Source organism: Netta rufina (genome assembly GCF_964035555.1).
Source record: "Netta rufina genome assembly, chromosome: 1".
Classification (NCBI taxonomy): Eukaryota; Metazoa; Chordata; class Aves; order Anseriformes; family Anatidae; genus Netta; species Netta rufina.
The window spans coordinates 188833528-188905616 of record NC_140123.1 but is presented as its reverse complement, the minus strand read 5'-3'; positions in this window follow the sequence as shown (position 1 = coordinate 188905616).

Here is a 72089-nt window from a genome sequence, read left to right as displayed (position 1 = left end):
CAGGTCTTTGGCTTCAAATTCAGCTTAGCATAACAGACTTCCCTGAATGTTGGATATCTACTCCAAGCTGCATATTTGATCATCTGGTGTAAGGAATCTGAACAAAGTAGTTCATACCAGTGTTGGTTACATTTTTACATAAAATAGTTAGACTAACAGTTAGGCTGACTTATTGATTCTAGCATTCTAGTTTTTACAAAAAATAGTTGGGATTCTGATTACAGCTCTACATTGCCTGCTTCAAATTCATGTTAAAAGACTGGAAATTTGGTCTTAGACTTGTAGTTTTGAAAATTACTTTTCTGTTGTTTGAGTTACATATTTTTAGGGTGTTTCTGAAGAGCTAGTTTTTTGAGGAAGAAAGAGTAAAGAAAGAGATAATGGTAACTAGAGAAGTATAAGTTATTTTTCTGTATGTATATGGTGAATATATACAGATATATTATTAATAGAATTGTAAACCTTAAGATTTAGAAATGAAAAGATAAAAGAATATGCAATGGGAAAAATCATTATTTTATCCCTGCTTCCACTATTAAAATCCAAGAATCTGAGTCCTGTACTTAAGCAGTTGCTGCTATAAATCCTAAGCAAATATATGCAGCAGTGTACTGCCAAGGAATCCTAGGTCATATTTATTATTATTATTATTTTTCTCTTTTTTCCAAACTGAAGAGGAAAGCAACAATAGTCATTATTATAAATACTCTTGACACATGGAAAACATTTTGTTTGAAATCTCCAGCATGGTTTACTCCTATTATACTGTAGTAACACATCAAAAATAATTGTCTGGCTGTACTTATCAATCAGCTAAAATCAGCGTAATGCAGTGACTGACTGAAATGTACTTGCCTTACAAGTTTGGTAGAGTGACAGATAACTATGTGTATGATGATTTACATATGTTCTAAAGAAGGATAATCTTGTGTGTCGGGACACTTGTAGTCTGAACATCCCCCAAAATAAAGCAAAAAAATCGTTAAAAGTTATATGCAGTTGATTTTTCTTTGTAGAAGGCTGCCTAAGTTAATTAGATCATGTATACACACAAAAGCAAAAGCATAGCATGCAGAGGGCACTTTTATTTTGTCTATTCTAGAAAACAGGACTGAAAACTTGCTTCTGTTCCTTGTTCAACAAAGCATTTAGACTGTGTTTCAGTTTAGAATTTTGTATGGTTACTGACTTCAAAGGAACAGATGCATATACTTACAATTAAGCATGTACTTAAATTATTTGCTAGATTAAAGCCAGAATTTTCAGCAATTAAATAGATGGAACCTTTGGGGAAAAAAAAAAAATAAATAAAAATTAACACAGTATTTGTGAGAAAGGGACATTTTCATTTGTGTGCTTTCTTTTCCAAACAATCTTTCTGCTTGATCTGTGTTAAATATCTCTCATTCAGACCATAAAACATAGTGGTGGCTGACTGCTATCTTCTCAAGATGTGCAGTAAGAAGGAAAATTAGAGTAGGATGAAAGGGTGATAAAATTTCTGTAGTGAAAGTGAATAAAGGCAAACTATAGGCAGTAGTAGAAGCACTTGGAGCACTTGGAATGAGCACTTGGAAACAAGGCATTCTGTATTAATAAAGTCCTTGTCTTTTTACTTTAGATACATTTTTTTCAGCTTTAGTAACAATAATAATAGTCTTCATCAGTGCTTGAGAATGCACACAGAACTTTTATGAGGATATTCACATGGTTTTATGAAGATGCGTTGCTTCTCCATTGCTGCAGTATTAAGTTCAATGAACCTGTTTTCAAGATGCATAACCCCAGCATGCAGGGTAGAGAGGGCTGCTAAATAAAAATAATAATAAAAGGATATATGTTGAACTAGAAAAAATATAATCCCTGTTTTAATTACATGTTTTGGCGTATTCAGAATAAAATATAAAATGAGAACTACATTTAAAGAACTACATTTAAAGACACTTCTTGATTTTTGTTTATTTTTGACATTTCCCTCTCTGCTTTTAGTAAACAGACTGTGATTCACATTTTGATTCTGAAAGGGTTTAGCTTAAGACAAATCACAACAAAGTAAGAGATTTTCTGGAGACTGCAGCTATGTCAGCATAAGTAGATGTTTTATCACAGCTAGTATTTGCTTTCACAACAGCTGTGGATCACAAAGTATGCTGCATTGTTCTTATAAATTTGGTATTCCTATGTACTGTAAGAATAGATTTGCTGTGCAAAAACAGAATTTTCCAGATAAAGATGTTTTAAATAGTCTGTATAAGTAATTACCTAGCCAATCTGGTACATGCTAGGAAATATTTCACATACAGAGAAAACTAACAGTCATAATAGTTGCAGAGCTTTAGTAGCATCAGCAAAGCCTCTCAGAATCTCTCTGAGATGTGTAAATAACATGGACAACTTATTTTCTCTCTCAAATTCTGTATCTGATTATACTGCTGAGGTCCTACAAACTGCACTGAACTGATTTTCAGCAAAGCCTTCTGATCTTCATCATCAATGTTCACAAACCCAAGGGAAAGTGAATAAAGACCTCCAAATTTGGCCAGTGATGATGAAGTGGTAAATAGTTAATTATCAATGGAATGAACATTTTTCTGTTGCAGGCTATCTTGTCTTTCACTTGAGAATAATTTTGTGGCTGAACACTTGGAAGTGGCATAGAATACAGTTATCTCCCCTTCTTGATATGATATCAGTGAAACAGCAATTTTCATCTTCAAAAAGAGAGAGAGAAAAAAAAAAAAATCTTCAGATCTTTCTTTTAATTTCTTCTGTTATTCTCTATTTACAGTTCCATAAAATGGGATTTCAGCACAGACCACTAACTTAAGATATTCATATAACTTCAGCATCAACTGGATGCTCCTCACCCCAAACATACGCACAGATAGATCTTTTAATGTGGATTCATCGTAGCAGCTGTAATTTGTTATTGCATCTCCTTTCCTTCTTTATGCTGAGATTAGTGAATTTGCAGTACTGTAATATTTGGTAAAAACAGCACCCTTCCAGGGATCAAGCACATCCCTGACCTGCATTCCAGGTGCTTTTTTCATGATTATGTGGCAAAGTATATGCTATTCCTTGGAATCACAAGAGATACTCTTTCTAACTAAAGTGAAAACACTAGAGAGCATCAGACGATGCTAATGCATTTCAGCGATTATTCTTTCTGGTTATAGTCTGTGATCATGCTGACAGCTATTGTGCTGATGATTCCCATTCTCAAAAGTCTATCAAAGTCAATTAAAAACTGCATTCTGGTAATCTCTGTCTTTTGCAGTTTGCTGTGGAGATATTTAGTTTATCCTCTACCTGCTATGAGTAATCCTTTTGCATTTACTTTCTGTTTCCCTCCCCATCAGTAAACATTCATGCACATGCACAGACACTCAAATGTCCTTGAACAAATAAGACTACCTGCTTGCTCTGTTATCTGTCTCAATATTTCCTTATGCATCTTATTTTTTGAATGTAGTTAGGTTGATCTCATAAAAGTCGGGAGGTGTATTTTCTCTTGCTCTCCTCTTTCTGAACATTAGCTAGTATTATAATGCTTTCAATCACCATATCAGGTTTTATAAGGCTTCCTAAGGTGAGACGTCTAATTTAGGTGTTTATTCTAAGATGTTCTTTCAAATCTTCCAATACTCAGTGAAAAGAGAGAAACTGGCTCATTTGGAGAGTGATTTGGAACAACACAGATAAAATCATGCTCTGTATTGCTTTCTGAAGGAATGTGTGTCTTTCAATCAACCACAGCAGGAACACAGATAGTTTATATACTCACACTGAACCTTAATTACCTTCTTTAAGCAACATGATGACTGTGCTAATTTTGTTGAAACCAGTAGAATCTGGTAATCTCACTCCAAGGAATCAGTAAGACCTTACTAAGGAAAAATATTGAGATTCCTATACATCAGTGAAATCCAAATTCTTAGATTAGAAACATATTCTTTGTGTTTAATTTAATTAAATCTGTGAAACTGATAATAATGAAATCTGTGATCCTGAAAATCTTTTCTAAACTGTGATTTACATACCTGCCCCCCAATTTTTTCATCTTCTCTCTCATTTGTTAATGCATTTCTGGCTTGACTGTTTAAAATCCCTTTGTGCTGAAATTAACCATAAGAAAAGGTTGTGCTATCACTTTCTATGATGATGGGTAGGAATGTTTCCAACTTCTCCGGTCTCTAGCCTAAGACTATCGTGCAGAACTGCTTCTAAAATTAATAAATATTGTTATACGAAGAGTAGCCAAAGAGATAAATATCAAATTTCTTCCTTCTTTGGTTTTAATATTAAAGTATTTGGAGAAATTCGGGGTGGGAATGGAGGGAGTGGAGAGGGAGGGCAGAGAATTAGGGAGGGTGGTATAGTGGAAAGCCATTGAGAGGTACCAAATACAAACAAACAAATCACTTCTGACTCAAGAGATTTCTACACTTTAGTTGGCAACCAGGAAAATAGGTGGTGGAAATAAAATGTCTGCATATACACATGAAATTCAGTCTCCGATGAAGTCTTTAGTTGTGGTATGAGGTGCTAGGAGGCAGCTGAGTGAGTATTTGAAAGATCAATAGCAGTTCTATATCTGAATTCTGCTATAAATACAACACTAATGTTTATAGCTTGAAACATTACTACAGACTCATTTAATAGATACAGCTTCTTGCTTGGAAATATATTACTACAATATAAAATTTTGGATGAACAAAGTTATGGTATTATATGATCATAACTAAGATATCATAGTTCTATGCCAGAAAGAGTGAGAATCATGAATGGAAATTACAGGAGTGTGGAACTAGAGTTGGACTCTTAATGTGGATTACCTACAGTTCTGTGTGTTCCATGGATAACACCTGAGCAAGGTGTGTTAACAATGGTAGCTTATAAATACCATGAATATTCCACACTTAGCTTATGTTTAGTAATAACTTATACTTTTCAGGCACTCTGCAAGAATCTTTCTTTAAAATGTCAGAAACCGAAAGCAAAGTAGTTAATGGCAAAGTCTTTTCATGTAGGTTTGTTATAACTACTTTGTTTTCCAATCAATATTTTATGAAGGTGGCTTTTTCATTATTCTGCTATAGAAACCAAAGATTAGAGCCAAAATCATATCTGAAAGGGAAAAGAATGAGTCACAATTCGCCGAGCACAGCTCCCCTAATTTTGTTAATGGATATAAAGTTGGCAGGTACAGGCTGGAATTTTATTCCAAACAAACTTTGTGATAACAATTTACTCACTATTGATTACAGATGAAATAGTAAAGAAATTATCTTTAAAAAGTAAAAAGACACTGGAAGCCATTTGTCTTAACAAGGGATATTCATCTTGGTAATGAGAGAAACAAAAAGAAGGTTCAATTGACCAAAGAAAAGTTTAAATTTAAATGCATATATACATTAAAAATAATATATATATGTATATATTCTTGCAGTTTACGGCAGGGATGCTACTCCCTAGATCAGGTTGTCAAGGGCCCCATCCAACCTAGACTTGAACACTTCCAAAGATGGAGCATCCACAACTTCTCTGGGCAACCTGTTCCAGTGCCACACCACCCTCTGAGTAAAGAATATATTCCAAATATCCAATCTAAATCTACCCTTTTTAAATTTAAATCCATTACTCCTTGTCCTATCACTCTACATCCTGACAGAGTCCTCAGCTTTTCTGTAAGCCCCCTTCAGGTATTGGAATGCCACTATAAGTCTCCTCGGAGCCTTCCCTTCTCCAGGCTGAACAACCCTGATTCCCTCAGCCTGTCTTCACAGGAGAGGTGGTCCATCCTTCGGATCATCCTCATACTGTGGACTTATTCTAATACATCTATGTTCTTCTTGTGATGGGGGCCCCGGAGCTGAAAGTGGTGCTCCAGGTGGGGTCTTCTCACAAGAGCAGAGTGAAATCACAGAATCACACAGAATCACAGAATTTCTAGGTTGGAAGAGACCTCAAGATCATCGAGTCCAACCTCTGACCTAACACTAACAGTCCCCACTAAACCATATCCCTAAGCTCTACATCTAAACGTCTTTTAAAGACTTCCAGGGATGGTGACTCCACCACTTCCCTGGGCAGCCTGTTCCAATGTCTAACAACCCTTTCAGTAAAGAAGTTCTTCCTAACATCCAACCTAAAACACCCCTGGTGCAACTTTAGCCCATTCCCCCTCGTCCTGTCACCAGGCACGTGGGAGAACAGACCAACCCCCACCTTGCTACAGCCTCCTTTAAGGTACCTTTAGAGAGTGATAAGGTCACCCCTGAGCCTCCTTTTCTCCAGGCTGAACAAGCCCAGCTCCCTCAGCCGCTCCTCATAGGACTTGTTCTCCAGGCCCCTCACCAGCTTCATCGCCCTTCTCTGGACTTGCTCGAGCACCTCAATGTCCTTGTTGTAGTGAGGGGCCCAAAACTGAACACAGTACTCGAGGTGCGGCCTCACCAGAGCTGAGTACAGGGGGACAATCACCTCCCTAGCCCTGCTGTCCACACTGTTTCTTATACAAGCCAGGATGCTGTTGGCCTTTTTGGCCACCTGAGCACACTGCTGGCTCATATTCAGCTGACTATCCACCATCACTCCCAGGTCCTTCTCTGCCAGGCAGCTCTCCAACCACTCATCTCCCAGCCTGTAGCTCTGCTTGGGGTTATTGCACCCCAGGTGCAGGACCCGGCACTTAGCCTTGTTGAACTTCATACAGTTGACCTCAGCCCATCGGTGCAGCCTATCCAGATCCTTCTGCAGAGCCTTCCTACCCTCAAGCAGATCGACACATGCACCTAACTTGGTGTCATCTGCGAACTTACTGAGGGTGCACTCAATGCCCTTGTCCAGATCATCGATGAAGTATTGAAGAGGACCAGCCCCAGCACCGAGCCCTGGGGAACACCACTAGGAACCAGCCTCCAACTGGATTTGACTCCGTTTACCACGACTCTTTGGGCCCGGCTATCTAGCCAGTTTCTAACCCAATGAAGCGTGCGCCAGTGCAAGCCAAAAACAGCCAGTTTCTTGAGGAGAATGCTGTGGGAAGGTGTGAAGAACATCCCTTGACCTGCTGGCCCAGGTCTTTCGATGCAGCCCAGGATACGGTTGGCTTTACTATCTTTACTAGGGTACACACACACACACACACACACACAGAGAGAGAGAGAGAGAGAAAGTGTGGATTCAAATGCCTAAGAGGCTTTTTGAATTAAAGAGCTATCATAACTGTATGTATCTCTTAACATTGAGTTCGACATGATGTACTTAATCATTCTAAATGAGATTTATCTAACACCTATATTATATACAGTTAGTTTTCCAGACTCCCAATAGAGAATAGAACAAGATTTATGTTATCCCAGAGTAAATATTTCAATCAGGCCTCAGGAACATCACCCTAAGAACCCTTTTGATCTCCACTGGATACCAGATGTATGTGTCTAAGGTGCATGAGAGGAATTCCATCAAATTTATCACTTTTACCTGAGGTGTTTCATACTGAAACCCATTTCATATATATGAACCAGATGTAATTAGATGACAATATACCTGATAGGATTGGTGGGAGCAGGTAAGATTGCTTTTTAAGTTTAAGGTTGAAAACTAGCATAAAGTTTTAAGGAATCTAATGATTTCTATGTTGTCAAAATGTTTCATTATGTATACTGGTCAGAATATTAGTAGCAGAGAATCTTGGTCAGAGAAAAGGAACTATGTGATTTACAGAAAAGTAAATATTTTTATAGAGATCTTTTCTTTGCTAGAAACATTAATAATATTATGTTTGATTATTATCAAATAATTATAAAAAGCACAGGCCAATAAAAATTAGCACTTATCACAAAACATTACTTTTACCGTGCAATGTTCAGTATTGTTCCATATGGATAGGTTGGGCATTGGTAGATATACTACCAAAAAAAGCATGTTCAAATGTCTAACTTTTAGATAGTATCTATTGCACTGTAACAGAGTGATGATACATAAGAAAATATAGAATTAGAAAAATGACCTGAGCTCTTTTTTTGTTTGTTTGTTTCCTATAAGAAGGACAAGTTCAGACAAGAACAAACATAAAACAAAACAAAACAACAACAACAACAACAAAAAAAACCTTGAGAAAGCATCATTTAGTGAGGAGATTAAAGAGGAGGAGGAATGTTTTTGAAAGCATTGTTGTTGTTGTTGTTGTTATTTAGTTACGTTACTGTAATATTATTTAGGTATTTAGGTAAATAAATAAATTACAGTCTGAGCATAGAAGGAAATATGTACCAGGTCATTACCATGTTTATTTTCAGCACAGAAGTGTTAATATAATTAGTGTTCTTTTTACAAATAGCAGAAATCATTTGAATTCCCATAGATAAAGTTGAAAAATTTGAAGGAGAATTCATTGGGTTTTTTACCAATCATAACTTTTCCAGTCATAAAGTCCTCTAAGGTGGAGTATAAAGAAGGAAATAGATATGAGTCAGATAAAACTATTCTAAACTTGGGAGAAAATAATCATAGATTCTGTGTCACAAAACTAGATCTCACTATCAGTTTGAATCAATTGTTATCAAGATATCAAGTGTCTTGTTGCAGGGCAGTATCTAGACCACAGGAAATCATTTAACAAAATTCACTGAGAAAAGCTCTGTGAAATTATACTTACTGATCAGCTTTTAAAAAAGATCGGCATTAAAAGGGGGCCCCAAGGGAGTCTTCTAGCTCTGCTACTGCCCACTGTGTTATTTCTTGCATGATCTTTATGACAGCTCTTGAAGCAAATACCTCACATGAGAACCTTTCTGAAAGGTTCTGGCACTGAGTACCATTGGAGACAAGAGTGCTTAGGGCCTCTGAGAAATATCTTTCCATTTGGAAATAAACCCTTTGGCAGAGGAACAGAACTCTTTCCTAGGCTAACAGTACTCTGGGAGTTTCTTTTACCCATTTACATTCTATAGTTAAAATCTCCCTGAAGAAATTATGCAAATTAAATTCTGTGGGGCAGTAATTTTCATGTTTCAAAAAGTATAAATAAAAGGCTCTCTGGGCCTTTCAACTTTAGGACAAAACATTTGAAGTATGCTTTGTTAACAAATAAATTCTAGTAAGACTGGATATGTCTACTACTTACAGGCCAGCATGAATTTCATGCTGATTTTGGCACTGCTGAATATGATATATTGCTACTACTTTTAAAATAAAGACATTTTGTCTTTATTTTTATTGAAGAAACAAACAAACAAAAACGTCAAGAATTAGCACATAAGTAAATGAAGACATGATATTTTTGTTTTATTTGCATGTTCTGATTGTGATTTTTAATAAAACTATGTAAAGGTCAGGGTACATTTTTTCAGCTTTTCTTTCACTTTGAAACAATCTAGTAAATGTTTGTTTTTCATAGCTCAGTGATTTTAGGAAGTACTTTTGGAGAAAGAAGTTTTGACTTTTCTATGATGAGAATCAGTTTCTTGAAAACTGTAGATACCTCCAGAAGTCTTCTTCAGGTTGTTTTTGACAAACAATGAGTCATAGAGGTAGAATTCTGAACTGCAACAGGCCAAAGAAATAAAAGGAATGCCTGAGAGACAAGACCAGAAGTCTCTGTGTTCATACAGTTATTTGGTTATGGTGTATTAAAGTCTTTGGCCCTTTCCATGTTGGGAAGATTCTAGGGACTGTTACTTTGGGTTTCAGCTAAATCTAACCTACAGAACTTTCACCTAACTTAATTTACTTGATTAAGGCAGCAACAGAGGATGGTAATGTTGAATATAATGATGCATATTTTAGAATTGTATAATTTTCAACTACCTTTTTATTCATTTTCAGGATTATTTTATTTATTGATTAATATTCTGCCACTTCAAAAACATTTTGCAATAGAGCGGGAGAAACAAATCTGTTAGTAGTTAACAGTATAGAGGAAAATATAATTTTCAGTAAATACGTACAGAAACAAGTAAATATTTATGCTTTGGAAAGACAGAAGCAGGTTATTCCAAAGACTTTTCAGCTGACCCTATACCAATAAATATTTAGTATCATTTGGGCTTCCTTCTTTTGAATCTTCTTTATCATTTTTTTTAATTTAATTGTATTTTATTTTAAATTTAGGGCAATTGCAGAATTAGAAGTCAGTTCTGCCCTAAAACGCAAACTGGAAAATTAAATGCTTCACTATTTCTCAAATGTAATGTTTCATTTAAAGAGTTTATTATTTTTTTTTTCAACATTTTCCTTCCTTTCTTTTTTTCTCTCTCTCTTTCTCTCTCTCTCTCCCAGCTAAATCTATTTCTCAGATTTGATCTAAAATGTCCCCAAATTATATTTTCTTTATTTTAAAGGATTCCATCTACTGGCACTTTTTATTTCCTGTCATGTTTGCTGGCCCTACTTGATTTTTAACATATGATTTTTAACTTGATTTTAACAGCATATTTATGCTGTTCTGATTTTTTTTTTTCCTATTTTCTTCAATCACTGGGAAATCTGTAATTCAGAGAGTAAGTTACGTGAACAATAATGGAAGACAGAAATGGAGTTGATCTGAATCCCTTTGTGTTTAAGATGAATAAAACAAAGACAATATACTCTTTAAATAGAACTGAAGAAAAATATAGTCACTGTTGAAGCATGGTCCTGTCTTCCATGTGTTTCTAAGTCTCTTGCTGCTTTCACTGAAAGTTAGGGAATAAACACAAAGTCCAAACAGAATTTCAAATGGAAAGCCATTATCCATATATTTTTAAAATTAACCACCCTTACTAACTTCATAATATTTGATGTTTTATGAGGTGGAAAGTGGTGCTGCTGTTAGTGAGAACTGCTTAGAACTGAATTATTAGAAATAACCTAGAAATTATAGTTTTCATTCTTTTTGAGATATTGGATAAGGCAGAAAATTATGATTGTGTTCTTAGTTTGATTTCATTGCAGAATCAGAATATCATTTTGCTTGATTTAGTTCTTCTTTCAAGGTCTCTGAAATGTAGATGTGGATGCAATAAAGCAAAAACATAAATTGTCTCTGAAAATGAACATGAATTTTCCAGTGAAATCTGTGAAAATGTTATGCAAGAAAAGCTTTCCATATTCCTTGACTATGCCTGATTCTGAAGACTGCATCTTTTTTCTCTTTTACACCTACATATGAAACTCACTGTAACATGCCCTAGAGATTTATCTTTTTATAATCTACAGCTTCTTGCATCCAGCAAACTTGACATAATGTTTGTTCTAAAAATTTCATCCTTTCATCTTTTTACCCTGAAAGTGTAGCATGATCTTTGTTTAAAGCTAATGGTGTTTTGCATGCCACTTTGCCCCCCTCTCCACCTCCCCTCTATTTGACAAGGAAGTCCCTTCTACTGCTCAGGTTTGAGCAAATATTATTATGAATAAAATCAGCCTCCTGAAAGCAGGGGTTGAATAACTGCTGGTCACAATCTTGAATACACAATGGAGTTGAGAATTAGCACCAGAAAGTTGTCACTGTGAAATAACATTAGTATGCTCTTCTTTGCAGAAACAGATTATTAAAATAAATTGACTCATTTTGTGAGGAAATAAAGCAAAAATACAGTATATATGGTGCAGTTGGTCTTGATTTTGTTCACATAAGCACTGACTTTTCATAGGTGAAAGTATAAATAACATCTCATATTGTTGAGAGATGAGTTAGTTTTAAATGGCACTTTATTGATGTAACATTAAAAAAAAAAAAAGTAGGAAAAAATATGTTTTTTATTCAAGGAATGTAATACTTAAATTTCTGTCAGTGTATTCATACATACATTATAGCTTATACTATTGCTCCACTTTCTATGACCCAATTAGTCTAAATAAAATCTGCTTTGTATTCATGTTCTAGTGGTTTTATTTTACATTCATAACAAACAAATATGAAGGATCATTTAAATTCGTGTCCAATCCACTCTTTAGATATGTTATGAAATGTCTCATTTCCTTTTTATTACCCTGGAATTTCATTTGATCTGCTTAAGCACTGTAAGGTAAGTATCTATTTTAATAATAATAAATATTTCTACTTCATTTTATAGTATTCTGATTGCTGCTTTGAGGTAATTTCTTTAACATTAGTGATATTTATTTATTTATTTATTTATTTATTTATTTATTTATTTATTTTCCATGTGTTATGCTTCCCTTGTATATTATCTTCTGATAATCTTGTCTCCAGCCTACTGAAAAATGTGTTAGGGAACTTCTGTGTAGTTTCATATAAACGACATATAAAACCTTTGTACATCTGGTGACAGTGCAATTTCCTCATTTGGGCTGAGAGAATAAGTAACCACAGAAAGGGAACATACTTCAATTTGCCCACAGTGCATTCCAGTTTATTTAAGATTCAACACCTGAAGCAGAGTAGCATTCTGGGGAACATATTAACAATTGAATGCAGCAAAAATAACAAAAAATTGCCTGTAAAAACAAAGGCTAATAGTAGGGAATGTTTCTATACCTTGGAAATCCAGATACACCTTTCTAATTTCTAGATCTTTAAACTGCCACAGGCTGTAAGTTGACAAAGTGATTTGTACAGGAATAAACATGCAACTAAAATTAACTATCAACTGAACTGGGATTAGACTATGTTATAAATTCTAATAGTACATATCATTCAAATTTGCCATAAGAAATCTTTACAGATAATTAAAATATAAAGGAAGCAGAGACTGAACCAACCCAATCCTTAAACAAAGCATTAAGACAAAATGAAAGAATATATCATAAATAAATTCAGAAATGTATTAGTTTGGGTCAATGACAGTTTGTTTTTTTTTTTTTAATTTGTTTGTTTGTTTGTTTTGTTTTCAATTTCAAAATATCTTACCTGAATTTTGAAATAAGAAGATCTCAAATGAAAATTCAGAACACTTTCAGACACATATGTTACATGACTGCATGTGTAATATTCTATTTAATAAGGACTTTTTTGTGTGTGTGTGAAAATTGCTGCTAAATGTAATCATAATTTTGAAAATATTTGTTATTACTGTATATTAGAAAATGCAGAAAAAAATCTTTAGATGACTTTTCTCTGAAACACATCACAGTCAATGTTATAAACTCCAAAAATATTGATCTTCATCTAGCAGTCCACATGAAGGACAACAAAATACTACCTAATTTTTCACAAAATGCAATCCCTACTAGACTGCTTTTTTGTTTGTAAAGAAATGCTGTTCAACAAAAGTTCTACAGTATCTCCTCTCTTTATCTTTCTGAAATAATTTAAGCTTCTTGCTGTGCATGCCTGAGTGTATTCTGCACTTCCTCATCAATAGTCTGTTCCTCCATAGAAACTCCTTCCCCAGTCAGGCATAATGTGGGCAGATTAAGGAAGGGACTGGAGACACTTTCTCAAGGCTGTCTTCACCTTTTTCTACTTTTGCAAACTTCCTTGGAATGCCTGTACCACGGAAATCAGGATAGACAAGAAAGACTCTGTGACTGGATTTTGCATGGACTTTCAAGGAGCTCAAAATTCAGGACACAGGTCTTTTACCTATGCCATGTCTGGGATGGGGTGACCCCTTATTGGGGAAGCCAGTGCTAGATGTAAAACAAACAACATATGTGTGTTCTTTGAGCAGTTAATGCCTATATATAATTGTCCAAATTGTTTAGAAACATGCATGTATTAATTCACGTGCACAAAGATTTAATCCTCAATCTTTCCTTTTTATTGCCTTGGTTCACTTTGCCTTTTGCCTGACAATCTCTGTAACACATTCTACTTTCAGTCTCACTTGAACTACTTTTAATTTGCTGAGCATACTTTATCCTCCTTAAATCCCTCCTTCTTTATGCTCCTCTCTTCAAACCATCCTTTCTGCTTCCAGATTTAAAGCTCACACTAGTTTTCTTTTGAAATGTTGTGCTGGTATTTGTCTCTTGTTAAATTACACCTGAAGTCTGTTGTAGAGTTGTCAGGCAAATAATATGTAAAGCACTTTTGTGCTCTATTCAATCTGTTTGAATCCTAAATGTACATAGCACACCAATTTCCATAGCTTCTGCACACAGGAAACCAGATATTCACCTCCAGCCACCTTGTATTACACAATCTGAAAGATGTAGAACATAACTAAGTTACTGTGCATAATGACTGTGAAGAATAGTTCTACATTTCTGGTGTCCTGAGACATGGTGTTCTACATTTCTGGTGTCCTGAGACACATGATGATGGGATCACTAAAACCAAGTTGCTCCCAATACATCCTTTAAAGGGAACATACTTGGTCCCTGTATGTCTATTATTTGTCCTTTAATATATATATATTATTTTTATGTTTTCTTTTGATTATAGTCATCTATGTACTGTTGCAGGAAGCACGGCCGAAAGCACGACAGACACCAGTAGAGTCAGATCATGCTCCATTTTATTGCCCGAATAGCCTCACTTTTATAGTGAACTTAACAGGGGCGGACAGAGTTTCACACAAGATTATTGGTCAAAAGCACTCAGACAAACAACTACAAGAAAACAACCCCACCTGCAAGAAAACAACCCCCTTGTGATTAGCAGTCACATAGACCTTGTCCTTGAGGCCAGCTACTGGTAACAATATTTTTCTGAATTCCTCAATTGGACGATGTGGGAACACTGTCATGGGAACTTCTCATAGTTGCCCTGGTAGCTTGGTTTGTTCAGCTATAGCAAGCCATGGGATTTTTGCTGTTTCAAGAAATCCCTCAACATATGTACTCTATGAGCAACTTTATGTTATGCAAAGGAGAATTACATGGCCTATGGAAAATCTGACACCATAGTGAAACTCTGTTTGGGGGTTTGGAGTGAATTCTGAGACATGCATAGACCTTCATTGCATTGTAATATTTGAGGTATTTGTAACGTTTCTGCAGAACTTTACTGAGGTGATTCACTGCTTAGTTGAATCCTCAAAGCAGAATTAAGTACCTTAGCTCAAAATACTGTGTACAAGGAGAGAAAGCAATTCAGAATAGGATTCTCTGAGATCTGTTAAGTGGGAAACTGATAAAACTGAATTAAATGGCATAAGGATTAGGGTTTAGTTACTTTCCTGGGTGCAGAGTCAGTCTAATCTCTGACTTGGTAGACACTTTTCTTCTCTCATGATCCTGGATTGTGAACTCTATCCTTCTGAATTGTACAAAAGCCATGTTTTGTTGTTTTTGTTTTGTTGTGACAGCACCCAGGAGAAAAAAAAAATAATAAAAAAAATTACCTGTAAGATTTGAACTTTAGGCATGAGTTCAACTAGATGAGTTCATCATCTAGTGAAAAAGTAAAATACTTATGGTCTAGTGGTTTGGCTAAACACTAATAAGAAAGATAATTATGCATTTTACTAATGGCGCTGTTTCTCAAGAAGAGCTAAGAAAGCCTCACCTCAGAATACGTAATATTCTTGTGGTTCAAACACTTCATTAGACTATCAGCGACTCAGATCATATCTTTGCGTAATGCTCATGGCATACATCCTTCCACTTTTTCTCCTGCTCTACACAACATTTTACGTCTGTTCTGAGCACATTAAAAGTACTGGAATCTGTAGTCCAGAGGCTAATTTCAGAGCTTTGGCCTGATTTGGTGTAAGATCAGTGCTAGATGTTTTTGCTCTTGCAAAAGAATCTCACTGGCTAGGTAAAGCCAGCAGAATTTAGCAAAAAAAAACATACAAACAAACAAACAAAATTTAGATGGAAAGGCAAGAATTAGACTATGGACCACATACTGTGATAGCTAAAGTTTGTGTGATTGTTTTTGGAAATGGTTGTAAGGAGTTCCCAGTCAGGGGAAAATAAGATAAAAAATAAAAATAAATAAATAAATAATGTTTGTCCTTGGTAACAGTAACAGAACAGGGCAAGTTGGTTTCTAGATTCATTATCTCCTTCATTTTTAGTCTACAGAGAAATCTCTACAGTAAATGAGAAACCCCTTATGTTCACAGATTTTGTCATTTTTGTCATTTCCATTTGCAATTTTTTAAAGCTCATTCAAATATGCATTTTACATTATAGTACATTTTTAACATGTGAGACAAAGCATTTGAGGGAAAAGTGTGCTTCATTATTAAATCCTCAAAGACCTTCCTGTTGCTTTTTGTATTTTCATAAGACACTAAAGCTCTTAAAATTTTTTGGAAAGCTGGCAATTTAAACAAATGCATTTTAATCTTCATAGTATGTGATTTCCCGGTAGTAGCCTCCCTTTGGAATGGTTACAGATTTAGTTTAGTATTTGTGTCTGAACAGTGACAAAATCATTTTACTTCTCTTTTGTCCTCTCCTAGCTTTGCCTTGTCTTCTATTGAATCACATGACAAATACTTTCCTGGCTTCAATGGGATCAGAAGTGGTTTCCTACATTTAAATGGAATATAGAAATACATCTAGCATTTACAGTGCTGGAAGAAAATTGTCTTGGTGCTCCAAATATACATATTTCAAGTTTCCATGAATGGATGTTCTGTCAGTTGTAAAAATAACACAATTTTTTTTTAGTCCTCAAGTGGAGGACAGATGCCAAGTCAGAAATGTCATGCCAGTTGAAAGGACTCTGTGGAGGTCATTTTTGTCTGAGCTGCAATACGAGGAAAAAACTCAGAAGATTACAGCATACTGAAACATGTATTATCAATATCCAGAAACAAAAAATTGAGATGAATAGTGGATGGTTATAATCTGGACTGAGCTGTGTGCAATTGGCTTGCCTGCTGCTGGGATGAGGGTGAATAACTTTTCCTCTTATGGCAGGCTAACCACTTTTTCTGAGGGAAAGCTATAATTATTATATATATATATATATTTTATAAGAGTCAATATATAAAAGTGCACGAAATTATGAATGAGATATATGAATGAAGTGTATAAATATTTGAAGATAAAGAACAGCTTGGCCCTGAGTGACACTGTCTTTGGAATAGGTAGAATTAAAGGTAGAACTTCAGGAATGATGTTAAATGCAAAAGCTTTGGCAAGCCTGAAAGGATGTTTGTTTGTTTGTTTTTCCCTCTGGAATAGAATAAAAGTTGACAGCATTCATATCACTCTGGAGGATTGCTGTCTGGGAGAATATCACCCCAGTTCAAGTATATTGCATAACCCTCTTCAGAGAAAATCTGTTTTCCAAAATAGTTTAGCTGACTGGTGATGATTTCCATTTGAAAGATATGCAAGTCTTTTACATAGTCATGAAATAGGAAGGATCCCTCCATCCCTTTGATTTCAGAGTGCAACTGCTCTCCGCTTCAGCTCCATCTTTATGCAAATAAATTTTTCTATCCTTGCTGTTCCATGAAGTAAATTTTGTGTTTCAGAAAGGGAATAACACAAAGGCCACCTACAAGAAGAAAACATCACAAAGTGCAGGTCAGGGATTTTTTGTTTGTTTGTTTGTTTTCTAACAACTTTAAAACTGGATGATTTTTTTGAGAAAATGAGTAAATATATGGAGAAAACAGTGCAGTGAAAAGTCAGTTTTCAGTCTACATCCTTCTACATATTACACATTTATTAAGTAAATAATAATACTATATCTATTTAATGTTACTGCTTAGGTAGAGCCACACAAGAAAACATACATATTGTTTTGATCATATGTTTTGATCTCTTTTTGGATATAAAACATCTTGTTGAAGAGAAAACAAGAAGAGACCTTATATTTTACACTCAGTAACCTCACTTTCTATGGAGCATTCCTGCATTCTTCTGATAATAATCTCTCCAACAACTCAACATGTTTAACATCTTTATAGTGAAATTACTTAAATCTGTTCTGTTACGTAAATCTGTTTTGCTGTCTTCAAAAATGTATTTTCTTACTGGGAGGCTGAAAAACAGAATTATGAATCAATAAGATGAAAAATATTAGATGTAACTAATATCACATACAGCAAATTTTCATCTGACAAATCTCAGGACAGCAATTCTGATGATCATGTTTATTCAGAGAATGGGATGCTACTGCATATGGTCTCATTTTTTTTCTAGAGAACTTACATGTGTTTATCTGTAAGTTACCCCTCTGGGTTTATCAAGTCTCAGCTGTGTACACAACAAACATTTATCCTATTGAAATGCAGGGTTATGTTTTCATGCTGTTCAATTCTGTAAGGCATCAGGTCTTACAATGAGAAAAACATAACTGGGATAAATATTTTCACAATTAAATTATTCTGTATGACCTCTGTTTCTCAACTTTTAATATTTGTTTCAATTATAGTGTTTCTTGAATGTGTGCAGAAATAGTTATATTTTAGAAAACTATATGATAACAAGTAGAAGAGCAGCAGCAGAAGAGATCTGAGCTATGTGTTCATTAGCAAATGGGATGGTCCAACAGGAATGGATTTACAGTATTTATAGGCTGTAATAGTTGGTGCTGAGAACCTGATGCCCACTCTGCTATCATTTCTGAGAGTACACTTCAACCTGGCTTTACTGTAGTCCTATGGACTGAATGCCTGATAACAGTAAGAGCATATTAAGCATCTTGCATTGGATCTCCCCATTTAATTTTATCTAGAAGAAATCCAGCTGATGCACTCTGAGAACACTCTACAATGTGAACTGAACAGAATTTAAGTGGATTCAACTAGAATATTCTTTTCCAAAGTGCACTTCTAATTTGAGCTAAGTATAAATGATAAGATAAATGCATATAGACTATCCTGATTTCAGAACATTATGACATTCCTAAGGAACAGGACACCAATTTAAAATCCATACCTTTGGTCACAGCACAGACAATATTTAAAATCTGGTTACCTACATCTTGTAGGTGAATGTTTATTAATTCTAAGATGGGGTTTCCTGAGACATAGGTTGTCAAAAAGATAAAACCCAAAACAGATTCATTGAAAATAGCAATTTTATCATTCTTATTTCTAACTTGCACAGGAAAATTTATCAATGCTTAGGAAAATTTTGCTCCTAAGAAGCTCAGATTTTATTTTTTAAAGAACTTTCCAAGTATTACAGACATGCTGAACATTCAACTCTTAAATTTTAGACCTGACGATGGTAGAAAACTAGCAGCATTATTAGAATTCTCTTGTGGGCAGCACCATGTTCTGTTCATCAATCTACTATGCCCATTTTCTTAGCCCTCACTGGGAAATTAAATAATCCTGACTGACAACTGACACATTAATTGCCTTTGAGGGAGCACACCTTTAAAAAGCAGTAATTTAAAGTCTTCTGCTTTGGTGGAAGAACCAATTTGCAGCATCATCAGTCAGGGTTTTGACATGTAACTTTGCACTTGCCATTTTGTTAATAAAGAATCACACTTGAATCCTGAGAGAGTGTTTCCCTAAAGAGAAACTTAGATGTCTTTGTGAAATTAAGATGACTTTGATAGGGACATGTAATGAATGTTTAAATGAGTTATTAACCTTTCATGACTTCAGTGAGTGTTACTGCAAGACAATTCATCATTATATTGTCATAAACTGCAAAAAGGTGAATATCACAAAGATTCATTTCTGTAAAAGTTTATTTCTTGCTAGTTTTGTGCATATCAAAAATATGCTCTTGTATCTAATATTTAATAAGCTCCATGGAAAAAGAATATGTTGAAAATAATTGAATATAAACAAATGGGAAATTAACATATATATATATATATTCCCCCAAGCAATTAGTATTTGCAAATATTCAATTCTATTCAAGTTTTCACATGCTTCTTGTTTATTAAATCATGAATAGTTATATCATGTTCTATTTCATCTTGAAGATGAAGACAGTATATGTACATATAAAAATAAAGTTTATCAGGAAATATTTTTCTTTTTTCCTTAACTATACAAAATATCCTTGAAATGGAAAATTTTAGAAATTCTAAAATTCAAAATGTTCAGACTCAAATGCATGTTCACATTATGAGAGGAAGTATATTCTGAGTATTTTATGTAGTAGGTCATTTAGAATAGTAGGTCATAGTAGGCAAACAATTAATCTTTAATACTGTGTACAGCATGGCATGACTTCAGATGCTCTGTTGACATAACTGCAGTTTTCTATGAAACTAGATACATTATTTTTTAATTATAAAGGAATGATTATATGTCACTATAGTAAGATATTTCTGAGGCAAACTATACACATTTTATAATCCTTACATGGGTGGAAAAGTGCCTTGATTCAATAGTTTCTTTTAATTATTAAAAAAGAAATGAGTAATACTATGAAATCTTTATATTAAATTACAATAAATAGCAAAATCTTATAAAATGTTTTACTGTTCACTTTTAAAAGAGTATTGTAAAACATGATGAGAAATTGCTTATGCTTTGAGGTTACTAAAAGAAGTTTAATTTAGAAATACACCACAAGTATATAAGGGAAAAAAAATGATGGGAAAAGTAATTGATGTGCAAAATAAAACGTTTTTAGGGAAGACTTTAAACAATAATACAAAAGACCGGAAATTGGGGAGGTGGCATCCATTCTTCAAGAAATGCAAATTATTTTACAGAGTATGAAACTAGAGTTGAACAAAGGTATGAAATAATTATCCACAACAGGACCTATATGTCCATTTGACACAATTCTGTGACAATTACAAAAAGAATGCTGCCCTTTCCTGTAATGCAATTGCTCTTGTTATTTGTCATTTTTGTCATCAGGTCAGCAATTTCAAATTTGAAAGTTAAATCATGGCAAATTGTCACAGTGGTAGTTCATGCAGTGTTAGAACTACATTTATGTGATTGTTTTAGTAAATGGCTCGTTGGAAAAATATTTTCTGCTCAGTTGAAAGTTTTGCTGCAGGGACTAAAGCATATGAATCTGAAACACAAATTCAAGTTATTCATGTGTAAAAATTGACCTTTCTCTGATACATCTTTAAAAAAAAAAATCACTAAGTTGACTGCAAACTGAAACTGTGTATTTCATCTTGTCATTGCTGTTGACAATGAAATTAAGGCAACTTCATTCCATTTAAGGTTTTAAAGTGTATAGCAATTCATTTAGAATGTAAAATTCAGATAACTAAAAAGAAATCTTACTTTACTTGTTTAAAAAATTGTTTGTATAAATTTCTGATGTACAGTGATCAAATATTTTTTTTTATTCTACAGCAACACATGAGCATAAGAAAAAGCAATATTCCCGTTTGACTTTAAAAAGCTTTGTTTTATTTTGTTTTGTTTTGTTTTGTTTTCCCCAAAAATTTGAAAAGAAAATGGTTATCAGTTGTCAATATGTAAAAAAGCTACACTAGAAATATTTAATATGTTTTAGTTCAGAATCTGGTACATTTGGGGTCATCAAAAGAGATATAAAAAAAACTCTAGGGAACTGTGTTATCTCTACTGTTAGCATCTGTGAACAAAATAAATAAAAAATATCATCACAGATATGCACATTTGCATATTCTTTTTTATTTTTTTTTATATTAAAGACAGCTGACTGCACCCAGAATACAAAGGCTTCTGTTATATCATAATATGCAAAAAGTCCCTCACGATGCTGTCAAAAGTAATGTAATTGTCTTTTCTTTTCTTTTCTTTTTTTTTTTTCCTTTTTTTTTTTTTTTTAAATCTGCTATTCAAAACTGTAATTAATTTTCATATGAAATGGAGATCCAGTGTGTTAACAGTTCTTCATACTTGATAATGGGCAAAATACTTAAACCACTGCACTAGTATGGAGGAACGGGGATAGAAAATATAGTTGAACACTCATTATGGGAATAAATGCAGAATCACTTCCTGCTCGAGTCTGCAACAAACAAAACGGCAACACTTTTTTTTTTTTTTTTTTTTCCAAAATAACAGGAGCTATCTCAGTCATTTCAGTCATTAACATGATTTCTGAAAATGGGAATGGAAACCATCTAGTGTCTCTAATGTAGACTTGTGTTTCAGAAAAGTAAAACTCTAGACAAAATCACAGCAATTATTTAAGTGACTTGTCCAATTAGCAAGGCTAATAAAACACTAGTAAAACATCGTGTTTTATTACCCAGTCAACAGGGAGTGGTCAGAGCCAAAGCACCCTGCCTGCTGGCTCCAGCTGGGTGCATTAAGAAAGGGTTTTGTATGTGACAATGCCTGCTGCAGACATGGCTGGGAAATGAGGGAATGGTGTGAGCATGCGTTTATGTGTGCATGAGAGTAGCAGTTCTGCAAACATAACTTTCTTGCAAATACACATTACTCAGAAGGATGCTAATTTCAGAAAGTGTTTCTTTTTCTCACAGTGTGGAAGAATGTGCAAGAGGCTTGAATTTAGCTTCTACAGGGAGCAGGAATCTTTTGGTTCTTAGTTTTTGAACACTTGCTTTTGCAGATTAAATAATAACTTTCCAAGATTTTTTTTTTCCATGTTTGTAGCAGTTATCTGTTCTTGATGAGAGGAGTAAGTGAACAAAACTCTATCTTCTTTGCTTCCTTAGAGGCCTGCTTCACTAGATAGATGAGAGGAAATTTTCTTTACAGCTGAGTGCCAGTTCTCCTCCTGCTGGACAATGGAAGACCATTTGTACTGTAGATGAAAGCACATGCTGTTGCACAGATGCATCAAACTCAGAATTTTAATTGTAAAGATTCTGTGAGTTTTCATTCCATTGCTCTCAAGACCTGGTCAAATGAAAGGTTGTGACTCTTCCTGAAGAGAGGAAGTTGAAGTAGCCTTTGGGTGTTTTGATATATCCTGCTGGTGTAATTTCTGGAATAAATACATTTCTGACAGTAATTTCCTGCACAAGGCAGTGGTTAAGAAACTGGAGCATTCTATCCCTAGAATATCTCTTGGTTATCTCGGCACTGAACAAGCTCTGCTCTACTATGCTTAAAGAGATATGAAGAATCAATCATAGAATCATCAAGGTTGGAAAAGAGCTCCAAGATCATCTGGTCCAAGCATCCCCCTACCACCAATATCACCCACCAAACCATGTCCCTAAGCACCATGTCCAACCTTTCCTTAAACACCTCCAGGGACAGTGACTCCAACACCTCCCTGGGCAATCCATTCCAATGCCTGACTACTCTTTTTGAGAAGAAATGTCTCCTAATTTCCAATCTGAACCTCCTCTGGACAACTTGAGGCCATTCCCTCTAGTCCTACCACTAGTTACCTGTGAAAAGAGGCTGATTCCCAGCTCCCCACAACTTCCTTTCAGGTAGTTGTAGACAGCAATAAGATCTCCCCTGAGCCTTCTCTTCTCCAGACTAAATATCCCCAGTTCCCTCAGCCACTCCTCATAGAACTTGTGTTCTAGACCCTTTACCAGCTTTGTAGCCCTTCTCTGGACACACTCCGGGACCTTGATGTCTCTTGTAGTGAGGGCCCCAAGCTGAACACTGTATTCAAGGTGCAGCCTCACCAGAGCAGAAGAGCAGAATACAACGGGATGATCACCCCCCTGGTCCTGCTGGCTACACTATTCCTGATACAAGCCAGGATGCTGTTGGCCTTCTTGGCCACCTGGGCACACTGCTGGCTCATGTTCAGGTGAGCATCGACCAACAACCCCAGATCCTTTTCCTCTGCACAGAAAATGATAGCATAAGAAAACTCTGCACATTTTAATTTCAGAAGAAAACTACACTAACTCTTTCCTACTCTATGAGATGTATTTTTCATATGCTGGTAATTACTTCCTCATCCCCCACTCTCCATTCTCTTGTATTTGAAAATAAACAGAAAGAAGACAGCAGAATCTTAATTCATTCGTATTGGTGTTACTTCAACAAAATTGCACAAGAAAAAATTGGTACAATATCTGTAAGAAACTTTCATTAAATGGAGTTTACCTTGTAGCACAATTGCAAGCTGTTCAGACTTCTACTAAGTTAAGTTAATCAATCTCAGTAACAAGAACCTAGTTTTGTGGAATGTCTGAGGCCTTCTGATTCCCTGTTGGTTTCTGCAGGTTAAATCTCAGGTTTGGTCAAGTTTTTCAGAAGAATTCTCTCATTTGTTAAGAATGTATCCACAACATCTTCAGAAGTCCTGATGTCTTTTTCTGTGCTAAAAAAAAATCGCTTCCTTTTGCTTGGAGTAAAATGTTTTCTTTACTGTTTATTCTACTGCACTCTTTTCAAGGCACCACAAATCATTTTGTACCCCTGTTCACCTAGGATTTTGCAACTACCTCATTTTGTTTAAAAAATGATATTTCAAATGAAATTTTGATAAAGATTTTTCTAAAGTTAAATGGACCCCAGAGATCTATATATAGGTTTGAATTTCTGCACTTACAGTCTGAAACCCACAGAATTATAGATCTAAAACCAAAGCGGAAAAAAAAATTAATCCCAAACTGCCATGTCTATCTTTAACTGAAAAGTATTTGTCACAAATGTTTGCCATTCAGTTTTGTAAGACTGAAGGAAAACTAGACAAAGCAAAACAAACAAAAAACAAACAAACAAAACTATTCTCATAAGGTCTTGACAATTTGAATCTTTGATGTATAGGAAACTTAAATTCTGGTCCAGCAATTTATTGACTTCAGGGAAGTTCCAGCCATACTGCTGAGCAAAAGGGAAAAGATGCATACTAGGAATTCAGCAGTTCAGAATAAGGAATCTTTGGGTATAATGTATTAACAGGTATCTTTCAAAGTTGAAAGTATATAGTATTGAAAGAGAGAAGAGTGGATTGTTGCAAACTAATGTGCTCTATTTAGTATGCTGTGGAAGTTTGGCCATGGAACTCAAGTAATTCTAACAGCAGGGATTTTTTTTTTCTAACAGCAGAGATTACCCTTTGATTTTACTAGTCACTGAAGAGTGTTTGTGATAAAGATGGAGGTATAGTTAAGGTTATATGACTACACTGGCATGGCTTTGCTTCTGCCAGTAATGACACTTACTCTCACCTTAAGATAAATGCTTTTATCTCACTTCAGTATGAAGCATCTGATATCCTGATTCTTTTCCTAGAATTTCTTCCAGTTCTATTAATACAGAAATCATTCTCCTCTCCTCTCCTCTCCTCTCCTCTCCTCTCCTCTCCTCTCCTCTCCTCTCCTCTCCTCTCCTCTTCCTTTTAGTACTTTTCCTTTTTTTTTTTTTTATACCTTTCTTTTCTTTTTTTTTTCTCAAAATTTTCCTTTTTGTTTCCCCCTTTTTTTCTTCCCCTCCCTTTCCATACTCATATTATACTATATATTATTAATATTATATATATATGATAATTACTAAAGCCATGTATCTGGTGGCTTCCTTACTATTATGTACTTCCATTTCCCTTTCTATCCTCTCACATTCTGATTGATGCCTATATTACATGTCACTAAGCAAAAATTCATATTTCATCAAAAGGATAGCTACTTTTAGTACTGAATAGTTTCAATGCAGCATGCTTATAACTTTTTCTTAATTAAAGCCAAAAGGTGGTAAAATCAGACAGGCAGCTATACATATTAAAATCAAAGCAACAGACTTATGGGCAGCTTTAATGGATCCCTCGGAGCCCTTCTAAGACTTCCAAAGCTGGTTGGATGAGCTTGTGAGAAAGTAAAATATGGACTGGCTATTATTTTTTTAGTACATCAATTGAGGGTAACTACAGAGCCCAAAGGATCGAGGCAAGAAAATATTTTTTTGTTTGTTTGGTTGGTTGGTTTTGTTTTTGTTTTTCTTATGTACCAACTTCCCTTTCGTGTCTTTACAAATTAAGAGACCTGCAGTGCATGCATTAGTAAAAAGACGAATGGATGTACTTAAAACCATTCCTTTTTAAACATTTGGATTTATTTATTTTTCACCACTATTTAAAACCAGTTTAAAGTAAAAAACATCTGTTTATTTCAGGTTCTTACAGGAAGATCTAGAGAAATGTGCCTCTAACTGGTAGTGGATTATTTCTCTGTCTAGCTGAGTTATTAAATAAAAATGGCTAACCATGTAAATAACCCATTCCTTTCTTGGGAAGCCTACATGCCCTATAGTCTTGTAGTTAGGACTTTTTAAAATTTTATTTTTATTTTTTCCAGTTAATGCTAGAATGTAAGTAATTCAATTGAAAAAAAAAAAGGCTCATTTTTTCAAGTCATTGAATTGTTGTGTTTGGAGAATGCAATGGATAAATAAGGCTATGTGGATTTCTCTACTGGAAGTATTGTGACTTCAAATGTCTGCATTTTCTATGGTAGCAACGGTTTCAATTACTCTGTAGGAATGGTATTTCAGTAGGATATGTTCTTGACTATGTGTGTTTAGCATGCATTTTATTTTTAAGAGTAATTTTTTATTTAAATGTTCTGTCTTTTAGGTTCAGATTTTAATACAAAAATGTATTGACATTTTCTGCTTTAAGCACTAAGGAAAAAAGCAATAGTAGTATCTTCTTCTTTCTCCAGCATTTTGCAGTAGGCCTAATCTTGTCGACATTCCCAGAACACATCTAATGCCACTGAAAATTGTTTGGATGATGAATGATTTGTGACCCTGGTGGAACTTTTCTGAGAACTATATAGCCAGTCATTCCACAATGTCAATATTCAGCTTGTTACAGCATGTCTATGAACAGAAGAAGATGTACATTCTTATTGAAATATCAGATAGTAGAAAATTAGGTGCTTAGGTATCTTAGAAGTGGAAGACAGCTGCAAAATGGCTTTTAGCAGACCACAATTTTGAAGTTCCTGCAGTGGAAATTGATAAGTTGTTTGATGAAAGACTCCAGTCTACATGCAAAGAGGAACACAGAAGCACAAGGCTAACTGGAGGAACCCCAGGAACCCAGTCAGAGAAAAATGCCTGCCCAAACCCTCTCCTGTCCCAGGACAGCCTCAACCCCATGGTCCTCGGGACACCCATCACTATGAGGCAGTGTGAGCTGGTCTCCAGATAACCTTTTGTACCGAGAAGAGTCACTGCCTAGGGACATGGGACACATTATATGATACAGAGGAAGAATTCTGGGGGATTGTACAAGATTTGTTATAGAATTTGTGGTGGTTTAAGATAGACAGACAGCTAAATACTTCCATATCGCTCTCTCACTCCCTATTCTCAACAGATCAGGAGGAGAAAATATGATGAAAAGAAAGCTCATGGTTTGCAAAAGAGAGATCACTCACCAATTACCAATCATGTCATTGTGAAAACAGACTCAGCGTAAGGGAAATTAATATAATTCATTGCCTATTAATAGACTAGAGCAGTGAAAACTAAAAGCAAACTAAAAATACCTTTCCACTCATCCACCTTCCTCTATCTTGTCCCCTGGAGTGGCACAGCAGAATGTGTGCACGTGTGTGCGTGTGTGAGGGGGGGAATTAGTCCATAATGCTTCTGCTCCTTTTTGGTTGGTTTCTTCCCCTGCTCCAGCGTAGGGTCCCTCCCACAGGCTGCCACCCTTCCCAGACTGATCATACATAGGCTTCCCACACACTACAGCTCTTAAGAACTGCTCCAATATGGGTCTGTACCATGGGGTGTGGTCCTTCAGGATTGGATTGCTGCAGCAGGGATCCCCCATGGGTGGCAGTGTCCCCTAGATCCCCTGCCCCTGCATGAGCTCATCTCCGAGGGCTGCAGCTCTGGCCCGGGGCCTGCTCCTGCGGGGACTCTCCATGGGTCAGAGCCTCCTCCAAGCCACATCCACCTGCTCCACTGGGGGCTCCTCCACGGGCTGCAGCATGGAGATCTGCTCCATGTGCGACCCGTGGGCTGCAGGGGGACAGCCTGCTCCACCAGGGGCCTCTCCACAAGCCACAGGGGAACTTCTGCTGCGTAACTGGAGCACCTCCTGCCCTCCAGCTGCACTGACCTTGCCTGTCTGCAAGGCTAGTTCTCACACTTGTCTCCCAGCTGCTGTTTTGCAGCGATTTTTTTCCCCTTCTAAATACCGTATCACAGAGCCACAGCCAGCATTTCTCATTGTCTTGGATCTGGCCAGTGGCAGGTTCCTTTTGCAGCCATCTGGAGTCTCTTATCTAACGTGGATCAGCTTCTAATATCTTCTCATAGAGGCCATCTCTGCAGCTCCCCATGCAAGCAAGACCTTGCCACATAAACCCAGTACAGATGTTTTGGGGAGGAAACAAAGGGAGAGAAAAAGATGAACCAAGGTCATGTGGGTAGGAACAAGAAAGGAGATAGGTAGATAAGTAGGTGCATAAAAGATAAACAGGACTGGTTGCATGTAAACCATGGCCATCTTGAGAAATGTTGGGGTCTGGAAATTGACTAGGAGACCAATTAAAAGTGAGTATGTCTCTGTACGGGAAACAACTGTAGTTAAGAATATCCAAAGGCCAGCTTCTCAGTAGAGACTGAGTGACTAAACACAGTAAGACTAGGGATGGGTTGTGGGGGGGTGTGGTGTGGTGTGTTGGTGTTGGTGTCAGGCAGGTCTGCACCAGCAGCTGGAGGTGGGGATAGAGTTCTTGGGGCTTTGAATGCCCGGGTGCCATCAGCTGAGAGAATGAAGATGTAGGGTCTAGGCTATTACATGGACCGAGCATCCACCTAATGAAGATATCTATATTAGACATATGCATATACATACATATAATTTAAGCATAATATATTATGTAGATATATTTCTCACTAACAGACCTTCATCCAGATCAGCCAGAGATGGGAACTGGATCTATTGGTGCTATTTGTGCTCGTATAAATACTATGTTTTCTGCTTATGCCGATCTGGGTGACCAGCCAGCCAACCAAGCTGATATGCATTATATACATATCTAGCATTATATACATATCTAGCACTATATACTCTTATTTGTGTGCATGCCTATTAGGAATATGTACTTGGCCTTGTTACTCATTAGAGCTGGGCATGGCACTATATAAGCTTTCTCTCTGTTGGGCTAGTTGGTTCAGCAATAATAGTTATTAAATTTTACTGAGGTACAGCAGTATTACTCCAGTAATAAGGCCTCAAGACTATAAACATTTCCAATATGACCATATACTAACACTGTATATCAAGATCACCTATAGGACTCAGTTTGACTCCATCTGGGCCTGTAGTTCTTTCCACGTAACCCCAACCCTACATTCTGCTGGTGGGCTCTTGTCCTTAGATATCCACATCTTTGACTGGAAGTACTGTCACCAAAGTAAACAGGAACAGTATTTTTTTACAACCTTTTGAATGTGCTTTCAGCTAGATGCCTATATTTAAAATAAGAAATTGGCAGTTTGTGCTGGCTGAAAGCATTTCCAGTGCAGACTACAAAGACTTAAAAGGCAGGACTTTCTCTAATGATTCATTTTCAGCTGTCTATGAGAACTTTTACTATCAGAGATTTCACAAAATAGTTGCTATATATACATGCAGCTAGGCTTTTATAACTGCACTTTTTCTAAGATGAATATGTCATCATTGTTACTTCTCAATACAAAAGATAGAGATCTGAGACCAAGGCTAAAACCTAGGAGGCTATCTTCTCAAACTGTACTAGCCTTTAAAGGATCTTACAACTTCACAAATGTATGTTATTACTATTATTATTTTTAATAAGTTTAAATTACTCATATTAAGCTAACTCATAGTCCTATATATCAGTCTTGAGAACCAGCGTTTATCAAGAGTTAAAATAAAAAGTATAGAAAGAACTTTTTATTTTATTTTATTTTAGAGTCATTTTGAGGATTTATACTTCACATCATCTCATTTGAGATCTCTGTCCCAAAACAATTTTTTTTTTTGTATTTGTGCTGCTACATTATCATCCCCCATTATCTTATTTCATTTGATAGTTTCTCTCTCTCTTTTTTTTTTTTTTTCCTTTTTTTTTTTTTTCCAGTTATGGGAAAGATGCATTCATACTACTAGCAAATCAGGGAGAAGGCAAGGAGCTCTATAAAGCTGAAAGGGCTTATGCATGCTAAAGCCCTTTGATTCTTTGTGTATAAAGGACACCAGGGAATACTAATAGCCACAAAGTTGAGAACAAATGATACGATACTTTTATTAGTCACCTAAGTTAGAAGGCCATCACATACTTACTTCACTTCTAACTAGCTTAGAAATAGAGACAATTCAGAGAGCCACAGCTTGAAAAGTTTTGTAGCTGCCATTTCCAGTCTAGCAAATCAGTCAGTTTATCTTATTTTGAACAAGCAGCAGAGTGTCTGAACAAGTCTGTTTATTTTATTTCTAATATACTCATATCTCTAGCTTCCATATTCTCTTAAAGATCACTGTGACATATAGAACGGATGCCATAAAATACTACAGTGGAAAAAAGTGAAGACAGTAGTTTATTTATCAGTGTAACAGGATGAAATTTGACCTACTGCAGCTAAACATTGCAATGCTAACAGACTACATTCAGCAAAAAACACAGAACTCATGCTGCTACTGTCAGACAGTTGTTTTTTTTTGTTTGTTTTGTGTTTTTGTTTTTGTTTTTTTTTTCCACCCATGATCCTTTCAGTTGTTTCTGCTACCCAAGACTGCATCTTCTACGCCATGTGTTATATTTCCTTTTTAAAGATTGCCTGGGGTAAAGAGAGGATGAGGGCACTGGAATTGTTTGGCTGAAAGAGAGTCAGTTTCAGGGGAACAGAAAAGCACTGTTCTGTCTATGAAAAGATCATTAAGACAGAGGTAGGACCTTCACAGTAGTAGAAGGCAGGAGGACAAAAGACAATGGACATTCTTCGAAGCAGGAGTATAGAATCATAGAATCATTAAGGTTGGAAAAGACCTTAATGATCATGTGGTTCAACCATCAGCAGTTTGTAAATAGGAGTGCCTATTCAAGTGTATATAGGGAGTAACAGTTTCACCATGGGGACTGTCACGCATTGGAGCACATTTCCCAAACAGCAGGTTTTCCTTTTTCTTAACGCTTTCCATCCTTAGAAGTTTACTCAACTGGACAATGAACAGTGTGGACTGATCCTACAGATGCTCCTGTTTTGAACAGGAAATTTGACTAGACACCTCCTAAGGACCCCTCCAGTCTCATTTATTCTATCATTCTGTGATTGATAGTGAATGTCTTCCCTGGATATTTGAAAAGGAATTTTCTTTCTACATAAGATTGGCTTAAGATTGTTCAGGCTTTCATTGGAGAAGTATGGCAAGTGCTAGTTGCATTTAAAAAAAAAAAGTTACCTGTCAATGCGGTGTTTTGAGAGGTTAGGAATGACTAAACTGGTGAATTCTGTTACCTGAGTCAAGTCAGTAATCTCATATGCATGAACAGGCCTTAGAACTGTTATTCCATGAGGTAATGTTGTCAGCAGGCAGAGACAGCTTACATTGTTTTGGAAATCCTGCATCCTTCTGGGTAACAGCTTATGCAAGAGATATAAAGGTCATGGCCGAAAAGCTCATGCTACAGGGATTTACAGCTCCATCCAAAATGGGGTTTTCAGAACTGGAAACATAATCACTGAGCTGGCAGGGAGGGAACTGTAGAAAGAAAAGACAAGAACACCTCTCTCCTTTTCTGTTCTTAGTACTAGCTGCTGGATTGAGGGCCTACTGGAACAGCTGATCACTTCTGATCACTTCTGCTCTACTGCATTGTGTTGCCACCTTGACAATGCATTGCCTGAGTCACTGCCAGAGGGAGTTTCTCAACTGAGAGGGAATGAAAGAGGCATTTGAGATCCTGATACCTGACAGGTAAATATATTTTGTATTAGATATGAAGAAGCAGAAACAGTTACGAAAACAATGACTGCATCTCTAGTTCACTCTTCCATGAGAAGATTGTCCTGTAGTTTGTAATCAATTTTCTGAATATTCTAAATTGTTCAGTATTACATTTTTGAATTTCCTTCACAAGACTTATTTAGGTGATTGTGTTGCATGCATACTATGCAGCATTCACCGTTGAGAGAGATTTGTGACTTTTATTTTGTGTTGTTTATATACATTAAAACAAACAAACAAACAAACCTTGCCAAGCATTAGGCATACATCTCCAGAGCTGCCAAATAATATTTGCCATTGTATTTTTGTAGAATACAAACATACTAAAATCTCTGAACTAAAGCACTGGCTTATGTTTCACTTGAACCTCATGCTATGAGAACACTCATGAGGAAACATCTGAACACCAAGATACAAGTTTTAACCTTCCTGCGTGAGCAATTCTATGCTATTCTAAATTCTATTCTAAATAGCAAATTCTATGTTTTTAACTTAAAAATATAGAACGTATTTACACTTTCTATTCCATTAATATTTGAGACTGTTATATCTTAAATACATTCGTTGCGGTTATGACCATTATGACTGAAGGCCATTTTAAAGCTACTGAATAAAGTGCCTTCTATAAAGATATTCAATTTTGTAGTCTATAAGTCTAAGAATATTAAGAAGGAAGCACTCCTTATTTTCCAAAAGTAGGAATGTTTTGGTTGTTTTCTAAGCAAAAAAAAAAAAAAAAAAAAAAAAAAAAGTGTAATTTATATTTAACTCCAAATTTATTGTGTTCCACTTTTCCATTTTTAAATTATTTATTTATTTATTTATTTATTTATTTTAATCTTAAGTCTGGAGATGGTTTCCTGCAGGAATTAATGAATTGTGAGTTTTCTCTTTCTTTCTAATCTCAGGATTAAAATTAAATTGTGTGATTAGAATAGGCTTCCCATTGAGTTTTATTAGGATGAGTTCTGATTTCTCTGTGAAACCCTGATGTTCTCCCATGTTCCATTAACAGGATGTATGTTTTCATGGCATTTTGTTGTCCAACAGAGTTGTGTTAAACTAATTATAAAGGCATATAAGATCAGATTTATTTTAAGTAAAGCCTTTAAACTACATCAAGTGCCCTCTGAATGTTCATGAAAATGTTGTATATTGGCAGGGGTTGGGTGAGGGTATCAGATCTATTCTGTGGTCATTGCTCCAGGCTGCAGTTATTTCCATGCCTACTGAGCATAGATAGTGAAGTAGTGGATAAACATTCCATCACCAGTAGGTGACAAACTGCTTTCCTAGATTGCTACTGGTTGCCCCTAGGTTGTCCCACTTCCTTTCCAAGCTCTCCTCCAGTACAAACAGTAGGCTGAAATCTTCTTAAACTTGATACATAATAGCTCAGAAAATATGGTATAAAATATATATATATATTTATATATATACTATTATTATTATATATATTTTATATATTTTAGTTATGTTTTTTTCTGGTTGCTGATTCACTGGCAAAACATTCTTATTGCTCTTTGGTTAGAGATCCATTATACAATTTACCTTTCCTTTTCTCCCTATCTGTTTTTCCTTTCTATTTACATTTTATTCTCATTTAAGTCAGCCACTGGAAGTATAACCCTAGATATGACATTTATTTTCTTTATTGTTGTTTTGTTTTTAGTACTGCAAGAGAAAACAGTAAGGTCAAATTATTCTGGAGAACTTCATGACTAGTATTTGAGCAAGTACAGTACTTAAACATGCCTAAAATAAGGATGTCACCAAGGTAAACTGTAAGTAAACAAAGAGAGGCACTAGCTTAATCTTACTTTCAAGAGATAATAAATAGGAGTTCAGGTTTTCAGTCTTCGTTGTTTTCAGCCCTAAAGGACCACAGGTAATTCCCTCAACACAGCATGAAAAACAAGAACATCCATTTTGTGTGGCTACTGAAAGATCTTATTTTAATAGGAAAGATGAAATTTGAACATGCCTCTGGAGTGCCTTTCTTAAAATGAATCAATTAAGTCACAAGAGAGGATTTCAGGAGGTACTGTCAACCTTGACACAGCAACAGAAAGCAGGAGACTCAGTCTTTTAGTAAATAATAAAAGCACTTGAAGGGTGACAATTGCAACACCAAGAATCCTCTAAAATTTCAGTGCAAGAATGCAAATGTGATTGCTTCCAGGCATGCTCTGTAGCAGTGTTAAGAACTGCTAAATACTCTGTAGTACCTGTGTAGTGGGTTTATATGGTAAGCTTTTGGAAGCAGGGGGGCATAGGTGTGGCTTCTATGAGAAGAATCCAGAAGCTGCCCCATATTAGATAAGGGCCCCACAGCAGCTCAGAGCTGAGTCAATAAGCAATGTTGTTTGCGCCTCTGTGAGACTGTGAGAGCATATTTACGGAGGGGGGGGGGGGGGGGCGGAAAGCACCTGCTGGAGAACAGCAGCTGGTGGGGGGGTGGAGAGAGACAGAGAGAGAGAGAGAAGAGTGAGAAACAGGCTTGCAGATGCCAAGGTCAGTGCAGAAGGAGGGCAGGAAGTGCTCTGGGCATGGAGCAGAAGTTCCCCTGAGGCCTGTGGAGAGGCCCCTGGTGGAGCAGGTTGTCCCCCTGCAGCTCATGGTATACCGTGGTGGAGCAGTGTTTCACACTGCAGCCTGTGGAAGAGGCCACAGTAGAGCAGGTGGATGTGGCCTGGAAGAGGCTGTGGCCTGTGGAGGACCCCCACCGGAGCAGATTCCTCTATGGAGAGGAGACCACACAGGAGCAGGTGACCTGGCAGGAGCTGCTGCCTGTAGGGGACCCAGGTTGGAGCAGGGGATGAGAGTGACTGAGAAGGAGTGGCAGAGATGAAGTGCTATAGACCGACTGCAACCTCCATTCCCTCATTCCCCTGTGACACTTGGGGGGAAGAGGTAGAAGAAGGTGGATGGGGTTTTTGATTTATTTCCTTTTTTTCTTACTTCTCTAGCTTGTTAGTAATAGGCAATAAATCTTACTATCTACCTACTCTCTGTTTTGCCTGTTGCGAGTCTGTTTTGCCTGTCACGATAATTGTTGATCAATCTCGCCATCCTTATCTCAACCCTTGAGCCCTTTGCATTGTATTTTCTCCCCCTTTCCTTTTGAGGAGGGGGAGTGAGAGAGCGTCTGAGGTGGAGCGCAGCTGCCCACCCGAGTAAAACCACCACAACATGTTAAGCAGTAAAGATTACCTGAACAGTTCCAAAGCTAAGAATTATCCTATGATTAAGTTATTTTTGAGACTGCATACTTCCATACATTTTGCACAAGTCCATTCTAAAATATATGACCAGAACTTAAGAGTCTGACGTGCATGCACCTACTGAGAAACAGTATTTCAGACGCTCTTTCCAGATTTTAAAAAGCATTTGGGGGACATTGCGATGTCATAGATACTAAACGGCAAAAGTAAATCATCTATAACTTTAAGTTTCATCGATGTATAAGCTTTAATAAATAAACAGAAAGCCACATGGCATATATCAAGCAGAAAAAATGGACATGTTTACAGAGTTTAGTCTATTCCGTCTTTTCTGTGCCCAGTAACTCCTTTAAATACTACTCAAGGCTCTGAAAGATAACTGAATAGATAAATAAATAAAAATATAGTTAATCTGAGCAGCTATTAAAAACAATTTGATATAATTGTTTCAGCAGACACACAACAACATAAAAGAGAGAAAACATTTCAGAAAAGCTATGGTTTTAAGATATGGTTAAAGTGAAGGTATATGGAACTTGGTAGATAAATTGCTATACATAAAATAACAAAATTATATAAAGAACACGTAAGATGAAGAAGAAAATGTTCTAATCTTGTCCAAATTCCTAAAAGACTTTTAAATGAGATTGAAAGACTATTTTTCTGTAGGGTTTATACAGAACTTTCTTTGGAACATATAATCACAAGCTAGATTTAAGCATTTGTGTCAATAATAAAAGCATCTACACAGAATAATAAGAGCAAAAATAACTTACCAAATTCTAGTTAATTAAAAAAGATCTTCAAACATATATTTAATACATTAAAATTTATAATTTTATATTTTGAAGGCTATTTACATTAAATATCTTTTAAACCTATGCTACTTATTCAGGGGCTAAATAGACATGATATCATAGAACAATTATGAAAACCATTACTGTCCAGTTGTGCAGAAAGACTACTGAAGTAAATGTATAATAGATACGATCTATAATAGCCGGTTGGTATAGGAACAGGTGCCCTCCCAAAGCATGTTTCCTAGTTCTAAAGAAATCACTTTTCTAATTTAAAAGGTATCAATGAAGGAATTTATTTTGTTGAAATTTCTTGTATATACAGATATTTAGTATATATAACTAATAAAAATAGAGGTCTTTAGGCCTCTTATGAGGAGGCCTCTCATTTATAGGCCTCCTATATAGGCCTCTCATAGGCCTCTCATTCTCAGATAAGCATACAACAAAATCTTGAATTTATGTTTATATTTGGTATAACAGTTTAAGATTACTAACCCAATTATAATTGTTATCCTATTTGAATCAAGTTTAAAAATTGTCTGTTTAATAATTGTTATTGACACACTGAAATAGATGGAAAGAATAAAAGATGTTTTTCCAGTGCCCCGGGCACAGTTCCTCTCTCTTAACTACTCACAGTGCATTGACTATGTCATTGCACTGACTCCACAAGACAGAATTATACTAATTTCACTAAGAAATCGTATAGAGGAGAAGAAAGGTACTTGAGCACTGATTTTTTTCTTCCATTCTTGAACTGAGTGAGTATTTTTCTTCAGTATGTCAGCACAGTTTTAAATGGTCTTCTAGATATCAAATTGTGGTTTAGGCCAGCAGGAAGCTAAGCATCACACAGCTGTTTGCTCACATCCCTCCAGAAGTGGCATGAAGGAGAAAAGTGGGAAAAAAAAAAAGTTAAAAAAAAAAAAAAAGTTAAAAGGTAAAAGGTGAAACTTGGAGAATTTTTAACAATGTGTTTATGAAGTTTTACAATAATATCCCAGTGGGCAGACACTCAGACCAAACAGTTACGGTTAAGAAGCTTCTATGAAGAAGCCTGTTAAGTAGCACACTATATTTTTAGGGATGCTGAAATTAATCTCTTATCTTTGTGATTCATTTTAGCCAGTTTCTGTATTTCTTTTTTCCCTTCTATGGGGTTTTGATATTGTAGTGCAAAAGAGGCCTCCCAGATTATTAGTTGTAATTTGATAATCATCATCATAATCAAAATTACTTCTTTTTTCTTTTGCTGTTTTGATTAGGAATTGCGTCCTAATAATCTGTTATATAGTTAACGTGTTTTCAGCTTTAAACTGCTGTTGTTTTCATCAGTTGTGAAGAGATACAGAATCAGCTTTAAGTCTGAAGTGTGTAGGAGGACTTAGTGTGGCCCATACGTCAGCCATGATGACAGTATCATGACTGTAGTTAGCCACTATGTATTTCTTTACTCAAATTCAGGCCTCTGTTTGGTAATACCTTAGTCAATTGGTTGAATGAAAGAAAAATTGGAGCATTTTATATGGTTTGCTATTTAGTCCTTCTAGAACACGCCATGGAACTTCAAATATTTCAGGAGTACTTAAAAAATGTTATCTTCCTTTAGGGAAGTCAAATAGGCTGATGAAAAGAGAAACAAAAATGCCTTAACATCCCCATCAATTTTTTCTTAAAGGAAAAACTGAAAGAATTTGTGAAATATGAAACTACTCTCCAGAGTCTCGGTTTTACATTAGAAAGCATCTTTTATTTTTTACCATTGCACTTAACATATTCTCAAGTGCCCTTCCAGTCAATGATTTAGCTTTCTTGCTGAATGAAAAGGTTTTAGTGTCTGTGCGCCTTATGTTACATAATTTATTGCACTTACTAAGCGTTCTGTAATTTTCCCTACCTAAAATGGAAAACCTTCCTTATTTCTGATGATGTATTTCCTTCATTTCTATGCATACTCTGTTTCCTCAGGAACATCCACTACTCTCCCCTGCCCCTCCCCATTTATCAGTAACACTGAATCAGAGATCAAGCTACTTACTTGCCTTTTTTTATCATATTGTTGTATCAATCATATGTCAACTCAAACTGTAGGATTCTTGCTGAAGAAAACTGTGAAGCTGCACATTAACAGAGAAATGCAAAGGATTAACAAACTCATGGAAGTTCACTCCAAAAGGGATTGTCAAGAAATGCAGTCCAAATTTAACTTTCCGTGCAGGAAATCCCTAGGCCTCTGGCAGTTGAAATCTGGGAGGGCATGCCACTGGAATGGTGTTGAGTAGTTCTTAAACACTTTAATAGAATCACAGAATTGCCCAGGCTGGAAGGGATTATCTAAGATCATCTAAGATTATCTAACTCCAAGTCCCTTGCCACGGCCAGGGACACCTCCCACTACATCAGGTTGCTCAAAGCCCCATCCAACCTGGCCTTGAACGCTTCCAGGGATACCACATCCATAACTTCTCTGGGCAACTTGTTCTAGCCTGTACCAGTTTCCAGTGCCTCACAACCTTCATAGTAAAGAATTTATTAATCTAAATCTAAATCTATATTATTGTTATTGTTGTTGTTGTTATTATTATATTTTTAGTTAATTAGTAGTTAGTTTAAAGACATTCTCCCTTATACTATCGCTATACTCCCTGACAAATAGTCCCTCCCCAGTTTTCTCTAGGCCCCCTTTAGGAAGGCCACTATAAGGTCTGCCCAGAGTCTCCCCTTCTATATAACCCCAACTGTCTCAGCCTCTCTTCATAGGAGAGGTGCTCCAGCCATCTGATCATCCTTGTACCCCCCCTCTGGACTCACTCAAACAGGTCAATGTCCTTCTTATACTGGGGGCCCTAGAAATGAACACAGTACTTTCCTTTGATGCCTGACACTAGCTGATGTTTGAGACAAAATTGCGGCTGGTCTGACTTACCACAGCAAATCATGAGGAGTAAGTAAACATTCTGGATGATATCTTGCTCCTTTTGAAGTAAATTACAAATCTCTCATGGACCTCACTAGGGCTGTTAGAATATATTTACATGTTTACCTGAAATAAAAAAATATACCAATGTGAAAAATTGACACACAGGGTGTACCTGTCTCTTCTATGGCAATGCTGAAAAATATTTGGAGCTGACTGAGAAGTCCAAAGTCTGCTGTGATTGGTGTTACTGTCGAAAATGTGATAGACATATTACTGGCAAAAAAGGTAATATGCTAATCTAAATAGCACTCAATCCCCTTGTGCATATAACCCAACCCTATGGGCTGGGTTATACCTTTAACTCCCTGTTTGTGTGTGTCTGTCTGCTATTCTATTATTTTTATTTTTAAAATAAGGACTCTGATGATGTTTTTATGTGGTGAAACACTAATTAGTTTTAGTTGTGACTTGATTCAGAAAGCGTGGTGATAATTGCCCTCAAAATATGGATTTTATTTCAAGATGAGTTCTGTACAAAGATCTTTGTTAGTATTTATTGTGACCGACTTCATTTCATTTCACGACAGTTCTGTGACCTTTCCAACTAGTTCTGATGATATTTTCCAATTATATTAACACAAGCATTTTTATGCATTTCTACAAAAAATAGTAAAGACAGACTTTTTTTTTAAAGGAAAACACAATAGAAGTTGTACTTAGAAACAAAAGTAAAGCTTCAAAACAAAACAATAAGGAGAAGAAGGGAAAGAAGGAGGAGGAGGAGAAGAAGAAAGAAGAAGAAAAAGAAGAAGAAGAAGAAAACAAGAAAATCTCATATTTCTAGCTGTTTCTGTCAGGAATTTCCGATCAAATTTTTATCTTTATTTTTTTTTTCTATTTTATTTTTATTTTGTACCCTTAGTTCATACATAATATAATGTTGTCTATCTTTCCTCAACCAAACTGCACTTGTATTTTTACCAATTTTTTCTCATTATTGAAAATCTCCTCTCTTTTTTTTGGTCCAACTATAGAAACACAAGAAGTATCTACATTTTTTTTCCCCTGGTAATACTAGCCTTTTCTAACTAATTGAATGATTTTCTCAAAAATTTCTTGAGCTACAGCTTCTTTGTAGCTGCATGATCTAGGTAGTCCATATTGTTCTGGTAGCATACTGAAATGTCACTATATTCAGACAGCTCATTTGACAGGTGATCTTTTGGGAAGGATCTCAAATCTTTTTCTGTACCTAACACTTGTTACCTATATCAGAATGCAGAATGCTGCATTTCGTGATTAACCAATGTGTTTGATTGTTTTCTAGACCTAGGTAACATCCATGGTTTTATGGATGTTACTCCAGGAAAAGTCTGGATTGCCCCAGAGAGAGTTCCGGGAATTTGCATATAGGTAAGTAAGCCTTTGAGCCTTCTATCACTTTGTTCTTATATATTTATTTTGCTAATGATCTGGTCTAATAAACCACTACATTACTACTTATTGCAGATTATTTGCACTTATTGCACTTATTACAGATTATTGCACAAGACTGCTTTGTTTCTTGTAAGACCCTTTCAGTGAACCATAAATGCAAAGTGAAGCTTTGCTAATGCATTGGTTTTAAAAATATCTCCGAAGGAATGTGTTTTTCATCCATTATTTCCTTGGAAAAAAGTTCTCTTCAGAGCACTGGGAATGCTGAATTAATGACAGCTTCTTCATGTCCTCTTCAGAATAAACACAAAATGTGAGAAGCATAAATGTAATATACATATCTGAGGTATTAAATATTCAGGCATTACTAAAAATATTTTGTTGGAATGTTTGAATGGATAGATGACAAAAGCTGTGCAGTTCCTTGAATGTTATGAACAGAGTGTTGAGTTACCAGTTGCTACAGCAGGAGACTGGATGTCATTATAAGTCATTCTATATCTCAGCCCTGATCTATATGTAGTGCCTCTGTCCGATATTTTTGGACAGAATTTTCATTTCTAACTTACTTCCAGCAAGGCTAGGAATGCAGAAGATAAGAACTTAGAAAGAAGGCTTACATTACATTACAGATTACTAGTAGATTGTTGTATTATGGTTCCATGAGAACAAATGTTATTTTGAATACCATATTTTTTAGCTGCTGAGAATGCTGGTGGGTATTTTTGATTAGCCTGTACATTATTTAAGAAAACAGAAGGCCCGAAGGCCACATAAAATATATGTTCTTCTGGGGGAAGCGTTTAAAATGACAAACTGTAGTGCTTTCCTGCAATGGTCATCTGCCTTTGCTTTTAATCATTTAATAACAATGAATTTTCTGAAACAGATGTATGAGAATGGAAAAGGGTTGCGAAGTAAGATGCAGGAGAGAAATACCACTAAGTAAATATCAAGTTGTTGTAAATGTATTCAATATTTTCTTGATATTTGGATTCTTTTTAATTTTAAGTATAGAGTTTTCTCTAATACTTAGAAGGATAAGAAGTATGTGGATGGTGTTCCAACTTGCTGCAGAGCATGAGAAAAAACTTCAGTAGCAAAACCAATGCCAAAAACAGCAGTGTATAGTAGAATCACCCCAAATTAGTACTATTGGAAAACTTATATGTAACATTAGTAAGTGGTTTTTGTTGTTGTTTGTTTGTTTTCTTGTTGTGCTTGAAGTCATCATTTCTGTTTTATCTAGATTTTTCATATACTAAACATAAATCATAACCACAGTGCTGCAAAATGCTAAACCTAGCAAACATGAGTATCTATGAGGATCTGGGCGTCAATGTAATTAACAAAATATGAAAATTTTCATTTCAGTTCCTATTTTGTCTATGTTTCCATTTAAGTTAAATAATCAGGTGGCAATCATAAAAATTCTTATTTCCAAGATGATTGATTCATTTTAGGAATCTGACCCAGGACTCTGGAAATACTGAAAAGACTTATCTTTAGTTCCAAGTGGTTTTGCATGAGGCCCAGCAAGATACCATATAAATACTGTCACATAAAACCACTATGCACTATCCACATCCCCCAGCATATGATTAGCAGGAGGAACATGGGAATTAATCTTCTCAGATGCTACACAAAAATCATCTAATTCAATGTTATCTCTGATATAGGTGACTCCATTTCCAACAACATAAAATTCATAAGATGCCTAGACTTTTTAGGGTTATAGTTTTTTGTTTGTTTGTTTGTTTTGTTTTGTTTTGTTTTTTCACTCATACATCCCAAGAAGACAAAAGATTGGCTTCTGGTAGATCTATTTCAAGAGCAGCCCTGAGGACCTGGGTGTGTTTGGTGATGAGAAGCTCAACATAAGCCAGCAATTATGTGCTTGCAGCCCAGAAAGCCAAATATGTCCTGGACTGCATCAAAAGAAGCATGTCCAGCATGTCGAGAGTCCCCTCTACTCTGCTCTCTTGAGACTCCACTCGAAATACTGTGATCAGCTTTGGAGCCCCCAGCACAAGAAGGACATGGACATAATAGAGTGAGTCCAGAGAAAGGCCACTAGAATGATTAAAGGGCTGGAGCACCTCTCATGTGAAGGGAGTCTGAGAGAGTTGGGGTTGTTCAGCCTGGAGAAGAGACGGTTCCAAGGAGACCTTATAGCAGTACCAAAAGGGAGTCTACAAGAAAGCTGGGGAGGGACTATAGTGATAGGACAAGGTGTAATGATTTTAAATCTCTTTTAAAGATTTTAAAGATTTTAAATCCACCTCTCTTTCTGGAGAGCGTGGAAGATAGCTTCCTGACGCAGCTGGTTAGTGAACCTACCAGGGGTGGTGCCCCGCTAGACCTTCTCTTCACAAACAGAGAAGGACTGGTGGAGGACGTGATCGTCGGGAGCTGTCTTGGGCAGAGTGACCACGCAATGGTGGAGTTCACTATTCTTGGCGAGGCCAGGAAGGGGACCAGTAAAACCGCTGTATTGGACTTTCGAAGGGCTGACTTTGAGCTGCTCAGGACACTGGTTGGTGGAGTCCCTTGGGAGGTGGTTCTGAAGGGCAGAGGGGTCCAGGAAGGCTGGGCGCTCTTCAAGAGGGAAATCTTAATGGCGCAGGAACGGTCTGTCCCCACGTGCCCAAAGACGAGCTGGCGGGGAAGAAGACCAGCCTGGCTCAACAGAGAATTGTGGCTTGATCTTAGGAGGAAAAAGAGGGTTTATAAGCTTTGGAAAAGTGGGCAGGCCACTAAGGAGGACTTTAAAGAAGTAGCGAGGCTGTGCAGGGACAAAATTAGGAAGGCCAAAGCTCATCTGGAGCTCAATCTGGCTACTGCCGTTAAAGATAACAAAAAACGTTTCTATAAATACATCAACACAAAAAGGAGGACTAAGGAGAATCTCCATCTTTTACTGGATGCGGGGGGAAACTTAGTTACAAGAGATGAGGAAAAGGCGGAGGTGCTCAATGCCTTCTTTGCCTCAGTCTTTAGCGGCAATACCGGATGTTCTCTGGATACTCAGTACCCTGAGCTGGTGGAAGGCGATGGGGAGTAGGATGTGGCCCTCATTATCCATGAAGAACTGGTTGGTGACCTGCTACGGCACTTAGATGTGCACAAGTCGATGGGGCCGGATGGGATCCACCCAAGGGTACTGAGGGAACTGGCAGAGGAGCTGGCCAAGCCACTTTCCATCATTTATCAACAGTCCTGGCTATCAGGGGAGGTTCCAATCGACTGGCGGCTAGCAAACGTGACGCCCATCTACAAGAAGGGCCGGAGGACAGACCCGGGAAACTACAGGCCTGTCAGTTTGACCTCAGTGCCAGGAAAGCTCATGGAGCAGATCCTCCTGAGAGTCATCATGCAGCAATTGCAGGGGAAGCAGGCGATCAGGCCCAGTCAGCATGGCTTTATGAAAGGCAGGTCATGCCTGACGAACCTGATCTCCTTCTATGACAGAGTGACGCGCTGGGTGGATGAGGGAAAGGCTGTGGATGTGGTCTACCTTGACTTCAGCAAGGCTTTTGACACCGTCTCCCACAGCATTCTCCTCAAGAGACTGGCTGCTCTTGGCTTGGACTGGCGCACGCTTCGCTGGGTTAGAAACTGGCTGGATAGCCGGGCCCAAAGAGTCGTGGTGAATGGAGCCAAGTCCAGTTGGAGGCCAGTCACTAGTGGCGTCCCCCAGGGCTCGGTGCTGGGGCCGGTCCTCTTTAATATCTTAATTGATGATCTGGACGAGGGCATCGAGTGCACCCTCAGTAAGTTCGCAGATGACACCAAGTTAGGTGCGTGTGTCGATCTGCTCGAGGGTAGGAAAGCTCTGCAGGAGGATCTGGATAGGCTGCACCGATGGGCTGAGGTCAACTGCATGAAGTTCAACAAGGCCAAGTGCCGGGTCCTGCACCTGGGGCGCAATAACCCCAAGCAGAGCTACAGACTGGGAGAGGAATGGTTGGAGAGCTGCCAGGCAGAGAAGGACCTGGGAGTGATGGTGGATAGTCAGCTGAATATGAGCCAGCAGTGTGCTCAGGTGGCCAAGAAGGCCAACGGCATCCTGGCTTGTATCAGGAACAGCGTGACCAGCAGGGCGAGGGAGGTGATCGTCCCCCTGTACTCAGCTCTGGTGAGGCCGCACCTCGAGTACTGTGTTCAGTTTTGGGCCCCTCGCTACAAGAAGGACATCGAGGTGCTTGAGCGGGTGCAGAGAAGGGCGACGAAGCTGGTGAGGGGCCTGGAGAACAAGTCCTACGAGGAGCGGCTGAGGGAGCTGGGCTTGTTCAGCCTGGAGAAGAGGAGGCTCAGGGGTGACCTTATCGCTCTTTTTAGGTACCTCAAGGGAGGCTGTAGCGAGGTGGGGGTTGGTCTGTTCTCCCACGTGCCTGGTGACAGGACGAGGGGGAATGGGCTTAAGTTGAGCCAGGGGAGTTTTAGGTTAGATGTTAGGAAGAATTTCTTCACTGAAAGGGTTGTTAGACATTGGAACAGGCTGCCCAGGGAAGTGGTGGAGTCACCATCCCTGGAAGTCTTCAAAAGACGTTTAGATGTAGAGCTTAGGGATATGGTTTAGTGGAGGGCTGTTAGCGTTAGGTTGGAGGTTGGACTCGATGACCTTGAGGTCTCTTCCAACCTAGAAATTCTGTGATTAAACTAACAGGGGGGAGATTAAGATCAGATATAAGGAAGACATTATTTTCTGTGACAGTGGTGAGGCAATGGAACAGGTTGCCCAGAGAAGTTGTGGATGCGGCATTCCTGGAAGTGTTCAAGGCCAGGTTAGATGGGGTTTTGAGCAACTTGATATAGTGGGAGGTGTCCCTGCTTATGGAAGGGGGTTGGAATTAAGATCCCTTCCAACCCAAACTATAATGTGATTCTATGATTCTATGTCCATAACTTGTAAATTTGTTCTGAGAATGATTAATTGTAGAATCATGTGATAATTGAAGTTGGACTGAAGATGGAACAGATCTGTGGAGGTCAGCTCTACAAAAAGAAAAGGCCAATGCTGTGTGTTCAGATAGTTTGCCAGAAGCAATGATGCCTGTTTGTAAACACAGTATGTTTACAGATCTTGTTAATTGACCCTTCTCCTCAAACTGGAAGAAACTAAAATCAGATATGCCACTTCTGAAAGATATCAAATGCTAAGAAAATTGTAGCATACTCCATATCTGAACTTCTCTGAAGCTGAGAAACAACATAAGAAACGGTGGAAGATTCATGAAGTTAGAGGAAGAAAAAGCAGGGAGATGTGTGACTAAATCCAGTGGAGGAACATTCTGTATAAGTTTACTTTTCAGAACTCTTAATTCTAGAAGAATAAAATAAACAGAAATAATACTAGGGGACCAGTTGAAAGCTGTGAGTTCAACTTTTCAGCTGAATATATCAGCTTTTTTTTTTTTTTTTTTTTTTTTTTTTTTTTTTTCAACACAGCAATCATGAATTAATAGAGTTTTCAATTCTTGGAAAAGTAAGGAGTGAGTTTAGCAGAACTGCCATCTTCAGGAGGGCAGGCTGGCCTGTTTAGTAGACAGTTTGCTCGAGTCCCTTGGGAAGCAGTCCTGAAGAACAAAGGAGTCCAGGAAGGCTGGACTTTCCTTCAAGAAGAAAGTCCTAAGGGTGCAGGAGCAGGCCATCCACATGTGCTGAAAGATGAGCTGGCATGGAAGAAGACCGACATGGCTGAGAGAGCTGTGGTTAGAGCTCGGGAAGAAAAAGAAGGTTTATGACCTTTGGAAGAAGGGGTGGGTGACTCAGGAGGGCAACAAGGATGTCACAAGGCTGTGTAAGAAGAAAATTAAAAGGGCCAAAGCCCAGTCAGAGCTCAATTTGGTTACTGCCATTAGGATCAATAAAAAATGTTTTTATAAATACATAAACAACAAAAGGAGGACTAAGGAGAATCTCCTTCCTTTATGTTTCCCCTCATATGGGGGGAAACAGTGACAAGAGATAAGGAAAAAGCTGAGGTACTTAATGCCTTCTTTGAGTCAGTCTGTAGTAGTAAGACCAGTTGTTCAGCCTCCTGAGTTGGTAGATAGGGATGGAGAGAATAATGAACCCTTATAATCCAAGAGGAAGCGGTTAGAGACCTGCTACACCACTCAGATATATGCAAGTCTATTGTGCCAGATGGGATCCACCCAAGGGTAATGAAGGAGCTGATGGAAGTGCTCACTAAGCCACTTTCCATCATTTATCAGCAGTCCTGGATATCAGGGAAGGTCCCAGTTGAATGGCAGTTAGCAAATATGACACCCAAGTACAAGGAAGGCCAGAAGGAGGACCCAGGGAACTACAGGCCTGTCATTCTGACCTTGGTGCCAGGGAAGATTATGGAGGAGATTATCTTGAGCACCATCATGCAGCACATACAGGACAGCCAGGGGATCAGTCCCAGTCAGTTTATCAAAGGCAAGTCCTGCTTGACTAACCTGATCTTCTGTGTTGAAATAACATGTCTAGTGGATGAGAGAAAGGCTGTGGATATTGTGTACCTAGATTTTAGTACAGCATTTGACACCACTTCTCACAGCATTCTTCTGGAGAAGCTAGCTGCTCATGGCTTGGACAGGAGTATGCTTCTCTAGGTGAAAATCTGGCAGGGTGGCTGGACCCAAGGAGTTCTGATGAATGGATTTAAGTCCTATTGGCGGCCAGTCACAAGTGGTGTCCCCCATGGCTCAGAACTGGGGCCACTTCTCTTTAATATCTTTATCACTAATCTGGGTGAGGGGATTGAGTACACCCTAACTAAGTTTGCAGACAATGCCAAGTCAGGCGTGAGTGTTGATCCTGGCTTGTATCAGAAATGTGTCCAGCAGGAGTAGAGAAGTGATTGTCTCCCTGTACTTTGCTCTGGTGAGGCCACACCTTGAATACTGTGTTCAGTTTGGGGCCCCTCACTACAAGGAGGACACTGAGGTTCTGGAACATGTCCAAAGAAGGGCAATGAAGCTGGTGAAGGAGCACAAGTCTTAGAAGAAACGGTTGAGGGAACTGGGGTTATTTAACCAAGAGAAAAGGAAGCTCAAGGGAGACCTCATCACTCTCTATAACTACCTTGAAGGAGGTTGTAATGTAGTGGGGGTCAGTCTCTTCTCCCAAGCAACAAGTGATAAGACAAGAGGATATGGCCTCAAGTTGTGAAGGGGATGTTTATGTTGGACATTATGAAGAAATTTTTCACTGAAAAGGTTGTGAGGCATTGGAACAGGCTGCCCAGAGAAGTAGTTGAATCAGCATCTCTGCAGGTATTTGAAAGACTTATAGGTGTGGTGCTTAGGGTTTACTTGTAGACTTGGCAATGCTAGGTTAACAGTTGGTCTTGATGATCTTAGAGATCTTTTCCAACCTAAAAGATTCTATGATACTGAATAATTGTCTTCAGTGGGGTGATTATGGTTTGAAATTTCTCCTCTCTCTCTATATATATATGTATATTTACTTATAAAATCCAACATGATGATAAAAGATGATAATAAATTCTGCTTCCTAAAGAGACTAATTACAAAAGCAAGAGGCAGGAAAATAATAGCAATAATTAAAAAAAATGAAAAGAAAAAGAAAAACAATGTTAACTTATGAAATGGACAAGGGTAGGCTTTATTTACAGAAAGTTGTGTGTGTTACTTCCAGGCCTCCAATCATAGCAAGGCTATGAATTCTTTCTGAATTTTTTGATGTAGCAACAAGCTACGTGAGTACTTGGAAAGTCATGATGACATTGATATTCAGCATACCCAAATGCTGTCAAACATAACAAATAAAATAAATTCTTCAACAGCATAATCCCTAAGTGATAGAGATTTATTCATACGTTACATTCAGTGATCTTTAATTAGAACTATTTGTGTGTTAATGATGCATAGCAGTAAAGCAAACAGAATGCTTAAATGTCTATGTTATTCATGCATTGCTCAAGCAACTAAACTAAAAAAAAAAAAAAAAAAGGAAAAAGGAAGGAAACAGTCTCAAAAACTAAAAAAAAATATAGCAACTTGGAATGTACTTTAATACTTCACGGTCTGATTAGAGTAAAATAGGCACAATTGTTAAGTGTGTAGAACATGAAGCCATTTTATTTGAGTACCAGGTCATTCTTCCTAGTTGTATTCAGTGAGAAGACCTGAAGATCTCGTCCTACAGATTCCAACAGGAGCCTTGAAATACTTTGAAGAAACAAACAAACAAACAAACAGGAAGCTGAACTGAATGAGTCAAAATTCACGCTTTGTTCATACATAATTTTCCCGTCCATCAGCATTGTTCAGTGGACTGTTGGTCTGTTTTTCTGTGGCAATTCTTACATTCTTTCTTACATTCTTATGTGCAACACTGAAAGCAATTTTACGAGTGACATCAAATGCAGAAAAGTAGATTATGTTCTATCATTGCATTACAGTGTCATATGCTGATAATGTGAATTGCTACAGAATGTTGTTTACTCCAGTACTACTCCTTCCTAAATTTTTTTGCACATGATACAGATTTTATAACAAATTTGTTTTATGTCAGGGTAGGTTGTGAACAGTAAATTAACTTGCAGACAGTCATGTGTTTTCTTGCCAGAGAAGATACAGGCAAATTCTGTATACGTCTGCATTTCAGGACTGATTCTACCCAGAGTGCTTTCATAACAATGAAAGTCTGTGTACTTTAATGAAATTCTATCTTAGCTCACACTTTCTCAGTGAGAAAAGAATACTAGCAGTTGCTTGGATTATAATCTGCTTGATAAAATGTGTAGTCCATTGATAGATGAGAACTGAGGGGCTGGTAAGACTGAGACTGAGGGGCTGAGGTGTTGAACGTGTTGTTTTGGGATAAGAGAAAATTATTTGGATAAAAGAAAGTTCTTGGATGTTTCTACTGATTAATCAGAGAATGGATATTTTGAAGTTGCTGCAATGCTTTTATGTAGTTTGTTTCTATAGCTGCAAATTAAAGTATCGTAATTGCAACTAATGATATCAAATTTAATATCTTTATTATTTATATACACATTATGGACCAGAAAAAAAACTCAAAACTTTATTCCTATCAACAGGATACTTTTTTATTTTATTTATTTTATTTTATTTTATTTTATTTTATTTTATTTTATTTTATTTTATTTTATTTTATTTTATTTTATTTTATTTTATTTTTATTTTTTATTTTATTGATTATTTTTCCATAAAAAGAAACACCTTACACTCTACACCATAAAAATCTATCACAAAGAACCACTCTCCATTTAATATTTAATATAACTGAAAGGAGATTCCAATTTTCTGAAATTATAATCTGTGATAGACATAAAATTATTTGAGCATTCACACTATGTTTTAGAAGCAAAATAACCATTTAGTGTTGGGAACTGGCTTTGTGATCTAATACAAACATTTAGATGTCTGTTGACAATATTAGATGTCTGTTGATCTTATATAGACATTCTGATCTTCTTTTCATAACAATCATGTGTCCTCCAGTTCTGTAAATGATAAAGCAAGCTACTGTCATGTTTGACTGTACTCATTGATGTTATCAGCTTGGGGTCTTCATGTCTCTCTCACTACTACACTTTTGACTTTTTCTAGGCTACCCACTGAATCTCTTTGCCAAAATCTAGTTGTGAGGTATATGTGTGGCTTCATGTATTTCGTATCATTATAGAATAGTCATACCTGCCATGCTGCCTGCTGGCAGGATGATGTCTATACTGTTAGGTTAACAATACCCAAAAACTGGTGAATCAGCATGCATACTGTAATTATTTCTCATTTTAAGCAGTGTCCTCTAGCTGTTCCTTATTCTATCTCTGTCCTGCATTGCCTACCTTAACTGTTCTGCAAGTTTTTTGAAACAAGGGCTTATCTTCATGTATTGCTTACAAAGCACCTACTAGACTTATAGATTGAGTAAATTAATTTAATTATTGTTTCTCAATGAACATAGTTTCTGCAAAACTGAAATTCAAGGGAATTTAATTCCTATTTAAGAAGTACTTAGTACTTCTAACTTAATGTTAAAACATAATTTACTTAACTAAACTAAACTAACTTAAAGTTAAATGTTTAATGTTAAAATAACTAAACTAACTTAATGTTAAAACATAAGAAATGTATTTCAGCTAATGTCTGCAGAAAATAAATGCATGAATATTTGGAGGAACTAACAGCCAGTACAGATTCTTCTCTATGGATACTTTAAGGGGTAAATCAAGATGAAAGTGTGCATGGAGGACAAACAGGCCAGTGAAACTAGGTTTAGCTTTATACTGCAAACAGTGCTTCCCATCTCTGTTAATTAAAGAATAGTTTTTGAGTGATTGGGTTTCACTGTGAACATTATTTTTTTCCACTTTTTAAATTTTTTTTATTAGTCTTGAACATGTATAAGCAGAAAATAACTCATCTTGATTTGATTCACAGGGCCCAGATGAAGTCTGCAGCACTGTAGTTAGGAAACAAATCAATATGTTATTCATGAACTAAGCTAACCTAAGCAAATTTGTTATGAGATCAGTGAGACCCAATTTTATTTTAAAATAAAGAAAGTGGAGAAAGCCAAGCTAGACAAGTTAAAGCAGTGAATTATTACTTTAGCTATATAGATCTGTACGTGTGTGTGCATGCACATACATGTGAAATGCTGGCTATTGTATGTGTATACATGTATATGTATATGAAGTGTATAATGAGTCCACTTAATTGTGAGAAGAAATGGCTTGGTACTGCTCAGAGGACATGTGGTCAGATTTCCAAAATGAGGGCTACTTTTGACCTTCCCATGTGAGGACAGAAAAGTTATTGTTTTGGAATTCCAAAATATATCTACAGTCTGTGTTAAATTATCCTTTTTGGAAAGGTTACAGAGGTTGCATAGTCTGTCTAGACAAGAAAATGAGTTGATCATTACATGACAGTACATTGTAAAGGTGCTATAACCTGTCTACTTCTGGTTTTAGATATGTTTGCTAGTAATATCTCTTTGCATGAGATATTTCAGTGGGTTAAACATGGCCTCAGAAGGAGGACCTAGTTAGAGGTTGTCTGTTATGAAGAAATCAAGAACTTAAACCCAGCTTGCTGTTCCCAGAGCTATTTAGTGGAAACTAATGAGTGCTGAATTCCAGAGCCAATCCTTTCCTCTTTTACTCATTTTCACTGACTCATCTCCTCACCCAGGTGGTTGAATACAGATATGAATTAAAGTGCAAGAATCAAGAATTTGTGCTTTTTTTTCCTTTTTTTTTTTTTTTTTTTCCATCTACTAAAGGGATTAATAAAGAAGAACTGTGTTTGTTTGTTTGTTTTTTTCAGTTGTGTTAAAGATGCTTTAAGGAAAAATACACTGAAAGGAGTATCTTTTCCCTGAGCAACTTAAAACCTGAATGCAGAGAAGAGCAGTACTAACAGGAACTTGATTGCACTCTGGAAAGGAATTATTCTGATAATTTCATGCTGAAATATGCTAGCAAAAACTTACAAAAAATGTGGAGCATGGACTTTCACAGTTTGCAGAAAGGGAGGGGTGTGAAGGTATGAAGCTTTTCCCTATCATCTAACACAGTATCATTTTGACTTCCTGCAGGGCCTTCAGATATTTAACTATGTGCAGCATCCCAGTGAGAACTCTGTAGTCTTTACATTTTTTGTAAATACTTGGTTGAGCTTGAGGCTAAATATAAAATGAACACGCCATTTGCAACACATGCAAAATCACAGTGTTATATAAGATTGACATTTGAAATTTCATCAGCACCTGAGAAATATCAAGGTTTAATTAACAAGTCATGCAATGGTGTATAGAGCTTTGAATATTTATGATGGCATTATAATTTTTGGAAGAGACTAAAACAAGCATAACATGAAACTGGCAAATATTTCAAAGCATTTTCAACAGAAACAATTGTTAGTAAATGGAAAAAAAAGCTAACTGAGGCACTGATTTTAAAATTTTAGATAAATAGAATGAACAGTGAAAATATAAAATGTTTGGAATTTGTATGTCTAGTGAATTGTTTTGGAGGATTTATCTGTTTTCATGATATCAGATATGTAATGTATGCAAACCAGTGTTCCTAATGTTTAATTTGTGCAATTAAATATGCAAAATGAGGAGATGCAGTCGGTAGTACTGTAAATGTATCTTTAATTCTACCTCCAAGTATATATCACTTCTGAGTGGATTGTCCCAGTAACTCGTGACAATCTTTGTTCACATACTAAAAACAAAACAAACCTCCCACTGCCAAGTCTTTTCCCTTACACAGAAAAAAAAAAAAAAATCATTACCATCCAATCAAAGCTCATATTTCTCTGTTTATTTGAACTGTGGCTTGTTCTCTGGCTTGAAAAGTTATGTGTCCTATGTGAAGTAGATAGAGCTGTTTGTCTGGTATACCTCAGTTCCTTTGATTTCAAACTCCTAATGCTTTTTAACAAGAGAAAAGAGAAAATCAAAGAAGAAAATACATCTGTAGGCATTACAGGAATAAGGTGTTGAATCAAAAGAAAAAATAAAAAGTTTACTTAATTTTTCAGCTAAATCTAATCTTTTTGTCTTCTCCCAAGTGTATTAGGTTCAGGGATGTAACTTCTAAAAACTGTCATCAGTTTTCATCTCCATGACTAATAGCAAGAACTTTATGTCTACCGATAAAGTTGAATTCAATGTTCAGTTAATCAAAAGAATATAGTGATGTAATCCTGTCCCTGTCAGACTGCTATTGACCCAATTTAGTTTTTTTCTTTTTCTTTTTCTTTTTCTTTTTCTTTTTCTTTTTCTTTTTCTTTTTCTTTTTCTTTTTCTTTTTCTTTTTCTTTTTCTTTTTTTTTCTTTTTCTTTTTCTTTTTTTTCTTTTTCTTTTTCTTTTTTTTCTTTTTCTTTTTCTTTTTCCTCTTCCTTTTTTCTTATTTTTTCCTTTCCTTTTTTTTTTTTTTTTTTTTTTTTTTAAATACAAACAATTCTATACAACGAGGTTAATTGCTCTTCTGCTATTTTCATTCACTTTGGACAACTTAAGATCCAGGACAACCTTGACAAAATCCCACAATTCCCATATTAATCATGGTAAATTGACAGTACTGTGCAATGTTCAAGGTTGATCAAATCCCTTGTAGGATTGAAGCCTAAACTTCCAACATAAATTAAATGATATCTTAAACTTGGAAAGTAGTGAATGCCTTGAAAAAAGTGCTACGAGTGAATTTTATTTAGGATAGTCAACGTGTTCTGATATACGAGCATGTGATTTTATTTGCATAATAGGCATTTTGAAGTAATTAATATTAAATTATTTAAATATTATTTATTGATGTTTAGAGGTGAAAAAAATACGAATATACCGCAGCATTAGTAATGAGTCAGTGAATTAAAAAGAATCTATATCAGAGGCTGCAGATATGGAGGAAAATATTTACTTTCAGTCAGGTGGTCTGGAAAAGGAACACTTTTTAAGACAGGAGGACGTCATTATCCACAAGTGCTTAAATTTCAAACCTTTATTGTGATCATTCTAAACCTCACTCTGCACATATTTTTCTTATTTTCTTGGTACTGCTATGTAAAATGTGACATGGTTGCCTAATAATGATATAGGGTCTCTTTGGAGATGGAAATGCTGTTCTTGTAGAGGATTAAATCAAGCTATTGACAATGGTAGTAGACAACACTTTATAGGACTTTCGGGTGTCTTGAAAAGTTGAATATTTATCATCAGACTTGGTATATATTTTATAGCTGAGCTGCGTCTGAATTATATAGGCCATAACTGTAATTAAGATTTTGTATTTCACATATGCATGTGATGAATGAAACATTGATATTTACTCTTTCGTACTCAGTAAGGTAGTGTTAATTTAACTTAATTGAATGAAAATTCATTCTTAAATTTAAATTAGACACCAAGTCAGTGGTTCATTATGTTTGTTTCCATGTAGGATTTTTCAGGGATTCTTTTGACCTATAATAATAATAATAATAATTATTATTATTATTATTAATAATAATAATAAGACTCCCTGACTCCCCTCAAACTTGATATGATTTGATAGCAGAATATTTGGCTGTTGGAGATGAATGGTGAATAGAACACATTTGTTTTCCTATAAATACTATAACTAACAAAGGCAAGAATGTTGTTTCACTTTATTTCACCATGTGTTTGATTTTAAAAATATAGTATGAACAAAACAATATTGAATATTACATACTAATAGGGAAAACTCATTTATTTGTGTTTATGTCTTCATATACTCTAGGAAGTGAATACTCAATAAAATATTTATCAGATGTCTTACCTGGTATTTTTATATTGCAAGTAGTTGCTAAAGATGTAGATAAAGAGATAAGAGAGAAAGCAGTTAGATTTTTCTGTTAGTGTCTGAAATCATTATCCTGGTTCCAGAGTTTAGTAATGTTTTACATAATCATTTTTAACAGCTAGTTGCTCCTTGCATTTATACTTAAAAATGCACAGTAGGCTCATTAAAGGCTATTCTCCCAAATATAGAAGTGTCTTGTTTAATAAGAGATTTATAAGATGAAGGGTTTCAAGTGGCAGTGTCAAGTGACCTCCCTCAGGAATGAAATTCTGAGTTTCCTTCGTAACATAAAGTTTAAGCTACAGACCTTTTGTGTTGCAAAAGGTCTGTTTATTTATTTATTTGTTTGTTTGTTTGTTTGTTTGTTTATTTTTAAACAGAAGCACTGCTTATTCACAAATAGTTCAGAAATGGTAAAGGAGGCAAACAGTACAGAATGTCGAGAAGCTAGAAATACGTGACAAAATCAGCAGAGACGTTATGTTATTGAGGGTGAAAATACATACATCTGTACATACATCTAGTTGAATCACAAATTATTGAGACATATTCTTACATAAAAGTGATATGGATCATTTCATTAATGATAAAAGGAAGGGTGATGTTTCTGTTTCATGCTGCTTCTTTCCTTTGATTCTTATTTGTGTTGTATATGCATGACAACTGTGCTGCACCTGGACTTGGCTAAAGGACTTGTCTTTCCAAATAGTGCTGTTAGAATAGTGCTAATAGAGCAATTAGGGAATTCTGACGCCAGCTAATTAGCAGGTACAGGATAGCAGAAGTGATGAAGAAATGAAGTGGAGTATTCCTTCAGTTCAACTCTGTTACTTAGTATGAAATGATTTCTGCCTTTCTATCTTTCATTTAGCTACTGATCGCTACTGATGCGTAGATGTGTCTGATCCCCAATTTTGGTGTCCAAAACACTAAATCTTGTATTCTTAGTAGCTTATAATGCTTGGTAGTACTTGTTATGGCCTTCATTTTCATAAAAATGGTGTCTATGTGTCATTGCATCTTCCTACACAAGCATAAATGCAATGACATAAAGCATATAAAAATCCTTGTCACTTCTCTTGAGTAGAAAATGAATTCTCAGAGAACAGACTGGTTGGAATTGTAATAAGTTTTTTGTTTGTTTGTTTTTTTAAATGAAAAATAATTAGCTATATTTGATTTCTGAAGAGGATAAAAGTCAATGAAGAATTCAATTTGTTTATATGAGGGGACTGAAACATATTGAAGAGTATGTTATACAGCCTAGACACAGATCTATTAGACAAAGATGTAACCTGGAAGAAGAACTTACCCTGAAAGATAATTTCCCAGAACAACACTTCCAACAGATCCCTCTTCGTTTGCAGATTTCGTTTTTCAGACAAATTGCCTGAAAGAATACAGGGCCTCCAATGTGCTAGATACCCTTTTGCTAACTATGAAAGTTATAAAATAAAATATTTAATATCCATGGCCTGATGACCACCTCTTCCTTCTGCTTGTTTAAAACAAATGTCAGAGTGGACTTGACACTGGAAAATATACCTTTGCTGATCTGATTGAATACATTACTTGACTTGAACTGAAGAGCAAATGCATAAGAGCCCCAGGTTCATGACATACTGCTTTGTGTCTGTTTAGCGATGCTTTTAAATTAATTTGTGCATCTGGATAATTTGGTTGACATCAGACTATTTTATTTTGTTGTTTGTTTTTTAAATCTTGTTATATTTAAGATGCTCATGCAGTTATGTCTGCAGAAATTAGTTGTGCAACTGTGTTGATACTGTTCTGTGGGAGCCAGGGATTCAGAATATTTGAAAATGAGTTTTCATAGGTCTGTTCTGTTCTGATTTTAGATTTCATAAAAATCAGGAGGTTTTGTTAAATACACTGTAAATTTCACTAAGTCTCTGTCATTGTAAGTAGAATGTGTCTAAGTTACACAATGAAATGCCTCACACATAATCATAAGTTTTTAATATGTAAACATACTATCATAAATTATACACTAATAATTTATTGATGTAAACTTTTTGCCTTGAAAATTTCAAGTGCCATCTTCCCACAATATGACTCATGAAATAATTCACAAAGTACAACAAAACAGTCTTATCTCCTTGAGGTAAAAAAAACAAAACAAAACACAACAACAACAACAACACAATATACTGAGATATGCACTATTATCCAAAGATTTGCATTATGCTTTGTAAATTATGGTTCAACGAAATTGAATTTATTCATTATCAAGTATTCAACAGATGCTCCTAATACCCACCAAATTCATTGTGTTCAGACTCATATTATTTTAATGTAAAAACTTATAAAATATTTATAAGGAGATGGTGTAACAGTACTTTTAATTATGTTTATGTCTTTCTGCTCCATTTAAATTATTTATTGCACCATGAGGAAATATGTAAATTTGGAGAGACAGAGGAAGAAAAAAAGGAACTTTATACAGCTTATATAGATTATGCCAACATCAACATCTTAAGTTATTTTATCTAATTAAAGAATATTGTAGAGTGTTATATGGAAAAAAAAATAATCTTGTATGAGTAGTAAGTCCTTCACAAGATTCAACAAAGAAGGAGATTTGGCTTTATTGGTAGAGGAATCCTCCTTCTCTGTGTGTGTGTACTCTGCTTTGTTTGTTTATTGATATGTATGTCTTCTGTAAGCTTTTGTAGAAGGAGGTATATTTCCTTATTTTTTTGTTTCAAATATTTAAAGAAAATTGAAGATTACTAAAGTATAAACAGTACTCCCTTCAAAGCCTCTCTGAATTCCAACAAGTTAGCTTCCATTGTTTTCCCATATCTTGTTTATCTTGTTTCAATGCAAGACAGCCAAAAGTAAGGCAGATCTCAACACACTTAAGCTGCCAAATTAATTAAGGGTTTACATTTATAAATGTAAATATATTGCATATGATGGTTAAATAAAATATCATCATCCTTACATCCTGTAACTGATTTATGTACCCAAGGAAGAGAAGGTGTGGGCTAATTTATTTATTTATTTTTAGTCTCACAAAAACAGGCCAGTCCATTTTAATTGGTCTGTTTTTCTAACAGAAGAAGGATTAAATATATCTGAGGCGCTACACTCCATGGAGTTTTGTGTAGGAAGTGAGTGCTACAGGATTGCAGGATGCTGAAGGCTTGTTTGGAAGGAGTCATTAGGAATGGTCAAAATTATCAAAATTAGAGATAAGTTGATGTCAAAAACTGAGTGGTAGCAAATATAGTCAGTACAGTCAAGAAACTGTGAAAAAAAAAAAAAAAAAAAAAAAAAAAAAAGACACCTTTAGCACTTACTGCTTGAAAGATATCTTCCCCCTCCCCCCTTTTCTTTTTTCTTTTTTTTTTTTTTTTCCATTTTTTTTCACAGATACTTACTGTATCAGCCACATAATCAGGAGATTTTACTTGGTGCTGCACCATTTTGGAGTCAAGGTTCCCTGACTGTTGGACACTGTAGTCTGGCTGTAGATAAAGACCCAAACTTCAATGTTATTTTTTCCCAGTGTAGAAAACCCAGTGTGTGAGAACTTTAATACCTGTTCATATTTCCATTACCTACCCATCTGACATAGGAAGACATAACTGAAGATTTAAAAAATAAAAAAAAAATAAAAAAAAAATAATAAATCAAATGCATCTGACGTTGAACAACTTGGCTCAAACTTTTCCTGTTTGATATGATTGCATATGACTAATTTAAACATTTTGCTAAAACATTTATGCTTCTTCTTCTGAAGCCTATTTGCTTTTGAGATCACCTGTCAAAACAGGCAAGATATGCCAGCTGAAGTGATGGTTTGTTCCTAGTGACCTGTCATTATTCCTTGACTAGCTTCACTTTGCTGCTTGATTTACCTGATAATATCTGAGCACAATTAGTATACCTTGTGTACTAGATACAACAAACATATGATACTGCAGTATTGCATTGTGTGCAAGAATAGGGTTTTCTGCATTAGAATATTATAGTATTAACTTCTAGTAATTCCTTCTATTAGTTATTATAAAATAGCTATGGTTAGATCACTACCACCAGGTGAGAACATCTCAGTTTGAGTACTGAAGGCATAGACAAGCTTTTTTTTTTTTTCTTTATTCAAGTTCTTCACATCTAATTATATTATGGTGTAGGAGAAGGCATATTTTGCATTGGAAGATGCAAATCTAATCCCAGATATAAATTTTCATTTTACTGGCATCTAATGACATAAGAGTATTCAGACTATATGGACCAGACTCATGTTTCACTGCACAAGAAGGACATAGACCTATTAGAACAAGTCCAGAGGAGGGCTACAAAGATGATCAAAGGGCTGCAGCACCTCTCCTGTGAAGACAGGCTGTGACAGTGTTCAGCCTGGAGAAGAGAAGGCTCCAGGGAGATCTTACAGCAACCTTCTGATACCTAAAGGGGATGACCTACAAAAAAGCTGGGGAGGGACTCTTTGTCAGGGAGTATAGTGGTGGGACAAGGAGTAATGACTTTAAATTAAAAAAGGGTAGATTTAGATTGGATATTTGGAAGAAATTCTTTACTGTGAAGGTGGTGAGGCACTGGAACAGTTTGCCCAGAGATGTTTTGGATGCCCATCCCTGGAAATGTTCAGGACCGGGTTGGACGGGGCTCTTGGGCAACCTGATGCAGTGGGAGGTGTTCCTGCCCATGACAGGGAAATTGGAATTAAATGATCTTTAAGGTTCCTTCCAACCCAAATCATTCTATGATTCTATATTCCGTGATGCAGCTTTTGATAACAGGACTAGGGTATTTGCAGCATGACTACCTGTAATTTCCATTTGCTTGAGTCCTTCAGGGCTGAGGCCATTTTTGGAAGGGTCTTTCTTTTCAGTTTAATTTTCAATGTTTATGGTGAGACATACTTTTAATTCAGATGAGATATATGGCCAAGACTGCAGCTAGATTAGAAAAGATCTGAGCTAACTTTCTTAATCATTCCCCAACACTTGAGTGATGAGCTTTGCTGACATAGGGCAAACATAAGCTTAAAGTTAGTATCTAGATTTGATACCTAAATAGCTCTCTAGACATCTAGATTCTGCCAAAACTCTGTAAATTGTATCGTTAGATTCCATAATTTGGTTCAATTCCATTGAATTTAGCTGCTTAATGCCATCTGCATTCTTTAAAAAAAAACAGTGGTGTTTATAAATATTCATTTAGAAGTGTTATGTGATTTGCTTCAATTGTGTAGTCCATTCTTTAAATCATATTAATTCCAATAATTTAGAAACACAACATGACAAGAGCTGACAGCCTTGGAAGAACTGTTAGCAAAGATGGATCAGAGCCTCTTTCCTTGATCCTTAGATTGTCAGAGTGGCAAAACTGGCCTCTACTATCAGCTGTAGTCACTGCAAGGTTGTCCTAATTTGCAGCTTTATTGGTCCTCAAGCAAGTACGCAGCTATCTGGGGATTAAAACTGCATTTAATTTCTGAATTAAGTACAACTAATTTGTGTAAAGTTCCTAGACAAAGGGGTATTGAACTCCTCTGCTGCCAAAAGGGTAACTTTAAGATCAATCTGTGTTTTTCTGGTCATGCTGTGTAGCTTAATTGTACCAGTAAGGGTAAGATATTAAATACAACAAAAATGTTAGGACACAAATCCATGTAGCTGAATTTTCTGATTTACTCTTTTTTGGCTTATTCTTTTCTTTACCAACTGTACTTTTTCTCTCTAACAACTCTAATTGGCCCAAGCCCAAAAGTACAGGAGGAAGCATTTCTTGATATTTGTGAACTTCTACACAAGATCTGCTTTAGTGGTACACGAGGCTTTGTGGAGAAACACTGAGGTGAAATTTTATATTTGTGTTACAAACAAATCCAGGTACTATTACCTGTTTGTCCCTTCTGTCCTTCAAATCTGCAGAACAGGGATTGCTCTCTCCAAGTGACCAACTGAAAGGTATTAAAAGTATTAACTTCATTCTAAATCCTTAGAAGAATTAGACTGAAATTTAGAGTTGGAACACAGTTTGATATATTGTTTCCGATGTCCTTATGCCTTTTTACTGTTTTACATAATTCTTTCATCACTTGAGTCAGCCATAGCTATTATTCATCCCAAGAATCAGCTGTTCTGAATGAAATCACTCTAAAAAGTGCTTCTTTATTTTGATTCTTGCATAAGTATTTTTTAAAAATTTGTATGCCACGTTAGTACCTGAACCTGCTGTATGCTCTTTGAATGATCATAAAGAGGAATGGAGTGTTGCAGGAGCAGTAGAAGATCAGCCTTTTTAATGAGCAATGCCTCACTGACTCTGGCTTGATTAATGTCAAAGACTGCTGATCAAAACTCTCTCTCATGTTCTCTGAGTGATTTCTGAGTATCAATTTAAAAAGTCTCATGAGGAAGGCATGAGTAAAGGGGTGAAATTCTGCCTGATAAAGAGGGTCAAGCACAGAGCCTCTGATTCACCTAAATCTTCAAAATGGGTCTTGAGAAGAGAGCACCATTAAATTGAGGAGATAATTCTGCAGACCATCTGACCTAAAATTTGCTCTATTAATGTATTTTCTTTCCACTCATTTTATTTGCTCAATTATTCATTATTTTCTTTCAGAATGTTGTGACAGACAAGTCCTACGAAACTAAGAGCTAATTCCAGACTCAGCAGAAATAATTCCATGCTTTTGGATTTTTCCCATGGCATCTCACTTATTCTCATTGCCTTCCCCAGCTAGAGCAAATGTAGGATGAGAAAGCTTTGGTGAAGATCCAACTGATTTGTTCATTAATTGTTGAGAATACATCAAAACACTTCTGGTGAGAAGACAATCAGGAACAAACTGTTCTTAGCTCACACGATATATCCACATATGGCCATTCTAATGTTATTCCTCTTTTTTGTGTATATAGTTGACTGACAGTTGATGGGCAGAACCATCAATTCCTTTAAGCAGCTGAAAGAGGAGAGGCAATGTAATACGAAGGAAGAGTCAGAGGACTGACTCTTGACGCTCTTCCCTTGTGTTACTAAGGTGAGGAAAAAACATTTGCCTGTGCCCCGAGACAACTGGGGTGAACCAAAGCCACCCCTCCCTATTGGTGGTAGCTATCTTTCTGCTGGAAAAAGAGAACACAAAAAGTAGAGAAGATACACAGTCTTCCATAGAACATCAAAAAAAAAGGTAGAAAGTATTGCATAGATTTTTTTTTTTTTTTTTTTAAGAAATGAGTCACAAAGCAGTAAGTGTGAGTTAAAGCAGTCTGCTGGGCAGGAAATGCAGTGCTCTCTGCATGTTTGTAAATGCAGGACACAGTAGGGATATGTAGCAAGAAGAGCTTTTGGAAAGATTATCAAAGTACAAAGCTTTGTCATTAATTTACTCCATCTATTCCTATTCTATGTGCTCTTTGAATCAAATCTTTCTTGAGCTTTTAACTTGTTATTGCTGCCCAAAGCTTCAGTTTGATTGTTTCCCTGTCTGCTGCACTCCCTTCGGATATTCTGGACATTTATTCGCTTTGCTTTTCTACTAGCTAGCCTTTTGATTTCTCAGTTTGCAAACTGGGCCTTTACTATGTATCTAATGAAACTGTCATGACATGAACCAGACATTGTACTGTATCCTGGGAAAGTTGGTTGTTTCAAAGAAGAGAGAAAATGCATGGGCAGCAGATGCAGGATTAATATGTTCTACTTCAATCTACTTCCACTCACCAGCGTACAGTTTTTGTGGTTGGAACCTGAACAGAAATTTGTACAGCTAACACAAGGCTGCTAAGAGCAAAAGCTTTTCTCACTAGTGTCTTCTGGGGCACTTCTGCTTAATGCCTCTTTCCAAAACAACCAGATGCTTTTTATGCTTAGCTCTCTGAGTGAAATCACTAACACATAGTAGAAAAACTCTTAGCCAAATATATCCCCAGTGTAACTTCATAGCCTTTTATAGGGCCCTCTGTGCTCAAAACTGCTTCATGACACATTCAGACTCCTCTTTGTTCTACACTGGCTGGCATTCTTCAGGAACTATTGCACACAGAGATATTTCCTGCTAGTAGGCTTTGTAGGTTTGTGCCAACTTTCTAGAGTACTTGGCAGTGGCAGAGGATCATTTGTAGAATTAGTAGCCCAATTTTATTTGTTCATTTACAGCATTATTTTGCTAAGTGGCCTATTCTTTGAGGAAACCAAGCAGAGTACATTTATTTTTTATTTTTTATTAAATAACAATTGAACAATGCTGAAGCTTTGCTACTAAGCACAAATGCTAAGCTAAGAAATGTTAAGAACTCTACTGCTGAAATGTAAAGGCATTTTTCTCTCCTCAGACATACTATTCTTCTGTTTAATTTATCCAGGCAGCAGAATGGTAGCTGATTTCTTCCTCTAGAGAAATGTGCCTAATCCCATTTGTGTGGGAACACAGAGGAAGAGAATTCAATCTTATGGGCTTTTAAGATCTAACCTGCTTTCATTGTAGGAGTGAATGTGTACATTCAGTAAAATAAGATAATAAATTTGTTTATTTTTAACTATTTCTTTCAAAATAACTTTTAACTAAGCATCCATTACCAATTCTTAACAGAAAAAAAAAATAAATCAAATTTACTTTTGAGTAAATTTTACATTTGAGCACTGCGGTCATACTGAATATTGTTTTGTCTTTGCAATTGATACATATAAATGGTATTTTTCTGAAAGTACCATAATAAAGTACTAGACTCAGTTTTATTATCTTGTTTGGGCAGGGTTGAAAATGCAGGTTTCATGGTCTTTCTCAAAGTCTGCATTGTTTGACTACATGAATATATGCAGAAAAGCGTAGTAAAATAGGTTATCATGACATTTACAAAAATTACAAATAATTTAATGTGGTTACCAGGGTGCTTTGAACCTTGATGTGATCTAAAATACTCTTGGCAGCCCCAGTGACCACATAGGTTTATTTTCACAGAATGGTTAAAGTTGGAAGGGACCTCTGATCCAAACAGGGACACCTAAAGCAAGTTGCCCAGAACCATGTCCAGACAGCTTTTGAAGATCTCCAAGGAGACTCCACAACCTCTCTGGGAAGCTCTGCCACCTTCACAGTAAATAAGTTCTTCCTGATGTTTAGATGGAACCTCCTGTGTTCTAGGTTGTGTCCACTCCCTCTTGTCCTGGCATTGAACACCACTGAAATCTGCCTGGCTCCCCTGTATTGTCCCCCACAAAAAGCTTCCAGAGAGAAGAAGCCCAGGCTTTTCCACAGTGAGGAGAGGCACAGAAATATTTTCCTGCCACAGTGTCATCACTCATCACTCTTTGTATTCCTTACCCATGTTACAACTTCAGACACTCCATACACCTCAGCAAATGGTTCATTTCAAGCTTTCAGGCCCATGTACACCAGTTGGAGTGCTCTAAGGCCTCACTGGGTATCCACCACCCTTCAAGAACACTGGGCTCCTCAGGCAGTGAGGTGATTGGGTGCCCATGCTCCCCACACAGGTAGCCCAGGGAGTGAGCAGGGCCACTCACCTCAGCTCAGCCCAATGGCCCATAGTGGTCTTCAATGGCCCCAAGTGGTCACGGCTGCCACTGCCTCACATGTGTGCTACGTGAAATCATGCTGACCCAAGATTCTCAGGCCACGTTCTGCTCTGAGTAAGGAGGAAGAAATATTGCAAAGACAGAGGCATAATGCCTACTCCTGATATTTGTAGGCAGAATGCACACAAGATTGGTGGTGAGATCAGATATGCCTGCTGTTTGCAATACAATGTTTGCAGTGTTTGCCTTCCACTCCAGTCTTGCAGTCATTTGATAGTGCATGAGAGTGGAAGTAAAAGCAACTTAGTATATGTAAAGTGCTTGGGCTGCCAAGTGCTGGTAGCACTATCCCCTGCATGTCCTCAGGAATTTTGATCTCTTATTTCCTCTTCAACGTATAATAAAGGAGAAGAGGACTGTTTTCATGGATTTTCCTAGGGTTTCTCTATATTTGGAGAAACTGAAGTGAGTATGGTAATAGTAGCTGGTAATAGTAAGCTAATACAGAGCCATCAAAACAAAACAAAAACAAACAGACAAACAAAAAAATGTACTTTAAATAGTGACAGTCAGTCTAAGACAAGAAACTTCCTCAATGATTTGATTGAGATTCTGAGATAACTTGCCAACACAAACAAGAAACAACAAAACTCATATAAATAAATACTTTTAAATAGCTGGAGTTAAAAGTTAGGACTTTGGCCTTTCCATTCCCTTTTGGAAGGTAATCAAATGCATAGTGTCTAATGTGATATAAGAACCTGATAAAATGTAAGTGCTGTACAGGCAAGTCCTGCACTTTCCACTACTCCAATTCTTTTAGTAAAACCAGAGAGATTTCTGACTTATACAACTGTGGATATGGATCCATAGGAAGCTAACAAAAAGCTAAAAGCTAAAACAGACATTTCATAGAAATTTTTGTAGTGTGATGAACATAGACAGAAAGACACTGAAAAGTAGATTTCTGGATATTTTATTTATTTTTTGATTTTAAGGGATCCCATCCTACCATTCTAGTGCAGGGAAAATTATCAGCTGCAAATAAAAGTTGCTACAATAAAAATTGCAAAACTGTATCTTCAACTAATTCGCTCACAACAGAAAAAAAACAGAGCAATGCACATCAAATAACAATATTAAAAGTCATACCTGATATTTTCTGCAAATGTTCCCAAATTAGTGCAACAACTGTAAAATGGTGTCTGCTTATATATGTTTCCTATTGTGCAAATCTCTTCACCTCAATTTCCTTCTACTGTGAATTTCCTTCTACTGTGAAAGGCAGTTTGATTATGGGAAGAGGTTATCATAAGCAACTGAGGTGACTTCAGTGGCAGTGTTCTTAGTCAGTATGCACACAAAAAGTTTAAAATGTCTCATGAGAGCTAGAATTTATTTTTTTTTGAGTAACTCACAAATATAATTGTGTGTGTAGGTTCTTCCATTGCCTAATGGTAAAAAGTTTGTTGTTGTTGTTTTGTTTTGTTTTGTTTTTCCATCACTCAGTGGAATTCAAGGTCCATCTACATGCTCTTTTTTTTTTTTTTTTTTCTTTTTTAATTTTTACAAATTCCCATTTTTAGATTAATCACCTCATGCCTGCTCTCCTATTTTCTATTTTTGACTCATGGAAGAAACAGAAAGTTCAAAAGACAGTTTTGTATAAAAAAGAAAAATGTTGTAAGTATTCAAGGGTCTTCAAGTGACTAAGTACATCATAAAAAAAAAATAAAATATTTCAGTTTCTTTTCAAAATAATATCTGTTGCTCTCTTGCTGTTGGTTGGTTTGTGTTGCGCACATTTAGAAGAAATGTTCAAGCCTTGATTAATTATGTATATTTACCCTAAGGAATATGTTAAAGTATTTCCATTATAATTTAATTTCTAAAATCATGAAGTCTTTCATATTTCAATCTACAGCCATATGGTAACACTGAATAACTATTTGTTTTCAGAGTTGGAACATCAACTGTTCAGTTGTGCTTTGAAACATTTGCTTTTACTTATTTTACATTTCCTTCAGCCTCCACAGCATTTACAAAATCCTTGTCTCCAGCAGTAGAGCTCCAAAACAGTCCCACAAACTTATCATTAATAATTTCCTCCCCTAAAGAAGCTGCTTGGGATACAAATACAATTAATTACTAGAATATTTCCCAGGACAGATTTCACTTTTCATACCAATCCCATTCAGACCTTTTTCATCTATGTCTGTTACGACACTAAACTGTTCCTTGGACCTATTCTGCCTTGAGGAAGTGGGTGGCTTTATTATCTCTACTCTCTACTATCTCTCATTAGACAAAAGTGCTCTCTGCTCTCTTTAGACAAAAGTTCTGTTCTTTAATAAGCCAGCTTGACTGTAGGCTTTGATGGGGGTATTTATTTTAAAACTATAATTTAAAAAATAATGATTTTAAAAAATAAAATAAGCAATCAATAACAACAACAACAAAACTAAATACCCATGATTTTCCTTTTTACTCTATTGTATTGTGACCAATATGGAGAAACAAAGACCCAAGAGTAAAAAGTAGAAAAATGGAGGAGGTGTCTGTCTGCAAGGAGAAATTCTGAACAAGGTCAGGAAAGGCATTTGGTCAAAGGCCTGCAGCAGCTTAGGGGATGTAAGGAGTATATGACAAATATGTCTGCTTATTTACATCAGTGGGGCTTTGACAGGATATTGTTTCCTTTGGACAAAATTGATTTTTCACATCAGTAGTGAATAGAATGTCATAATGCTAAGTTTCACAATATGACTAAAGCACTGGCACCAGCCATTTCATGAAATGCCTGATGCTTTTAGGCATTTTATATGAGTATGTTCCACATACTCAGTGGAACAGTTAAATAGTGTAATACAATGACTATAATTCCAGGAATGACTTTCAGTCATATCATGAAATGAATGATTTGAGAAGATGACTGTAAGGTATTTATAAGATCTTCTCTGTGAACTATGAAATAGGCGATATAAACTGGGAGTTTGCCAGTTGCTGTTCCAGGACAAAGATAAATAGTTTTTGTGAAGAGGTATCATCGAACTGATAAATGATCTGAATTAAAGTGCTTCTTTCATGATTTAATGTGATGCACCTTTTGTAGAAGATCAGAATTTGAAGTATAATGATAAAACAAGTATAATAATAAAACAAAAAGTTATTGCTACCAATAATTTGTAACAGAAAATAAACACTGTTACTGTCTAGGAAGGTGGCTGAAATATTTCTGGGAAAATGCACTTTTGCTGAAATTTTCTGTTATAATGAAACCAAATTTTTCATGAAGCTGTAGAACTTTGATTTTATAATTTCTGTCTTTGATTTCATCTAGAAAAACAGGTATATTTTAAACCCTAAAGTTACCATACATATTATCCTCCAGTACATTTGAAACATTTACACAGAAAAGCTAAAATCCTGTCTCAGTGACATAATTTCATTAAGAATTATGGTAACATACCTGGTTGGTGTCTTAGGAAAGAAGTGATGCATTTTATTATATACTATTTTTTATGATATACTATTGATATGATATGCTTTTTATTACTTTTTATTATACATTTTTGATATACTTATGATATACTATTTTTATGATATATTATTTTTCACGATATACTATTTTTTATGAGAAATGTGATTTTTAATGTTTTCAATCACTTCATTAAGAATGTTCATACTTAAATACTGTTACTCTGCAAGGGTGATAACATCAAATGTTTTAATTGGTTTCAACTGATATTCAAAAAAACCTACTATACACATATAAACATGGATGAAAAACTAAAAACTTGCTTCTGAATAACTACAGCATTCTCTTACACTGGAGTAGTTGAATTGATTTTAGTGGAAATACATGAGCTTTAAAGTTTAGTAACAAACTAGTAAGCATGTCCCCTTGTGTTTAATTATCTCTTAGAAAATCTCTTTTGAATCTTCTGTTTTAATATGAAAGGAAGATCCATATTCTGAACAAGAGGTTCTGTAATCAGTAACAGAGATAGAAATAAGTTGATTTTTGAAAAGATATGTTGCTGAATTACAATATGAAAGATGATTTTCCAGTTCTAAGGAAACTACTGAGAAGCAAAACCACTAGTCTTTTAGTACTGTACTTCACAGATCACAGAATTTCTAGGTTGGAAGAGACCTCAAGGTCATCGAGTCCAACCTCCAACCTAACGCTAACAGTCCCCACTAAACCATATCCCTGTACTACTTAATAGTACAGTTTTATTTTTAACCAAAACTTACATGAGAAAAGGCAACTTTAGAATTTGAAAGATATTTTTGCTTAAATATGTACATATGAAATGTTCTCTGACTGATTGGAAGACCAGATATATTTACTGAAAAACTTTTATGATAGTAATTTGTGTATCTGTATAAGAAAAAAATGCTCGGAGTATGACTAGGATCTGTAAAGAAAAATGTGCAATGGTATCAGATCACATCTAGATCACAGAGGAAGTTTGAGTTATTTGTAATGTTATAATCCAATAGCAGTGTGGTCTCATTAAAAGATATATGCAAATATATGTATATATATATGTATTTGGTAAAGCTATTAACAAACAATATAATTTTTATACAATACTGTTTTCCTTCAAATGTAAAACCTTATAAACAAAAACTGTTTTTTATACCTGCTTTTCCTCAATGAGTTTGTTTCATAGGTTTATAGATATTTCACCATAACCAAGTAGAGTTCTCAATAGATTTTTTTTTTTTCTTAGTAAGTATGACAGAATTGTGACTAATGTCTTTGTGCTTGGAAAGGTAAAATCAATAGGCACAGTAAACATATACAATCTTATTCATTATTATAAACTAATCTTCTTGCCAGCTCTCCCCATCCTACTCTTAGCAACCCAGAGTTGCCAGTTCTCTCCCTATCCTACTTCTGTTTTATTAAGAACCACATCTGAGAAAATTTTACATTTAAAAAAAAAGGGGGGGGGGGAGGGAGAAGGAAAGAAAATTGATTAAGACAGCACATTTCAAATAATAAAACATCATTGAATTACATATTCAAATTTAGGAGAACATTTACGTATTTTTAATTTGATTTATTTTATTTTATTATTTTATTTTATTTATTTTATATTTTATTTTTTTATTTTTAAACCAGGAAATGATTAACATCCAGTACCTGAGATGTACTGGATGTTAATGATATGATATGATTAATTATCATTATGCAATGATATTTTCCACCCTTTATGTGGAAAACAGGTAGTGTAGAGGATTTGCCCTTTGAAATTCCTATTTCTTCTACTACCTGCTGGTGGAATTTTAATTTAGAAGTTTAACTTTAAATACTAAATTAGGGTAGATGTGTCTGAACCTGAGATACCTACATTCCATCATAGGCATCTAAATCCACTTCTGGGCATAGACTATGTGACTAATAACTCATGAATATTAAATTTATCTGTTGGAGCGTGCTGTTCTTTCTTTGCTTGAAGTTCATAAGGTGAACAAACCTTGTCATCAGACTTCCTAGAAATCTTCTAGAAGAATCTTTCTAGGATCCTCTAGATCCTAGAAGAAAGATTCTTTCTAGAAGAATCTTTCCAAGATTTCTAGAAACCTAGAAGTTTGCTGTGCTTCCCACTGCCACATGTCTGTCCTGATCTATCTTTCAGGTAGTACCAAGGTCCCTTTCTCTCAGGGAAGGAAGTACTCAGATCTGATAGCAGCACTCAGCTCTAGCAGCTCATTTGGCACATTTTGGCAGTTGTAGTTTAACTACAACTTAATACTCTAGAAGATAGGCTCATGACTAATGCATTTGTGAATGTCTGCTATTACCCAGGTGTAGAGATATGCCAAAAAAAAAAAAAAAAAAGTGTCTTGTCATTATAATGACAACATAGTCAACATTTTACTATTAATTTAATCAGATGTGTGTCTTTTCAGTCTTCTAAGCAATATCACAATTCTTCATTTATGAAAACATTCCTTTATTGTGTAGGTGTCTAGTGTTTGACATGTTATGAAATTTCTTAAACTCATTTATTTCTTAGTAAGAAATGTCTCTGTGTAATAAGTCTTTCATTTTCATCATCCTATATATAAAGAAACGTACCTAGTACGGCACATTTAGGATAAATGCCATGATTTACATCAGCTATAACAGTAAATAACCTTTTTGGAGTGATAAGAGGTCTAAATTTCTCTTTCAGTAAAACTAAATTCCGTGTATAGCTAGTATCATAATACCATAACTCTTTCCCTTCTTCTCCTTTGCATACTTAGTTTCCTTCTCACACTTATCCTACATTTTTTTGTTCATCTTGTTGCCTGTCTACACGATAGTGCCAGGTTTTAACCTTTCCCCTGTGGGATATGAAAGATATCCTCTCTACAGAACCTGCATTCACCTGCAAAAATGTTATTTCTGTCTTAAAGTTTGTCTTCAGGGGCTCTGAGTTCTTCTAGGGCTCAGAGTAGTGTCAGTGCTTACACATCTCAATAGACAGAATTTTGATAATTTTAGATGCCAAGTGATGTGGATGTTCCATTGGCTGCAGTTTTTCAGATGTTTTTAAAGAAGGCTTAGAGTTTTATCTGTCTGTTTATATTCTTAAAACCTGGAAAAATTCTGAGCCTTAATACTGAGCTGTACTACTTAAACACATTGTACCTGATGTTGCTTTTTTTTATACCTAGCCAGTTCATACATTGTGATCCTTCATTGTCAAGCTAAAATGGTTGGCATAAAGAAGTAGTATAGAGTTTTCAGTCATGAATTGGAATATGGGCATTAGGATCCATATTATTATTATTATTATTATTTATACTTGAAAGCCCTAAATGCACTCTGCTATTTACTCAGCCTATAAATATGAAACTACTGTCTTTCTTGACAACGCAAAATAGTTGCTATAGTTAAGTTAAAGTCTCCAGAAGACAAAGTGGTCTATATTTGGTTACATTACTTAACTTTCATAGGATATTTTTCTTATTTTCTTTGACTCTGACAACTACTGAACAAGACCCAACGGTATGAACTTTTTAGGCCTGAAAGTTTTAACAGACCACTGCTTCTCCTACTACTTTAGTATAAGGGAGGACTCATCATGATTACTTCACTTTTCAACTCCCAGGAAAGTAAAAACACTAAATGAAAAATATTTAGGTGTTATATAAGAACAAATAAGCCACATGGAGGAAATCAGCATTTTGAAGTTCTAAATTAAATCTTTTGTAATAATTTAGATGAGCAAGTTTTGCTTATCTTCCATATTGACTATGTGACATGATATGAAACAGCATCTCTTACCATACTCCAGCTACTAAAATGATATTAGAAAAAGTTCAGAATCATTTTCCGTAGCTTTCATCCTCTTTTGAAAGAACAGAATCCTTTCTTGATGTAAAGACTTGTGATCGCAGCACCTTCTCAGTCATAAATGTTCTGTTTAGTAGAGCAATAACATTGTTTCCTTTCCCTGAGTAATATGCAAGTCTGTAAAAGAAGTACAATTTCCATTGCATTGTTGCTGTCACACTTAAGAGATGTTTTCAGCAGAGGACTGTGGCTGTGAAGGATGAAAGGGTGATATTATTGTCACACACTTGAAGTTCAAAATTCAAGCTTACTGCTGATGGAGAGAGGAATTTTAATTTAGAAATTATGTACTCAGTTACTCTATCAGCCTGTGCCGTAAGTAGAATGTGTATTCTACCTATGGCACAATAGAAAATGCTTGTTACTTTTGCTTTCTATTCTGAACAGGGTGTGATCAGTAGCTAATCTAAGTATAATCAAATCTTTCAATGGTCTGAGGAACATCTGTCACTCAAACACCTTAAAAATTAAAATGAAGATAAATCAGATAAATAGATAAATAGACAATGAAAATAAATAAGATCAATAAGAACAAACCACACCTGATGGACTGTCTGCTCCAGGCCCAATTCTATAATTTTGTCATATTCTGTTTTCTGTAGCTTCAAAAAAATTCAAAACATCTAATAATAATGACCTGAATTTCTAGATTAGCATTTTGTTTATTCTGAATTTAGTGTTCATTCTAGTACTATAGAGCTTTTCCAAAATGATCTTGTTGTGTCTAGCCTTGTATAATGTAAAAATCTAGTGTTCTGTAAGAATATATTAAGATGGCACAGAATTTTAAACTTCACAGGTAGACAGTAACCTATCCAACCTGGAATATTCTGTCCAGTAATAATCTCCTGCATGCTA